The 72,089-nt window shown below is 44.6% G+C and overlaps 1 protein-coding gene and 1 long non-coding RNA gene across 2 annotated transcripts; one reads left to right on the top strand and one right to left on the bottom strand.

Annotated features, from left to right (window-relative positions):
• The first annotated feature begins 25,618 nt into the window (after window positions 1–25,618).
• Window positions 25,619–37,651, top strand: LOC140186427 (glutamine synthetase-like). The gene is made up of 6 exons (XM_072240698.1): window positions 25,619–25,923; window positions 26,012–26,173; window positions 26,265–26,411; window positions 33,326–33,453; window positions 33,544–33,743; window positions 36,925–37,651. The coding sequence occupies exons 1-6, from the start codon at window positions 25,758–25,760 to the stop codon at window positions 37,220–37,222; spliced, it is 1,101 nt and encodes a 366-aa protein (XP_072096799.1). The 5' UTR covers window positions 25,619–25,757; the 3' UTR covers window positions 37,223–37,651.
• Window positions 37,652–42,314: 4,663 nt separating this feature from the next.
• LOC140186430 (uncharacterized) lies at window positions 42,315–68,448 on the bottom strand. The gene is made up of 2 exons (XR_011882867.1): window positions 68,249–68,448; window positions 42,315–44,987 (listed from the first exon to the last, which is right to left on the bottom strand). It is a non-coding gene; the product is annotated as an uncharacterized lncRNA (long non-coding RNA).
• Window positions 68,449–72,089: the final 3,641 nt, after the last annotated feature.

Here is a 72,089-nt window from a genome sequence, read left to right as displayed (position 1 = left end):
TCATCAAACGCTCTTCATATGTTAATCCTTTCATTCCTGGTATCATTCACGTGAACCTCCTCTGGACCCTCTCCAAAATAAAAACATCCTTTCTTAGATAAAGGGCCCAAAACTGCTCACAATACACCAAGTACGGTCTAACTAATGCCTTATAGTCTAGTCCTCTTGAAATACATGCTAATCTTGCATTTGCCTTCCTTACCACTGACTCATCCTACAAGTTCACCTTTAGGGAATTCTGCATAAGGACTCCCAAGTCCCTTTGCACCTCTGATTTCTGAATTTTCTTCCTGTTTACAAAATAGTTTACATTTTTATTCCTTCTACCAAAGTGCATGACCACATACCCCCTACATTATATCCCATCTGTCACTTTTTTGCCAATTCTCCCAATCTGTCCAAGTCCTTCTGCAGGCTCCTCAACACTACTTGAGGAGCATCTTCACCCCCGCATCTTTGTATCATCCACAATCTTGGCCACAAAGCCATCAATTTTGTCATCCAAATCGTTGACATATAACGTAAAAGGAAGCAGTCCCAACACCGACCCCTGTGGAACGCCACTAGTCACCAACAGTCAACCAGAATATTCCTGCACCTTGCCTCTTGCCAGTCAGCCCATTTCCTATCCATTCCAGTATATTTCCTGTAATACCATGGCCTGTTTACTTATTTGGCTGCCTCATGTGAGGCACCTTGTCAAAGGCCTTCTGAAAATCAAGTAAGCAACATCCAACGAGACTCTCTTTTATCTATCCTGCCTGATATTTTATCAAAGACTTCCAATAGATTTGTCAGGCAAGACTTCCCCTTAAGGAAACAATGCTGACTTTAGCCTATTTATCATGTGCCTCCATTGGATTTCCAGAAGGGCTTTGACAAGGTGCCGCACATGAGGCTGCTAAACAAGATAAGAGCCCGTGGAATTACGGGAAAGTTACATATGTGGATAGGGCCTTGGCTGATTGGCAGGAAACAGAGAGTGGGAATAAAGGGATCGCATTCTGGTTGGCTGCCGGTTACCAGTGGAGTTCCACAGGGGTCTGTGTTGAGGCGGCTTCTTTTTACATTGTACATCAACGATTTGCATTATGGAATAGATGGCTTTGTGGCTAAGTTTGCTGATGATGCTAAGATAGATGGAAGGGCCAGTAGTGCTGAGGAAACAGGGAGTCTGTAGAGAGACTTGGATAGATCGGGAGAATGGGCAAAGAAGTGGCAAATGAAATACAATGTTGGAAAGTGTATGGTTATGCACTTTGGTAGAAGAAATAAATGGGCAGACTATTATTTAAATGGGGAGAGAATTCAAAGTTCTGAGATGCAATGGAACTTGGGAGTCCTCATGCAGGATAACCTTAAGGTTAACCTCCAGGTTGAGTCGGTGGTGAAGAAGGCAAATGCAATGTTGGCATTCATTTCTAGAGGAACAGACTATAGGAGCAGGGATGTGATGTTGAGGTTCTATAAGGCACTGGTGAGACCTCACTTGGAGGACTGTGTGCAGTTTTGGGCTCCTTATTTAAGAAAGGATGTGCTGACGTTGGAGAGGGTTCAGAGAAGATTCACTAGAATGATTCCGGGAATGAGAGGATTAACACATGAGGAACGTTTGAGCACTCTTGGATTGTACTCCTTGGAGTTTAGAAGAATGAGGGGGGACTTCATAGAAACATTTCGAATGTTGAAGGGCATGGACAGAATAGATGTGGAAAAGTTGTTTCCCATCGTGGGCGAGTCTAGTATGAGAGGCCATGACTTAAGGATTGAAGGGCGCCCATTCAGAACAGAGATGCTAAGAAATTTTTTTAGCCAAAGGGTGGTGAATCTGTGGAATTTGTTGCCACAAGTGGCAGTGGAGGCCAAGTCATTGGGTGTATTTAAGGCAGAGATTGATAGGTATCTGAGTAGCCAGGGCATCAAAGGTTATGGTGAGAAGGCGGGAGAGTGGGACTAAATGGGAGAATGGATCAGCTCATGATAAAATAGCAGAGCAGACTCAATGGGCCGAATGGCCGACTTCTGCTCCTTTGTCTTAGGGTCTTATGGTCTTATGGTCTAATGACCCTGAAACTTCATCCTTAATAGAAGAATCCAACATCTTCCCAACCACTGAAGTTGGGCTAAATGGCTATAATTTCCTTTCTTCTGCCTCCTTCCATTCTTAAAGAGTGGTGTGACATTTGCAATTTTCCAATCCTTTGGAACCATTCTAGAATCTAGTGATTCTTGATAAATCGCTACCAATGCCTCCGCAGTCTCTTTACCTACCTCCTCCAGAACCCTCAGGTGTAGCCCGTCTGGTCCTGGTGACTGATCTACCTTATGACCTTTCAGCTTCAAAGCACCTTCTCCTTAGTAATAGCAACCACACTCTTTTTTCCCGCTGGCACTCTTGAATTTCTAGCTTACTGCTGGTGGCTTCCATAATGAAGAGTGACACGAAATTCTTACTCATCTGCCATTTCCTTTTCCCCCATTACTACCTCTCCAGCATCTTTTTTCAGCAGTCCAATAACCATTTTCACCTCACTTTTATGCTTTCTGTATCTGAAACGTTTTGGTATCCACTTTTATATTATTGACTAGCTTTTCCTTCATATTTCATCTTTTTTGTCCTTACTGCTTTTTTAGTGGCCTTCTGTTGGTTTTTAAAATCTTCCCAATCCTCTACATTCTGATTAGTTTTAACCTGAAACGAAAATGAACAGGAATTATTGGAAATGCCTAATAGCTGAGACAGAGGTCCATACCAACAGCATTCCCACTCCCAGCTACTAATATGTACCCAAAGTATCAGCCACATCTATCCAACCCCTTGAAATATAACATGTAACAGGATGGCAAGCCTAGCGTTTACTACTCTCTCGGCAGAACCAGCCTGAAAAGCAGAACTGCTTAATTCCACATCCCAGTCCCTATCTGACATGTCTATCCACGGCCTCCTCTATTGTAAAGATGAAGCCACACTCAGGTTGGAGGAACAACACCTTATATTCCGTCTGGGTAGCCTCCAATCTGATGGCATGAACATCGACTTCTCTAACTTCCACTAATGCCCCACCTCCCCCTCGTACCCCATCTGTTACTTATTTTTACACACACATTCTTTCTCTCACTCTCCTTTTTCTCCCTCTGTCCCTCTAAATATACCCCTTGCCCATCCTCTGGGTCCCCCCCCCCCGTCTTTCTTCCCGGACCTCCTGTCCCATGATCCTCTCATATCCCTTTTGCCTATCACTTGTCCAGCTCTTGGCTCCATCCCTCCCCCTCCTGTCTTCTCCTATCATTTTGGATCCCCCCCTCCCCCTCCAACTTTCAAATCCCTTACTCACTCTTCCTTCAGTTAGTCCTCACGAAGGGTCTCGGCCCGAAACGTCAACTGTACCTCTTCCTAGAAATGCTGCCTGGCCTGCTGCGTTCACCAGCAACTTTTATGTGTGTTGCTTGAATTTCCAGCATCTGCAGAATTCCTGTTGTTCAAGGAGAAAGATTCCTTTTTACACTGGGGTTCGCTGGCATGGTGTGAGAGGCCCAAAGTGGGGAGTCAGATTGGGAAGGGGTAGAGAGTTAATGCAACCAGGAACTGTTCTGCAGTGGTCCTAGTTTTCCCAGAGCGGCAGTGTGACCACCACAGGATCGCACACCTTTGTGACATGAGAGACAAGTGGCACACGTGGCAAGGTATACGAACCATAAGCAACGACAAGTCCACCCTGCAAAGCCTCCCATTCTGATAGGCTGAATGCTTTCAACGCATGATTTGACCAATTGAATGGTGTGACAGTGAAGAAAGCCCCTACTTCCTGATTAGCAGGCACCTTGTCTGGCTGCAGGTGAGGAGAGGAGAGGAGCACCCTATCCAGGCCAAGCCCACGCAAAGCTGCAGGGCGGGACGACATACCTGGTCAAGGTGCTGAGGGACTGTGTGGTCCAGCTAGCAGAGGTTTTAAACAGGCATCTTTAATCAGTTTCTGAAACATTCCACTGTCCCCGCAAGCTTCAAGGCAGTCACCATCAAGAGAGCAACGGTGACTGGCATTATTGATTGCAGCCCACTGGCACGGATTTCAACAAGCATGAAGTGCTTTGAGTGGCTGGTAATGGATTATAAAAAAGCCCTGCCTTCTAGCTTCATTGAACCCTTCCCAGTTTGCCTACTGCTCAAACTGGTCCACTGATGATGCCATAGCCTCTGCCCACTACTCCACCCTGTCCCACCTGAAAAACTGTCTCATACACCAGGCAACTCTTCATCAACTTCAGTTCAGCATTTGACACGATCATCCCCCAGAAGCTGGTGGGTAAGCTGTTCTTGTGGGACTCAACACCCTGCTCTGTTACTGGATCTTGGACTTCTTGAGGGAGAGACCCCAGTCAGTCCAGTTGGCAGCAACATCTCAAGCTCCATCACACTGAGCCCTGGTGTCCGTCTGGGTTGTGTGCTCAGTCCAGTGCTACTCACACTGCTGACTCACGAATGTACTGCCAATTTCAGCTCAGACTGCATCAGGTTCACTGATAATACAACAGTGGTTATCCTCATCAGCAATAATGATGAGTCAGCATATCGAGAAGCTTGTCAAATGATGCAAGAACAACAAACTGGGTCTCAATGTAGATAAGACAAAAGAGATGATTGTGGACTTCGGGAAAACACAGGCTGACCACTCTCCATTGCACATCTATGTCCCTGTTGTGGAGAGAGTGAAGAGCACAATGTTCCTTGGTGTGCACATAACAGACGATCTAACCTGGACCCACAACAACTTCTGGCTAATCAAAAAGGCACAGCACAGTCTACACTTTCTGAGGAGACTGAAGTGTGCAAGGCTCCCTACCCCCATCCTAACAACTTTCTACAGGAGAACCATCAATAGTGTCCTGTCTGCCTGCATCACTGTGTGGTGTGAAATCTGCAAAGATTCGGACCACAAGACCCTACAGAGAATAGTAAAAACTGCTGAGATAATGATCATCGGGGTTTCTCTCCTCCCTATTTGTGACATTTACCAGGAGTGCTGCAGAGAAAGGGGACAAAGCACTGATGTGAAACCCTACCACCCATCCCACAATATCTTCGACCCATCACCATCAGGAAGGAGGTACAGGAGCATCAGGACTAGGACTGCCAGACTGGGTAACAGCTTCTTCCCTCAGGCTGCGAGATAACGAATACCCTGACACCACTGAGGTCTCATCATAGGACAGCGAGATGTTTGCAGTTTATCTGTGCTGCACTTTACTACGTGCACTTTGAGTTATATTTTCTTAACCTACTTAAGGTACAATATTTTGCTTTATGTACTGTGTGTGATATATGTTATGTGGATGCACCATGGTCCAAAGGAATGTTGTTTCATTTGGTTGTATTTATGTACAGTCAGATGACAATAAACTTGAACTTGGATTTATATCTGTGTGTATGTCAATGTGATCACCATATTCAGCACCCAAAAAACCTCAAGTGAAAGGCTGCCTCTCCTGCAATGAAGGAATCTTTATGTAAAAAAAACTGTGGAGGAACTTAGCGGGTCAAACAGTTGGTGGGGAAGGAGGGAAGAGGGATTTTTGATGTCTCATGTCAAAACCCTGCATCAGGATCGGGAATATTCAGGGCAATTGATTGCCAATGAGGTTGAGAAGGGAAACTCTGTTCTTGCTCTGGGTATTGAAGGGGTGGGGGGAGGAAAGGACATGAGGGCAGACCTGCGAGAAATGGAACAAACACAGCTGAGAGCCCATGTTAACTGTAGAGGGAAGGAGACACTCAATAGTGGACTAAGGAAGATACATCAGAGCAGCAATACTAAAGCAGTTGTCACCAAATAGAATGAAACTGAAGAAACTGATGGAATATACATGAACATAGGAAAACAGGAATAGAACTAGGCCATTTAGCCCTTCAAGCCTCTCCTGCCACTCAATGTGAGCGTGGCTGGTCCACGATGGCCGCAACTCCTCTTCTGTGCTAGTTCCCCATAACCTTCAATTCCTGATCTGTCAGACTTATCTATATCCACCTTCAGTGAACCTCAGAGAAGAAATTTTGACACAGCTCAGTTTTAAATGGTTGACCCCTTAACTGAGTCTCTTTCTCCTCCTGTTCCCACTGGTAGAAATGTCTCAACACCTCCCCATTAAGTCTCCTTCAGATCTTATATGTTTGAATAAGATCACCCCTCATTCTTCTAAACTCCCAGGAACGTACACCCAAACCGTCCAGTCTCTCTGAATAGGACAAATTCGCATCTCAGTAGTTAGTCTGGTGAATCACCTTCTGTCTCCAATCCTCTTTTAGCTAGGGGAGCCCAGACTGTGCAAAGCACTCAAGTTGTGATCTTACCAACATCATGTAAGAAAGCTTCCCTATTCTTTAACTCCAAACCATTCATAACAAATGCTTTGTAATCAGCATGTTGCTTTCTTCCTTAAATACTGATTGGACAGACATGCTCATCTTTTGTGATTCATGCACTAGGACACAGTTATCTCTCTGAACTTCATTCATTGGCAGTCCAGTTGGATCATCCTCTGCAATTTGATTTCCTCTTAGAGGTGTGCATGACCCCACATTAAACTCCAATTTCCCGATTTTCACCAGATCACAATGTGCCAATATAGTTTGTTAGATATTGCCTGTTACACCGCTGGCAGTTAGGGCAGCAATGAAAGACCTCCATCTCTGTCTGTCCTTGACCATCTCTCTGTCGTGTCCCATGTTTGGTTTGGGGTCCTCATTTCTGCCTCTATATTATGGAGCCAAGTAGCCTTTGGTCTCCCTCATTTCCTCCCCCTTCAGGGGTCCAATGAAGTGCTGGCTTGATGATTGAATTGGCCTCTCTTCCCATAACGTGCCCAATCCATCTCCAGTGTTCCCTTATGATGGCCACGTCCCCTTGATGACACTGAAGGAGTAGGGTGTGGTTGATGATCTTTCTTAGCTGGAAAATGTGTCGGATCCTCCAGAGGCTTGTGATGTGTCGTGATGGCAGCTTGGCAAGATCGTCATCTGTCACGTGCCAGCGTTCTGACGGACAGAACACAGCTCTGGTACAGCTTCTCCTTGGTGTGGATGTGGTACTTGGCTGATCCCCATATGCTGCTCATTGACCTGAAGATGTTTTAGTTTTGCTGAGTCCGCACTGGATGTTGTTCCTGCTCCCACCATCCTTCCGAATGATGCTGCCTGGGTAGGTGAATCTGTCGGTACTGGGTAGTTGACATGATAAGCCTTGATGGGAAGGGGAGACTCTACATTGATAATTATGCTCTCAGTCCTTCTCTGGTTGTCTCTGAGTCCAACCTGCCCACTGGAGATACACAGGCGCTGAGCTTTCTGGTGCGAATGGGATAGTAATGCAAGGGCATCCACAATGTCATTGTCTAAAGTAGAGAATAGAGTCGACCTACTGCCTCTCTGCTAGTCTTTTGTTGTTTGCCTCATAACCCAGTTAATCACCAGGATAAACATCTTCACTGACATTACACAACCTTGCCTGACTCCTCCTCGCCTTCAAAGCTCAGATTGCAGTCCCCAACTGTGCAGGTGAAATTAGCATAGAAATTATGGATAAACTGGATAATAATGTAAGAGATCTTTATGATCTGACAATTTGCCAAAGGCTCTCCCTGTGGATGCTATCAAAAGCCTTTTCAAAGTCCACAGAATTCACGTTCAGCTGTCTCTGCCATTCCGTGCACCGTTCTGTGATGTTACGCAGTGTGAAGATCTGGTCGACACAGCCTCTGTTCCTCCTGATGTCAGCTTGCCCTTTCCTCGAGCACACATTGACAGCGTCTGTAATCCCAAACAAGAGAAAATCTGCAGGTGCCGGAAATCCAAGCAACACACACAAAATGCTGGAGGAACTCAGCAGGTCAGGCAGCATCTATGAAAAAGAACACGGGCTGCACATGTTTGTTTCTCCAGTCCTGATGAAGGGTCTCAGCCCGAAGCTTCGACTGTACTCTTGTCCGTAGATGCCGCCTGGCCTGCTGAGCATCTGTAATCCGTTGGACAATGACTTTAGCAAGAATCTTGCTGGGCACTGACAAGAGTGAGATGCCATGCCAGCCGTTGCAATCACATAGCGCTTCTTTCTTGGGGATCCTAACAATAGTTACTTTCATCCTGTTCTTATGTACTGGTCCCCATTCCCAGATTATAGTGAACAGTGGTTACAGGATGGCTGCTAAAACTTTTGGTTCAGGTTTGAACAGTTTGGCATTCAAATTGCCATTTCCTAGAACTTTGCTGTTCTTTAATAATTTAATTGCAGCAACATCTGAGCTCTGATCAGGGACCATTCCGGCCATCAGAAGCCTGAGAGAAAGGGATTTCAGTCAGGTCCACAGACTGAGTAGAAAAAGGCAGCATCAAATCACAGCAGTATAATTGGGCTCTGACCAGCGACCAGTTGGCATTTGGGATTGATTAGCAAATACAAACTAAAGGAAGGTAGCGGCCATCATCAGAGTGGGCAGAGTTAGAGAGGTGACCTTGAGGCTTTAGCTCTTTGAGGCTTCAGTCGGGGAAAAAAAAAAGCAAAACTCTAGGTTAATTGTTTTTCTTCCCTTTTTTACATCTGCTCAGCTAGTAGAGATGCCAGGCAGGATAGCTGAATGCTCCTCTTGCGGGATGTGTGAAGGCATGGAGACCTCCAAGGTCCTTGACAACTACAACTGTGAGAAATGCATTCAACTGCAGCTTCTAAAAATCCATGCTAAGGAGTTGGAGCTGGAACGGGATGAACACCAGATCATTTGGAAGGCTGAAGGGGTGATAGAGAGGGCATATAGAGAGGTAGTTACACCCAAGGTTCAGGACACAGGAGACTGGGTGACAGTCAGATAGGAGAAAGGGGTTAAGGAGCCAGTGCAGAGTACCCCTTTGGCCATCCACCTCAAAAACAGGCATCTCACTTTGGAAACTGGTGGGAGTGGGGGGATGATCTAACAGAGGAAAGTCACAGTTGACGGGACTCTGGCACTGAGTCTGGCTCTGTGACTGAGAAGCAAAGGGGGATAAGTGGCACACTGTGGTGATAGGTGTTTCATTAGTTAGCAGCATGGACATTAGGTTCTGCGGGCAAGAACAAAATTCTCAGATGGCATGTTGACTCCTGGGTGCCAGGGTCCAGGACATCTCGAATTAAGTCAGCATTCTTAAGTGGGAGGGTGAACGGCCTGGGGACGTGGTCCATGTAGGTACCAATGACATGGGTAGGATGAGGTTCTGCGTAGGAAGTTCAGGGAGTCAGATGCTAAGATAAAGGGCAGGACCTCCAGAGTTGTGATCTCAAGATTGCTACCCATGCCACGTGTTAGTGAGGCCAGAGCTAAGAAGATTATACAGTTTAACACGTGGCTAAGGAGTTGGTGAAAGAGTGAGGAGATAAGATTTTTGGATCATTGGGCTCTCTTCCAGGAAAGGTGGCACCTGTACGGAAGGGATGGTTGGCACCTGAACTGGAGGAGGATTAATATCCTAGCGGAAAGGTTTGCTAATGCTGTATGGTGGGGTTTAAACTAGAGTTGCAACGGGATGGGAACCAGAGTGTCAGAACAGTTCATGCAAACGTTATGGAGGCAGATGTTGATCAGACCTCAGACAAAGTCAGGATTTGAAAGGTTGAACACGGTGTGACTAGTGTGCCGACCTGTGTATATTTCAATGCAAGAAGTATCATAGGAAAGGCAGATGAGCTTGGTGCAGGGATCAACACCTGGGATTACGATGTTGTAGCCACTACTGAGACTTGGTTGCAGGAGGGGCAGGACTCATAGATCAATATTCCGGGGTTCCATTACTTTAGATGTGACAGAGTGAGAGGGATTAAAAGAGGATGGATGGCATTATTACTCAGTGAAAATGACACAGCAGTGCTCCTCAGGACAGTCTGGACAATCTGACCAGTGAGGCATGATGGATAGAACTGAAAAATAAGAAATGTATGAGCATGTTAATGGGTCAATATTACAGACCACCCAACAGTCCAAGAGATTTAGGCAAACAAATTGGTAAAGAGATCGCAGACTGTTGCAAGAACCATAAGGTTGTTATAAGATAAGATAAGGTGGAACTTTGTTTATCCGGAAGGAAATCATTGTTGCAAAGTTGCTCAGTCAGAATATGTACTTTAAAATACAAAATGTAAGCATTGAGGTATGAAGAATACAAAATGTGCGTTAAATCATATATTTAAGGAGAAGGAGTTGTAGAGTCTTTTAGGCACAGGTAGAAAGGATCTCCTGTGGCATTCAGTGGTGCACCGTGGTGAAATCAGTCTGTTACTAAAGGCGTTTCTCTTTGTCCAGTATGTCATGGAAGGGGTGAGAGGGGTTGTCCATAATGTTCCATATCCTCATTCCAGACGCAACCACCAGGGAATCTAGATTCACCCCAGAACAAAACCAGCCTTCCTGATGAGCTTATCAATCTTCCAGGCATCAACTGCTGCCCCAGAAGTCTACAGTGTAGAACCGAATGCTGGCCACCACTGAGCTGTAGAACATCTGCAGCATCGTACTGCAGACGTTGAATGACCAGAGACTCCTCAGGAGGTACAGTCAGCTCTGACCTTTTCGTTTAGTCCAGTCCAGTTTATTGTCCATGTGATTTCCCAGGTATTTGTAATCCTGGGTGAATTCCACATCCATTCCCTTGATGTTGATGGGTATGGTCTGTGTTTTCATCTTCCTTATAGTGGGTGATTTTAACTCCACATATTGAATGGGAATCCCATACTGTAAAAGGACTTGATGGGATAGAGTTTGTCAAATGTGTTCAAGAAAGTTTCCTTATCAGTACATAGAAGTCCCAATGAGAGAGCGTGTGATAATGGATACTATTTGGGAATATGACAGGGTGAGTGTCGGATGTTTGTGTAGGGGAACACGTTGCATCCAATGACCACAATGCCATTAATTTCAAAATAAATGTGCAAATTGGTAGGTCAGGTCCATGGGTAAAGATTCTAAATTGGAGAAAGGCCAATTTTGATGGTATCAATAATTATCTGGCAAGTGTGGATTGGGACAGGCTGTTTTCTGGAAAAGATGTACTTGAAATGTGAGGGGCCTTTAAAAATGAAATTTTGAGAGTATGAAGCTTGTATGTGCCTGTCAGAATAAACATGTGTAGGAAACCTTGTTTTTCAAGAGATATTGAGGCCCTGGTTAAGAGAAAAAAGGAGGTGCATAGCAGGTATAGGAAAGCAGGGACAAATGAGGTGCTTAGGATTCTAAGAAATGCAAGAGAACACTTAAGAAAGGGATCAGGAGGGCTAAAAAAAGGCACGAATTTGCTCTAGCAGACACGAATTTGCTCTAGCAGACAAGGTGAAGGAGTATCCTAAGGGATTCCACAGATACGTTAAGAGAAAAAGGATTGCAAGGGAGAAAATTGGTCCTCTGGAAGGTCAGAATGGTGTTTGCTACCCTGAGGCAAGTTAGGGTGAATAAATCCCCAAGGTCTACAGTGTTCCTTCAGACCCAACAGGAGGCAAGTGTAGAAATTGCCGGGGTCCTAGCAGAGATATTTAAAACATCCTTAGGTACAGGAAAGGTTCTAGAGGTTTGGAGGGTAGCCAATGTTGTTCCGCTCTTTAAAGAAGGCTCTAAACATATAAGCCGGTGAGCCTGATATCAGTAGTGGGAAAGTTATTAGAAGGTATTCTAAGGGACCCGATCTATGAGTATTTGGATAGACGTGGACTGATTACGGATAGTCAGCATGGCTTTGTGTGTGGTAGGTCATGTCTAACCAATCTTATAGTTTTTTGAGGAAGTTACCTGGAAAGTGGATGAAGGCAAGGCAGTGGATGTTATCTGCATGGACTTTAGTAAGGCATTTGACAAGGGAGGCTTGTCAAGAAGGTTCAGTCACTTGGCATTCAGGATAAGGGAGCAAACTTCATTGGATTAGACATTGGCTTTGTGAGAGAAGCCAGAGAGTGGTAGTAGAGGCTTGCCTCTCTGTCTGGAGGCCTGTGGTGTGCCGCAGAGATCGGTGCTGGGTCCTTTGGTGTTTGTCACCTGTATCAATGAACTGGATAATAATGTGGTTAACTGGATCAGCAAATGTGTGAATTACACCAAGATTGGGGGTGTAGTGGACAGTGAGGAAGCTATCATGGCTTGCAGAAGGATCTGCATCAGCTGGAAAAATGGGCTGAAAATGGCAGATGGTGTTTATTGCAGACAAGTGCAAGGTTTTGCACTTCCATAGAACCAACCAGGATCGGTCAATGGTAGGGCACTGAGGGGTGAGATAGAACAAAGGGATCTGGGAACACAGGTCCATAATTCATTGAAAATGGCTTCACAGGTAGGGTGATAAAGAAAGTTTTTGGCACGTTGGCCCTCACAAATCTATGTATTGAGTACAGGAGATGGGATGTTATGTTGAAGTTTTATAAGACATTGATTAGACCTAATATGGAGTGTTGTGTGCAGTTTTGGTCACCTATATACAGGAAAGATGTAAACAAGGCTGAAAGAGTGCAGAGAAAATTCACAAGGATGTTGCCAGGTCTGGAGTACCTGAGTTATAAGGAAAGATTGAGTAGTTAGGACTGTATTCTTTGGAACGTAGAAAATTGAGAAGAGATTTGATAAAGATAGACAAAATTATGAAGGGTATAGATAGGGTAAATGCAAACAGGCTTTTTTCCATTGAGATTGGGTGGGACTATAACCAGAGGTCATGGGTTAAGGGTGAAAAGTGAGAAGTTTAAGGGGAACATAAGGGGAAACTTCTTCACTCAGAGGGTTGTGGGAGTGTGAAATGAATTGCCAGAGTAAGTGGTGCATTCAAGCTCAATTTCAATGTTTAAGAGAAGTTTGGATAGATACATGGACAGTAGGGATACGGCGGGCTATGGTCACGATGCAGGTCGATAGGCAGCTTAAATGGATTTGGCATGGACTAGATGGGCTGAAGGGCTAGTTCTCTGCTGTACTTCTCTATGACTAACAATCTCTTCTTTCTTTGGTGGATTGTGTTGATGTCAAGGTCCTCTGCTGCCTTCTGTATGTCAGGTTCTTTATCCGGTGGTGCTCTATTCAGTAATTCTCTGAAATACTCTGTCCATCATGCTTCTTGCTCTTTCTCAGTTGTCAAAAGCAGATCATTCTTATCTCTCATGGAATCACCAGATCTGGCCTGGAACTTTCCACACATCTGATTGCTTTGATTAGCTGCTGCTTTAGCCTCCTCTGCAAGGTCTTCCATGTAGATTCTCTTATCCTTTCTTACAAGTCTCTTTACTTTCTCATTAGCTTCAGTAATGCTAGCTGAAGTTTCACCTCAATTCATCTTGAGTTTGCATCTAACATTTTCTTACTAATTTTCCATCTTTCTTCTAAGGCTGACCATTCCTGTTGTATCCATTCTTTGTTCTTCTTTCCAGCTCTGTATCCTAAACAAGTCTTGCTGCTCTCCTTGAAGACTGAGGCAATCTGTTTCCACATTGTGTCAATCCTTTCTACTGACACATTTTTGTCAAGGTCTTGCAAGGCCTGCAATCCATTCTTAAGCTGAATGGTGAAGGCAGATCTCACACTGGTGTTCTCGAGCTTCTGAATATCAAAATGTCTACTGGTCCCTTCTGGTGAATACAAACATGTGTTCTGGCCCCAGTGCTTCTCAGCTTGAGTTTCATCACCACTACAACAAGGTGGTGATCTTTTCCTGTATCTGCTCCTTTCCTCACCTTTACATCCCGCAAGGATCGTCTCCATGTACCGTTGATCATTAAATGGTTAATTTGGTTCTTGTCGTGTCCATTGCACAAAGAGGGTTCCTCCTATGATGAGATTGTTCATGGAACAGAATTTCAGCAGTCTTTCACCATTGTAATTCATCGTTCCATATCCATGCGTGCCCATGACCCCAGTGAAGTGTGAGTTGTTATTTCCCACTTTGGCATTTAGATGTCCCATGACAATAACTATCTCTGATTGCAGCTATTCGTAAAAGCTTCGTACTTTTCTTAAATATCACTATCATTAGTTGGAGCACAGCACTGATCACAGTCATGTTCACATGCCTCTCTGTCAGCCTGACTCTCATCAGGCTAGTGTTGATTAGTTTCCACTCCAGCAAGCACGTCACATTGCCTTTCTTCAAAATGACAGCTACACCATCATGATGCTGATCATCTTCCCTTCCTGAGTATAAAACTGTTTCACCAGTTGCTGCCTTTAGTTTGCCAAGACCTGTCCACCTGCTTTCACTGAAGTACAGTATACGTAGGTTGTATCAATGCATTTCTGCAGTTATTTGTGCTAGCTCGCCAGTGTTGTACATGGTTCATACATTCCAAAAAGCAATTTTGATCTAGGTCTTAGTGGTGTTCGGGGCTTCTTTCACCTTGCCAGTAGCTTCCGCTCAGTTTTCACTCCTGTTAGTCATGCAGATCTTGGGTAGAGATTTGGAAATACTGTCGCACCCAAATATAGAAGGATTCTTCATTGCTGTTTCTGTAACAAGATTTTTGACTAGTCAGAACTGAATCCCCAAACCTGGAGGACAGGTGGCCTCTACCCTTTGACCTGTTTGGCATGGGTGATCCTACCAAGAGTTGAAGCACAAGGCCCTGACTCCAGCCAACATTGCTCGCAGGTAATTAAGGCACACAAGCCTCCAAACCCCTTGACAAGGTTGTGGTCTACTTGGAGGTAATGTGCCAATGTGGAACTAGGGAAAAACAGAGGGCCAAGTCCGATCCCTAGGAGATTCCAATAGTTACACCATCTCCTGCCAGAGAGGGACCCATTTCTTAACTGGGGTCTTTATGGGAAGAAGGATGGCAGGAATAACAATTTAGACAGCTGTGGGAGTTTTTTCAAACTTGTTTCAGGCACCCAATGAAATGGAGATGGAAGCCAAGTTCCTTGTGTCCGATGTGCAGAAACAAATGGAGAGAAATTGGGATCAAATGTGATGGGAGTATGTAGCAGCACAAATATTGTACACAATGTACTGGGCTGAAAGCTGCTCTGAAACAAAGGATGTCCAATATATCTCACAAAGAAGCAGGTATAACATAGATCTGTGAGGGTTCCTCTGACTAAAGGAGAAAGAGAAAAACATCAAATCCTGCCAAAGGTAATATTTCAGATGGAAGTCTATTACGCAGAACCAGTTGTAAACCGTATCTTTTCCTTCATTAGTATCCTGTGCTTTCTAGAAAATAAAGCAGCACAGACAACCCTCATTCTGCTAACATTTTAAAAATACACTGAACAACAATTTTAGATGCTGATATAGGGCTGCGCCCATCTCTGTACTTATTTAAACATTTTGTTCTAGTAAACTCATGAATGGCTTCTAAAATAGGTTAAACAGGAAGGTAAGTGATGACGGATTCCACATTTCAAATTATTATTTTACACAAAGGAACTGAGGAGAAACATATAAAGAGACTTTGCTTCTCGATCCATGCAACAGTTCAGAGTAAAAATAATTATTTTAATTAAACATTAGAAATCTCCACAGTAACATAATTGTCCCAAAGTTCGAAGCAAATTTATTATCAAAGTACATATATGTTACCATATACAACACTGAGATTCATTTACTTGTGGACACACTCAATAAATCCAATAAACATAATTGAATTGACGAAAGACTGCTCACAACAGGGCAGTCAACCAGTGTGCAAGAGACAACAAACCATTCAAATACAAAATAAAAGAAAGATATAAAAATAATAAATACATCAGCAATAAATATTGAAAACACGAGATCAAGGGTCCTTGAAAGTGAGCTCATGGATTGTGGGAACAGTTTAGTGTTGGGGCAAGTGAAGTTGAATGAAGTTATCTCCTCTGATTCAAGAGCCTGATGGCTGAGGGGTAATAAATATTCCTGAACCTGATGGTGTGAGTCCTGAGGCTTCTGTACCTTTTTCCTGAAGGCAGCAGCGAGAAGAGAGCATGTCCTGGGTGGTGAGGGTCCCTGATGATGGATGCTGCTTTCCTGTGCACAACGCTCCGTGTAGATGTGCTCAACAATCAGCACACTGATTAGTGACCTATACATTTAGGATGGTAGATGGGATGTCAATCTGTGACCTGGAAGATGTTCAGCTTATTGAGTGTCAATGGAACTGCACTCGCTGAGATAAATTGACTCATTCAGTCATTCTCCCAAGCCAGGAAAGAACATAGAGTGTAAACAGGATGATTACTTCCTTATCCATTCAAATTTTTAGCTTTCCTGAAGATCCAGAACACTATATGTAATTGAACACTGCTCTTTTTTAATTAATTAACAGGACAGCAATGGGTAAAGAGCAGAGTTTAATTATAGATGGGGCTCTGAGTTTACATGAGAATCTCCCAAAACTTTAGTCATTATCAGACAGGAAGTTCAAGAAATGTATTGAGATGACACAAGTTATCATTACTTCATGATCACTGGGTAGAGATCCTGTAATCCCCTCCCCAAGCAGAACAGGAAGTGGATTTATTGAGCAACTGAAGTGAATCCATTTGCAAATCGTTTAAATGAATTCAGGATTTCAGCTTCACGGTCCGGGCTGCTGTAGGTTGGGGTGATGACCCATCCCATACCTCTCTAAATAAGCAGAAATATCCACAGGTGTCGATGTCAAAGTCGGAATGAAGTGTACTCATTCACGAGGCACGCTGGCACCTCATGATGTCTGCCATTTCTATATGTGGTTGGCATCCATCTGTCCTGAGGACAAAGGGTGATGATCCATCACAAGCCTGGGCAGAAGGTTTGGAGATCCTGAGATGCCCAGTCATCAAGATCCCCTTCTCGGCCTCACCAGTGTAGTCCAAAGGAAAGCTTATGAAGCAATATGTTTGGCACCAGCTCGGCTGCAAGAACTGCTGGAAGAATGTTCAATGATGTCCAGCCGTCTTAGGGGTCCACTCTGGATCTTCTGTCTGGGTTCACTCCTGTAGCTTTCATCTCTCCCGAGGCTGCTCACGGCAGTGGGGCTACGTACCCATAGCTGGGGATCTGGTTCACGAGCACCAGGGCGTGTCTGCACACCTGGACCTGTGTGCTATGTGTGCAGGGGCCAGACCTCCTGTCTGTCCTCTGTCGTTCAGCCTGAGTCTGAAAGGAGCTCAGTTTCCATGTGTCGCCAGCGAGGAGGCACCACAGGAGGCCTGCTGTTGAAGAGGCTGTGTACTGGCAGGGAGAGACTGACACATTCAGCTCTCCTTTTCGCAGGACCACTGGCCAATGGTGGAAGCTGAAAGCGACAGCGACAAGCATTACCAACTACACTACCACACTAGATGCATCACAACAACCATTTTGATACCACTGTCTACATATTACTAGAATAAAATTCAGGAAGTTAAAGTCCGACTCTAGGATTCTATCTATTCTATCATAGTCTCTATGCTTTAGGCTAATTAAAATTACGCCACTTTGTTCAAGACAGTTCACTGGAAAATGCTAGCGTCACATTTACTTTGTAATGATTACACTATTATATGTTGTTATGTTTGACATGAAACAAAAGAGATGTAATTACTCTGCTAGGGGTATACAGTATGACTATGTGTCATAGAGGAATACATATAGACAAACCATGAAGAGATTCAGGATTAATGGAGCTATAGTCATGTGATAACTTCCTGGCATTAATTGGAACCATTTTAAAAGTATAGGTACAGAAGGGGATGGAACTGTTTTTGTATGTCAAGGCACGTCTTTGAACTAGTGCATGAGCAGTCCAATACGAGAGCAGCAGCATGCACTTCCTGTATAAACTGAGCCATAAACCGATACCCACAAGTTTAGAAATTATAGAATTTCATGCAGAGTCCCATCTAGTATTATACCAATTTATCTGAATGTAAACAGAGCAGACAGGTCAATCCCTTGACACGCAGTGTAAAATCTGGAGCAACACAATGGTAATAATGTTGATTAAAACTGTACCTTCTGAGATCCTATTACATTCAGTGCTTGAACATTTTTCCAAATAGTTAAAATCCAGTAGCACATTCCTAATTAATTGTTCTGTTCTACAAATTTTCATAAAATCAAATGTTGAAAATTTTGTCAAAAGTTTGTAATTTTAAGAATTAAATATGTCCACTTGCGATTACACACTACCAAACAACAACTCACTTCTTGACAGCAGTTACCCAATTGCTGTAAAAATTCACAAAAACTTTGCATGAAATTAACCATTCACAAAAGAGTAACAGAGACAAGGGAAGAAAACACCACAGTAATCTATTCTCACAATGGGATTAAGTTATAAACTGCTCATATTTCAACCTATTTATTTCTAAAAGCATTCAATTACTTTATTACATTGTCATTAATGTTTTTGGGCCTGCTTTATCTCAAGACAACAATGGTGACACATTAAAATGCTTAAGTGTTTTGAAACATCCTGATATTAAAAACAAAACTTGATTTAAGATCAGAGTTCCTTCTTTCTGACAGGTATTTGATTGTTGCAGGGCTGCACACTGGCTTTCCTTTCAGTAGAATCACCATCTATGGTACTTCTCCACAATTGAAAGTTGTTGAGAGGATTCAATGCCTCCCCATTATAACATTACAATTTAATATTAGGGAGATCCCTGGAGATACCTTCCCGTGAAGTACGTGAGATTAAATTGAAAGCTGCTTTTGTGCTTATTTCAGAAAGTAGTGAACTAAATCACTCTCAAAATTTCTCAAGTGCATCAAATAGGTGCCTCTCTGGAGTGCCGAAGCCAGATGGAAGACCTGATAAAAGTGTATACCTTTTTGGCAAAATAAACATTATTTATAATTTTTTAAATTTGCAAGAATAAACCACGTAATGCCTTTTCACTCTAAATATTTAAAGGCAATGTGTTAAGTAGTGTTCAATTACATTTCTTAAGATCAATAGTAATACGATAATCGAGGAGCTTCTTCACCAAATCCAGCCACTCCCTGTCTAGTAGTGGAAGAGCCTTATACCAAGATCCTTGCCCAGCGAACCCTTGCAGTCAGTGCAACAAGCTTCAGGGCGCCTCTCAGCACACCCCCCTACAGTCTGGAATGTGCCTCTTGGCAGCATTCTTCCACTGGCCAACTAGTTTTCGATAGACCAAAGAGCGTCTTTCACCAAGATGATCATCGAGCAACACTTGACGTCCGTCTGTGTGTCTGTCACTGGTAAACACATGTGGGTATGTTTCCCAGGGACACCACAAGGATGTGTGCTTAGCCCTCTGCTCTACTCTCTCTGCACCCATGACTGTGTGTCTAGGTATATCTCAAATGCCGTCTATAAATGAGCTGATGATACAACCATTGTAGGCAGAATTTCAGAGGGTGATGAAAGGGCGTACAGGAGTGAGATATACCAGTTAGTTGAGTGCTGTTGCAGCAACAACCATGCACTCAACATCAGCAAGACCAAAGAGCTGACTGTGGACTTCAGAAAGGAGGGGACACAAACCAATCCTCACAGAGGGATCAGAAGTGGAGATACTGAGCAATTACAAGTTCCTGGGTGTCAATATCTCTGAGCACCTAACCTGGTCCCAACATGTTGATGCAGCTATAAAGGCGGCAAGATTTTATTAGGAGTTTGCGGAGATTTGGTTTGTTAACTAAGACACTCGAAAACTTCCGACAAATGTACCATGGAGAGCTTTCTGACAGGCTACATCACCATCTGGTATGGGGGTGGGGGTTGGCTACTGCACAGGATCAAAGTAAGTTGAAGGAACATGTAAAATTAGTCAGCTCCGTCATGGGTACTAGCCTCCGTAATATCCAAGACATCTTTAAGGAGCCGTGCCTTAGGAAGACAGTGTCCATCATTAAGGACCCTCACCACCCAGGACATGCGCTCTTCTCATTGTTACCATCAGGCAGGAGGTACAGAAGCCTGAAGGCACACACTCTGTGATTCAGGAACAGCTTCTTCCCCTCTGAATAGACATTGAATCCATGAACACTACCTCACTACTTTTATATTTCTGTTTTTTCGCACCACTTATTTTAAATTAACTATTTAATAGACATATATATATACTTTCTGTATTTCAGTTATTTCCTCTATATTTGGTTGACATATACTTCATTGTACTGCAGCTGTAAAGTTAACAAATTTCATGACTTAATCCGGTGATATTCAACCTGATTCTGATTCTGATCAGAGAGTACTCAGTCAGGCAGCTACTCAGGATGAACCATGACACAATCCCTTACATCTTTCTTCACATCCTCTTCACAAACCCACAGACCACAAAGAGGTGAGCAACTGTTTGTCCCCACTGCAGTCGTCCCACACGCAGTGGGAGTGATTTTCAGGACATGCAGGCAGGATCTGACTGAGAGCGTCCCTTTTACCATCTGCCTGTTGGTGAGATCTAGCGATGAGGCATTCTGCCAGGTGGTCTGGACGGTCTCTTCAGGGAACCACTCCACTGAATCCAACAAGTCTTTCTGCATTGTCTGCAGGATGTTCCATACTGACCTCTACCTGATGTACTTGTGGTCCAAAGTGTTGGTCTAGAAGATTTCCACAAAGGGCAACGTCCAACAGACTTCAGGTATCTAGACCAGATGGTGAAAAGCCATGAAGTGAGGGATATTGAAGGGGTAGATAGTCAGAGTCTTGTTCTCAGAGTAGAAATGTTATGCCATACTGTGCACAAGTCTTAGGCTGGAATACCCTCACAAGGCAGAAGGTCCCGATGAAGTACCTGGTAAGGCTCTCAAAACTTGCGCCAACAAACTGGCGGGAGTATTCAAGGACATTTTCAACTTCTCACTGCTATGGGCGGAAGTTCCCACTTGCTTCTAAAAGGCAACAATTATACCAGTGCCTAAGAAGAATAATGTGAGCTGTCTTAATGACTATCGCCCGGTAGCACTTACATCTACAGTGATGATATGCTTTGAGAGATTGGCCATGACTAGACTGAACTCCTGCCTCAGTAGGCACCTGGACCAACTGCAATTTGCCTATCACCACAATAGGTCAATGGCAGATTCAATCTCAATGGCTCTTCACTCGGCCTTAGACTACCTGGACAATACAAACACCTATATCAGGATATTGTTCATCGACTAAAGCTCAGCATTTAACACCATCATTTCCACAATCCTGATTGATAGGTTACAGAACCTGGGCCCCCGTACCTCCCTCTGCAATTGGATCCTCGACTTCCTAACTGGAAGACCATAATCTGTGTAGATTGATGATAATATCTCCTCCTCACTGACGATCAACACTGGAGCACCTCAGGGGTGTGTGCTTAGCCCACTGCTCTACTCTCTCTACAACCATGACTGTGTGGCTAGGCATAGCTCAAATACCATCTATAAATTTGCTGATGATAGAACCATTGTTGGTAGAATCTCAGATGGAAATGAGAGGACATACAGAAATGAAATATACCAACTCGTGGAGTGGTGTCGCAACAGCAATCTTGCACTCAACGTCATTAAGAGTTGATTGTGGACTTCAGGATGGGTAAGGTGAAGGAACACATACCAATCCTCATAGAGGGATCAGAAGTGGAGGGAGTGAGCAGTTTCAAGTTCCTGGGTGTCAAGATCTCTGAGGACCTAACCTGGTCCCAACATATCGACATAGCTATAAAGAAGGCAAGACAGCGACTATACTTCATTAGGAATTTGAAAAGATTTGGCATGTCAACAAATACACTCAAAAACTTCTATAGGTGTACTGTAGAGAGCATTCTGATAAACTTAGTCGGCTCTATCTTGGGTACCAGCCTACAAAATACCCAGGAGATCTTCAAGCAATGGTGTCTCAGAGGGGCAGCATCCATTTCTAAGGACCCCTAGCACCCAGGGCATGCCCTTTTCTCACTGTTACCATCAGGTAGGAGGTACAGAAGCCTGAAGGCACACACTCAGCAATTCAGGAACAGCTTCTTCCCCTCTGCCATCCGATTCCTAAATGGACGTTGAACCCATGGACAGTATCTCACTTTTTTATATATATTATTTCTGTTTTTGCATGATTTTAATATATTTAATTTACACATACTGTAATTGATTTACTTATTTATTTACTTTTACTTATTTTTTCTTTATAGTATGCATTATTTTGCAAATGACTGGTATGTGGTCGCTTCCACAGTCTGCTCCAGGGTAGCTTTTAGACTGAGTTATCGAGTTTTTGAATCTGTTATTGATTGTCTATGATCATGTAAATCAGTGTTCATCACACTTCCAAAGAAAGAGGGAGCAACAGAATGTGAGTTACATCGTACAATAAGCCTGATGAGCCACGTGGCAAAAATTATTCTCAGAGTAATCATGATGAGAGCAAGACGTTGTATAAAACCAGAAATCAGTAAAGAACAATGCGGCTTTGTGGAAAACACTGGAAGCAGAAATGCAATTTTCATGCTACGGATGATCTGTGAACGAGCCATCCAAGTACAAAAAGACATCTACCTATGTGTCATCGACTATACAAAAGCTTTTGACACTGTCAGACAGCAAGATCTTCTGGAAATGCTTCAAGATCTTGACACAGATGGGAAAGATATATGTTCCTTAAGAGACTTAGACTGGGACCAGACAGCATCCATCAGAATAGAAGGAGAAGTGAGTGAGTATGTGAATATCATGAGGAGTCAGGCAAGGTTGTGTCTTTTCACCAGACTTATACAACCTGTATAGTGAAAATATCTTGAGAAGTAACAAAGACATCAAAGGATTCACAATTGGAGGCCATAATATAAATAACATCAGATATGCTGATGACATCGTACTAATAGCTGACTCAGAAACAAAACTTCAAGAACTACTCACTATAGTGGCAGCAGCAAGGAAACGCAGAGGCCTCTCAATCAACACCAAGAAGACAGAAAGCATGGTCATCTTCAGAAAGACAAACGTCCCACAATGTGTGATCAAGATCAGAAATACAAACATTAAACAAGTCAACAAATTCAAATATCTTGGCACCCTAATAACAAGTAATGGCAGGTGCGACACAGACATCTAATACGGGATAGCAATGGCGAAAGAAGCTTTCCAAAAAAATGAAGACCATATTAACAGACAGAAAGATGAGCACGCACACTAAAAACAGAATACTGCATTGCTACATTTATTCTATTCTGACTTATGGAAGTGAATACTGGACCATTTCCCCAGCAATGGAAAAGAGACTAGAAGCAGCTGAATTATGGTTCTACAGGAGAATGTTAAAAATATCATGGACCACACATACACATCAAATGAAGAAGTTCTCAGAAGAGCCCAAGCAGTTCGATCACTCATACCAACAATAAGAAAAAGACAACTCAGATTCCTAGGACACATCATGCAGAAAGATGAACTAGAAAAACTCATACTCTCTGGAAAAATTGAGGGGAGCAAACCTAGAGGAAACCTCGGCTTATGTACATCAAATGCCTGGCCAGGTGGCTACACATCGAGGAAATGGAAGTCATCCAAAGAACGAGGGATAGATCTATATGGAAAACCATGGTCACCAACATCCGCTTCGGATATGGTACCTAGACAGACAGACATAGTATGTATCGCATTGAACTGCTGTTGCTAACTTTACAAATTTCATGACACATGCTGGTGATAATAAACCTGATTTTGATACTGATTCAAATCTGAAATCTTGCCCCCTGTACCAATTCTTCAGCCACACATTCATGTGGAATATCATCCTTTTTTTAACCCCACTGGTGTGTGGCACATGCAAAGATCCAGAGATTACTACCCTTGAGGTCCTGCTTTTCAGTTTCTTATCTGGCTCCCTTTATTAGCTCTTCAGGAGATCATCCCTTTTTCTAGTAATGTCATTGCACCGTGACTTCTGACAAGAATCCTTATTTTACATAAGAGTTATTTTCAATACTTCAGGTACTCAAAATGCAGGACGGAATTAGCAGCTCAGGCAGAGTCCATGGAGAGAAATGGACAGCTAACCTTGCATTTTGTGTGTGTTGCCCCAGATTTCCAGTATCTGCAGTGAACTCAGGTGTGGTGTCAACAACGTTGTGTAGAATGGAATGGAATTGAATTGAATTGACTTTATCTCTTACATCCTTCACATGCATGAAGAGTAAAAATCTCCCTGTCTGAATGTGCAAATCACAGTAATTTGTAATAAATAGTATGTACTGTAAGATATTCAACAGTATAGTCAATATAGCTTAGAAATACAATTGTGTCAGCATGAATTAATCAGTCTGATGGCCTGGTGGAAGAAGCTGTCCCAGGGTCTGTTGGTACTGGCTTTAATGCTGCGGTATCGTTTCCCAGATGGTGGCAGCTGGAACAGTTTGTGGTTCATGTGACTTGGGTCCCCAATAATCTTTTGGGCCCTTTTTATGCACCTGTCGCTGTAAATGTCCTGAATATTGGGAGGTTCACATCAACAGATGCGCTGGGCTGTCCGCACCACTCTCTGCAGAGTCCTGGATTAAGGGAAGTACAGTTCCCATACCAGGCAGTGATGCAGCCAGTCAGGATGCTCTCAAATGTGCCTCTGTAGAAATTCCTTAGGATTTAGGGACTCATACCTAACTTCTTCAACCGTCTGAGGTGAAAGAGGCACTGTTGTGCTTTTTTCACTACACAGCTGGTGTGCACAGACCACGTGAGATCCTTGGTGATGTGTATGCTGAGGAACTTTAGCTGTTCACCCTCTCAACTCCAGATCCATTGATGTCAATTGGGGTGAGCCTGTCTCCAATTCTCCTGTAGTCCACAACCAGCTCCTTTGTTTTTGTGACATTGGAGGAGAGGTAGTTTTATTGACACCACTGTATCAGGGTGTGTCAGTGAGGCAAGTGTTATCATGCATTCAAGTCTTTTAGCAAAAATTACCCGCTGGACATATGTGTTATTTTTGCATATTAATACATGTACGTGTTTTTTCAACGAAACATTTCACAATTGCTGGCATTTCAACAATACGTATGCTTTAGTTCCTACCAACAATTCCATCCTGCCGTAGGCGAGGCCTGATCGACGTAGCATGGGCAACTTTGGAACACTTGCCCTCACAGGGCAGCACTAACAGACTCTGAAAATAAACATGACAGATTGCAGATGCTGGAATTCTTGAGCAACACCAGCAAATGCTGTTGGAACTCAGCATGTCAGGGAGTACCTATGGAGGGAAATGAACTGCTGACATTTCCACAGAGCCCCTTCATCAGTCCTGCCTGACATTCCGAGCTCCTTCAGCGCTTTGTTTGTGTTGTTGTGGACTCTTTGTCAATTTTTTTTTACAGCAGATACTGATGAATTCTCGATGAGGGTGTGGTCACCGCCAGAAGGTGGAAACGCCGAGTGGAAGTTGCGGTTAGAAACCGTAATCTTATTAAATGGTGGAATGGAATGAACAGGAAAGAGAAAGGCCAGCTCAGCCCCTTCCCTATCCTCGCTGGCCATCCCCTTTTCCTGCCTTGTGCACCCCTCGCCCTCTCACCCCTTCCCACCCTCTTCCAATCTGCATGCCATCACTCCCGCCTTCCCTTCCCGACCATCCTGCCCCCTCCTTCTCTCCCCTGTTCCTGTTCCTCCCCGCCTTCTCGTCTGCAGCCACCACCACCAACCGAACCCTCAGTGTCCCGCCCCGGGGGTGTGCCCTGCTGCCGGTGAGGTGACACACCCTGCCGCACGTCACCCGTGCTTGCGGCTCCGGCTTAAAGCGCGGTTCCTGGAGAGAGCCCGGCATCGTGTGAGCTGGAAGATCCCGGCGTCGTTCTCCGTTTCTCGGTGCTTGCTGCCTGACCGGGTGCCCAGGATGTCAGTGGCGGTGAGTTCGCGGCTGAACAAGGCGGTGCGGGAGCACTACCTGGGGCTGCCTCAGCGCGGCCGGGTGCAGGTCACCTACGTCTGGATCGACGGGACCGGAGAGGGGCTGCGCTCCAAGACAAGGACCCTGGAGTGCGAGCCCACCACTCTAGAAGGTACAGTATAACCCGAGCCCGGGCCGAGCCGTGCCGCTATTCCCACAGGACGCCAACTCACTTTGTTGTGTCTTCGCCTCCCGATCAGACATTCCGGAGTGGAACTTCGATGGCTCCAGCACCTACCAGTCGGAGGGCTCCAACAGCGACATGTTTCTGATTCCGGCCCGCATCTTCCGAGATCCCTTCACCCTGGATCCCAACAAACTGGTTCTCTGCGAAGTGCTCAAGTATAACCGCACGCCGGCAGGTAAGTCCGGTTCCAGTTCCGTCACCCCCACCTCCTCTCCCCGTGTGAACCGTGCGTGGCATTTCAATTTGGACCATCGAATGTGTTGCAGAAAGCAACCTGAGACACACGTGCAACGAGTCGATGGAGCTGGCGAAGGAGAATCGCCCCTGGTTCGGCTTGGAGCAGGAGTACACCATACTAGGCATCGATGGGAATCCATACGGGTGGCCGAAGAACGGGTTCCCCGCCCCGCAAGGTCAGACTTTGAAAGATGATTTTCTTCAGAAAATATTGTCAATCTTGCACCTTATTTTCTATCTGCACTGCGCTTTCAATTTTATACTGCATTCTCTTATTGGTTTACCTTATTCTTCCTCAATGATCTTCATGAACAGGACGAGCTTTTCCCTGTATTTTGGTGCACGTGACAACAATAAGCCAATTTCAGATACTCACCAATCTGTCTGATCACTTAATCAGGATTTTGAACCAAAGGGGATAACTTCACTTGCCCCATCACTTAAATGTTCCCACAACCTATGGACTCCCTTTCAAGGATTCTTTCATCTCAGGTTCTGGATGTTTATTGCTTACTTATTTGTTGTTATTATTTCTTTATTTTTGTATTTGCATAGTTGTCTTTTCTACTTTGGTTGAAAGTAGTGGTCTTTCATTGGATTCTGTTATGGTTATTGGATGTATTGTAAAATGAATCTGAGGGTTACTTATGGTGATATATATGTACTTTGATAATAAATTTACTTTGAACTTTGGATTGAAAGTCTAGCCTGACCTGTGCTTGTGGAAAAGGAGGGGAACATCGATGAGGAACATTGAAGGGGACATAGCTAGGTGGAATCTGGAGCAATAAATAGGGACCCAGTGGCCCGTGACAGTCACTCTGATGCTACCCAACTTGTTGGACTCCTCCTTGTGCATCACGAGTGAATATATACATTCCAAAGAAGAAGTATTCTAAAGGCAAGATGACACAACCGTGGCTAACAAGAGAAGTCAAAGGCAACATAAAAGCTGGAGATGGTGTATAATAGGGCAAAAAATAGTAAGAAGTTAGTGGATTAGAGAGCTTTTAAACTAAAAAAGCCATTAAGAAAGTAAAGATGGAATACAAATTAAGCTAGCCAGCAATATTAAAGAGGATACCAAAAACTTTCTTCAGATACATAAAGCGTAAAAGAGAAATGAGAGTGGATATTGGACCACTGGAAAATGATGCTGGAGAGGTAGTAATGGGGGACAAGAAAATGGCAGACAATCAAAGTAAGTATTTTGCATCAGTTTTCACTGTAGAAGACACTAGCAGTATAGTGGAAGTTTCAGGTGTCAGGGATCATGGAGTGTGTGAAGTTACCACTACTAGAGAGAAAATTTTTGTGAAACTGTAGTCACATTGTTTCCTCAAGGGAAAGTCTTTCCTGAGAGATCTGTTGGAATTCTTTGAAGTAATAACAGGGTAGACAAAGGAGAATTGGTGGATGTTTGTACTTGGATTTTCAGAAGGCCTTTGACAAGGTGCTACACATGAGGCTGCTTAACAAGTTAAGAGCCCATGGTTTAACAGGAAAGATACTAGCATGGATAGAGCATTGGTTGATCGGCAGGAGGCAAAGAGTGGGGAGCCTCTTCTGGTTGGCTTTCGGTGACTAGTAGTGTTCCACAGAGGTCTGTGTTGGAACCTATTCTTTTTGTGTCATATGTCAGTGATTTAGATGATGGAATTGATGGCTTTGTGGCTAAGTTTGTGGATGAACAGAAGATAGGTGGAGGGTCAGGTAGTTTGGAAGAAGCAGAGAGGCTACAGAAGGACTTAGATTAGGAGAATTGGCAAATAAGTGGCAGATGGAATACAGTATTGGGAAGTGGGTCATACACTTTGGTAGAAGAAATAAAAGCATAGACTATTTTCTAAGTGGAGAGGTGCAAAAGCAAAAGGACTTGGGAGTCCTCGTACAGAATTCCCTAAAGGTTGATTTGCAGATTGGTCTGTGGTGAGGAAGGCAAGTATGAAGTTAGCATTAGTTTCAAGAGGACTAGAATATAAAAGCAAGCATGTAATGCTGAGGGTTTATAAGGCATTGGCAAGGCCTCACTTGGAGTATTGTAAGCAGTTTGGGGTTTCTTATCTATCAAAGTATGTGCTGACATTGGAGAGTGTTCAAAGGAGGTTCACAAAAATGATTCCAGGATTGAAAGGCTTGTCATATGAGGACTGTTTGACGGCTGTGGCCTTTACTTACTGGAATTCAGAAAAATGAGGGGTAACCTCATTGAAGCCTATCGAATGTTGGCCTAGATAAAGTGGATTTGGAGAGGATGTTTCCTATGTTGGGGGCATCTTAGACCAGAAGCTACAGCTTCAGAATAGAGTGATGTCCTTTTAGAACAGAGATGAGGAGGATTATCTTTAGCCAGAGAGTGGTGAAACTGTGGAATTCTTTGCCACAGGCAGCTGTGGAAGCCAATTCATTAGATATATTGATGGCAGAGGTTGATAGGTTTTTGATTGCTCAGAGCATGAAAGGATAGGAGACAAGGCAGGAGATTGGGGGTGAGAGAGGAAATTGGATCAGCCGTGATTCAATGGGCCGTGATTCATGCTGCTTCGGTATCTTATAGTCTTATGGTCTTAATATTGAACTTTGAGTGAGTCTGACATGATACAGTCTGTGGTTTGGAACAGAATTGCATTTGTACAATTAAAGATCTACAGAGCCCCATTGTTGAAGGTAGGGTAGTAGACGTGCACTTTAGCAAGGCTCCCCTTTGCCATTAGATCTGTGAATGGCCCAAGAACACTTCCTCATTATTCCCTTGCACTATTTGGTTTGTAATTTATAATAGTTTTATGCCTTGCACTGTACTGCCACAAAATAACAAATTTCACATTATATAAGACAATGATAATAAACCAGATTCTGGTTCTTTGGACAAGGTTGGTCCTGAACATTAAGACAAACAGACTAATATCGATTAAAAGCTAGCTTGGTGACGGGAGGTAGACAGCAATGGTGGAAGGTTACTATCCTGTTAAGTAATTTGTGACCTGTCATGTGCCCCAGGGGTAAGTACAGATACCTTTATTAGAAACATAGAAAACCTACCCCACAATACAGGCCCTTCAGCCCACAAAGTTGTGCCGAACATGTCCCCACCTTAGAAATTACTAGGGTTACCCATAGCCCTCTATTTTTCTAAGCGGCATGTACCTATCCAAAAGTCTCTTAAAAGACCCTATTGTATCCGCCTCCACCACCGTTGCCGGCAGCCCATTCTACACACTCACCACTCTCTGCGTTTAAAAAAAAACTTATCCCTGACACCTCCTCTGTACCTACTGCCCAGCACCTTAAACCTGTGTCCTCTTGTGGCATCCATTTTAGCCCTGGGAAAAAGCTTCTGACTATCCACACAATTTATTGTTTGATTATATGTTAATAACGTGGATATTCCTGTAGGAGGTTTAATTAATAAGCTTGTCGATGATGCAATATTGGTGGAGTTATAAAGAGTTAGGAAGGTTCTCTAAGGTTACGGCAGAATATAGATCGCTGTACTCTGAGGGAAGGAAGGGTTAGATTGACGTTGGAGTGGATTAAAAGTTTACTACAATTTTGTGCCTGTGTTGTTCAAAGTAAGTTTATTATCAAAGTACATATATGTCACTATGGTACACCCCTGAGATTCATTTTCTTGAGAGCATACTCATTAAATCCAAGAACCATAAGAGAATCAATGAAAGACTGCATCCAACAGGGTGGACAGATGCTGTACATCTGATGTAATGTTATTGATCTGATGTGAAAATCTGTGATGTGCTGTCGACGTTCTGAGAAAATGACTGGGCTGTCAGCAGCTGGAATTTAATCCAGTCCTGTGTGAGGTGGTAGGCATTTTTGGAGAGATAAATGGGGGTAGGATATTTACAGTAAGTGGTAGGAATGTTGCTGAATGCCAGAATCTCTCTATCCAGGTGCATAGTTCCTGGAGAAGGGCAACACAGTTCGATAAGACTGGTGGGGAAGCGATATGGCATGCTTGCCCTCATAGGTTGGGACACAGAATATCAGAGTTTTGACATTAGTTTTTTGAAGTGGCAACCAAAAGGTAGATGAGGTTTGGGCAGTGGATATTGTCTATTTTGTCATTCATAAAGCCTTCAACAAGGGCTGGTCCGTAGGGTTAGCTTCCATGAAATCCAATGAGAGCTAGATAGGTGAATTCAAAATTGACACGGAAGCAGGAGGTGGTGGTTGGAAGTTGCTTCCCAGAATGGAGACCGGGGACTAGTGGCGTGCCATGTGTTGGGATCATTGTTATTGGTGTAAATGTTATCAATGCAAATTCACAAGGCTCAATCAGTAGGTTTGCAGATGTTGCTTATAGTGAATAAGGTTATCGTAGGATCTTGATCAGTTAGGGAAGTGGATTGAGGTGTGGCAAATAGATTTCAATGTAGAGAAGTGTGAGGTAGTGTAGTTTGGCAAGTCAAAAGTTTGGTGATGGAGTGTAGGAGTTGTACTGTGGGTGGTTGGGCACTGGGAAGTGTAAGGGAACAGGGGGATCTAGGAGTACAAGTGCATAATTTATTGAAAGCAGCATCAAGGGTTGACAGAGAGGTGGAATTTAGCATGCTGGCCTTCATCGGCCATGGCATTAAGTATGCGAGTTAGAGGTTGTTTGGAGTACTGTGGACAGTTTTGGTCACCCTGTTATAGGAAAGAGTGCAGAAAAGATTTACAAAGATGATCCCAGGAATAGAGGGGCTCACCTATAGGGAGAGGTTGGCCACACTAGGCATTCTTTCCTTGCAGCATGGCGCCATAAGACATGAGAGTAAAATTAGGCCATTCAGCCCATCGAGTCTGCTGCACCATTCCATCATGGCTGATCCCGGGTCCCACTCAACCCCATGCACCTGCCTTCTTGCCATATCCTTTGATGCCCTGACCAATCAGGAAACTCTGGGCTCTCTCCAATGACAACACATCCTTTTTGAGATGAGGGGCCCAAAACTGTTGACAATAAGTGGGACAATGAGGGGAGACTTCCATAAATTCTTTTCCCACAGTAGGGAAATCCAAACCTATTGGGGCATAGATTTGGGGTGAGAAGGAAAGACTTAAAAGGAATCTGAGGGGCATTTTCTTTCGTGTAGAAGGTGGTAATGGAATGAGCTGCCAGAATAAGTGGTTGAGGCAGATACAATAGTATCTTTTAAGAAGCACTTGGATAGGTAACATGGATGAGCAGGACTTCAGCCCATGTTTCTTGAACGCAGAATGTTGGGACTAGCAGGGTGGGCACTGTGGTTGGCACGGACTGATTTGGCCATAGGGCCTGTATCCATGTTGTATTGCCCTGACAGAGGGTGGTTGTTTCTGGAACTCACTCCCAGAGGTGGTGGTGTAGTCTGTTACATTCACTATGTTTATGGGACATTTAATTAGACACAAAAATAGACAAGACCTAGAACAATACAGTTCTAGTACAGACCAATGGGATTAGTGTATTTAGGCAAAAAGGTTGGCATTGACGTGATGGGTTGAAGGGCACACTGCAACTCTGTGGCTGTCAGCACTTGGAGACCCCGGTGTGTTGCAGGTCATTGGATTGTTCTGGACAGATGGGAACACAGTCTTGGCTGCAGCTTCCGTGTCAGTGGGCAAGGAGAGACCCTGGAAATGCTGCCCACAGTTCTGATCAACAACGAGGTGCTACAAATCTCACACCATGAGCTCTGCTACTCTTCCCACTGAAATTATTTATTTCGGGTTTCCAGCATCTGCAGGATTTTCCTTGATTTCTTAAAATTCACTTGGTGAGCTCTCTAGTCTTCTTGGGTCACCTGATTGTCCCATGCACTCAGTGTCAGCTGTAAATCATGGATGTCCACAACTTACAGTTATATCCCGAATATTGTTTACTCTCACAGTTATTGTCCGATATTTGTGGAAAGACTAAATCGGATTTATTTGGTTGTCTAAAAGCTGCTTATTTAATTGCAGTTTGCTTCAGAAAGTGCGCCACACCTGAAGTTATTGTTAGTTGGATAATTTTTCCCAACAACTACATGAAATTATGTAAAGATAATTGTAAATGGTAGGCATGATGCATTAGATCATGGTCACCCAGTGTTGGGTCATTTCCTTCTCCTTTTCTCCTTATCTTTATGTAGTCCAGCTAACTCCAGCTTACAGCAGTGGATGAGTCCCACCCCTGTCACACAGGATCCTGCCCATCCCTTTGTCATTGTCGGGCTCAACTATATCAACAATCCCCAGATTCCTGTGAGCCTGCAGCCATTGAAAACTGTTGCCCAATCTCCAAACCTCAACTCCACCCCTTTCCCGTCAACCTGTACTAGATCCTAGCCAAGTAACGATTTGAAATGAGAAATTTAAAATTGCAATAGACTTGCCCTTTCCTGTCCTCATAACCATGTCCAAGTGGGCAATGTGCTAACCTCTGAGTTCCTTCATTCCTTCCAACCTTGTCCTCTTTTCAATTGCATCTTTAAGGCACCCTATCCAAGCTATTAGCCACTTGCCTTGTGTCTCTGTGTGGAACTTCAATACCAATGTTTCTTTGATGATGTACCTGTGAGAATTGTTTGGGACTTTTTGTATTGCTCTGACAGTGGTGCTTAGAAAGTTGTTTTATTAGTAGTCCAGTACCAAGAGAGAGAAAAACTCTGCCACCCCCCAGACCTGTCCACCTCATCTTTAGAACCTCCTGAGTGTAGCTATGGTTTGTATTTGAACAGGCAATCAGAAACTTGGCAGTTATAATATCTTAAACTGCTAGTTAACTCAATTTTACTGTTTGCAATTTTCCTTTAAAATGGGTAAGTGATGTACAATTTGCCTGGGAGGTTGAGTTTACATACAGGAATAGGAAATATCTTTTGGTTTGTAAAGCTGCTTGCTATATAAATCTGAAAGTGGAAAGGCACGAACATGTATTGACCATTTCTAAAATAACATAATTAGAGCTGTTACAATTCCCACACTAATTGTTTACATTGTACAAGTCACTTTGCCACTTTTAGCACTACTGTTGCATTGTTGGAGCAAGTAAAGTCAATGGTTGAGATCTAGTAGAAGCTCACACTAATTGTTTACATCGTACAAATCATTTTGTCTCATCTAGGACCATACTATTGTGGTGTTGGAGCAGATAAGGTCCATGGCAGAGATATAGTGGAAGCTCACTATAAAGCATGCTTCTATGCTGGAGTGAAGATCTCAGGAACCAATGCTGAAGTCATGCCAGCACAGGTAAAAAGATATTCATGGATTACTCAAAGCCCCTTTTATTTTACTCTGGGCGTCTGATTGAACCATGAATTTGTTTGTCCTTCATCCTAGTGGGAATTTCAGGTGGGGCCCTGCGAAGGGATTGAAATGGGAGACCACTTATGGATGGCCAGATACATCCTTCATCGCATTTGTGAAGACTTTGGGGTTGTGGCCACATTTGATCCGAAGCCAGTAACTGGAAATTGGAATGGAGCTGGATGCCATGCCAACTTCAGCACTGAGGCTATGAGAAAACCAGGGGGACTCAAGTGAGATGATCTTAATTCTTTAACTTTGGTGTCTGTTGCTGCTTGAGTTTCCCCAGGTGAAGGATGGGGTTGCTTTGCTCATTGACATAGACTTCTTTTAGAAGTATTGACAGTAGGGAAAGTCGTGATAAATCTTAAAAGCAGTAGCCCAACACAATACTCCATCTGAGTATAATGTGAGTATCTGTACCATACCCTATAGAGAGGGTGCAGAAGAGTCTTACTAAAATGTATCTAGGGATGAGGGATTTTAGTTACCCAGGTAGATTTGAGGGCTTTGGAACTGAGGAGGTTGTGAGTGAATCTCAGAGAGATATTTAAATCCCTTTTCTTCGTGATTTTTATAAATGATCTGGATGAGGAAGTGGAGGGATGGGTTAGTGAATTTGTTGATGACACAAAGGTTGGGGGTGTTGTGGATAGTATGGAGGGCTGTCAGAGGTTACAGCGGGACAATGATTGGATGCAAGACTGGGCTGAGAGTTAGCAGATGGAGTTCAACCCAGATAAGTGAGAGGTGGTTTAATTTGGTAGGTCAAGTATGATGGTAGAATATAGTATTAATGGTAAGACTCTTAACAGTGTGGAGGATCAGGGGGATCTTGGGGTCCCGAGTCCATAGGACACTCAAAGCTGCTGCGCAGGTTGTCTCTGTGGTTAAGAAAGCATATGGTGCATTGGCCTTCATCAATCGTGGGATTGAGTTTAAGAGCCGAGAGATAATGTTATAGCTATATAGGACCCTGGTCAGACCCCACTTGGAGTACTGTGCTCAGTTCTGGTCACCTCACTAAAGGACGGATGTGGAAACCACAGAAAGGTTGCAGAAGAGATTTACAAGGATGTTGCCTGGATTGGAGGGCATGCCTTATGAGAATAGGTTGAGTGAACTTGGCCTTTTCTCCTGGGAGTGACGGAGGATGAGAGCTGACCTGATAGAGGTGTATAAGATGATGAGAGGCATTGATTGTGTGAATAGTCAGAGATTTTTTTCCCAGGGCAGAAATGGCTAACACGGTAGGGTGCAGTTTCAAGGTGCTTGGAAGCAGGTACAGAGGAGATGTCAGGGGCAAGTTTTTTGCGCAGAGAGTGGTGAGTGCGAGGAATGGGCTGCCAGCAACGGTGGTGGAGGTAGATACAAAGGGTCTTTTAAGAGACTCTTGGATAGGTACATGGATCTTAGAAAAATAGAGGGCTATGAGTAACCCTAGGTAATTTCTAAAGTAAGTACATGTTTGGCATAGCATTGTGGGCTGAAGGGCCTGTATTGTGCTGTAGGTTTTCTATGTTTCTAAATTATGAGGGAGAAAGAGAGAACTTGTGTTGGTGAGAGGGTCAACGCCCAGGCAACACAAAACAAAAGGATCCGAAAATGATAGCTGTTGATGGGTCCAGAACTGAGTCCAAGCTCTTCAGATGGTTTCCCTTTGTATAGTTGTAGCAAAATTTCAATTGCCCTGAAGAGTTTTTGTTTTAATCTCACAGAACATTGATGCTTATATCCAAATGATAGAAGTTGTGCTGCTGTATCCAGAGCCCAAGAAGGGCCACACCTGAAGAACCTTGGGAATTAAGTTTTCCAGGCAGGGAGTACAGCATGGATCGACCAGGCCGATACATGGATTCTGTGTAAACTGGAAAAGCATTGCACCTTCTAACATTGTGTTCCTACTAACCTTTCAGGGATGATTTTCAGCCTATTTGTACCTACTTGAAGAGTCCTAAGGAAAGACGGAGGAGGTGTGTGGAAGGAATTCCAAAGCTTAGGGCCGTGGCAGCTGAAGTATTAGCTGGCCTCAGTGGAATGGTGGGAACTCAGTCACCCAGAGCTGGAAGAGCATAATTTCCCCCACCCCACCGATCTTCTAGGAAGGTTGAAGTGATATGGGGATGTGGTCATGAAGGAATTGGAAAATGAAAAGAATTTTTTTGTTACACTCAATGAGTCGCAGTAGATGACAGAAAGAATTGGCGTGGAGAACTAAGGAGGTTGGGAAAAAGTGTTTTGGAACATAGTCATAGTCATACTTTATTGATCCCGGGGGAAATTGGTTTTCATTACAGTTGCACCATAAATAATAAATAGTAATAGAACCATAAATAGTTAAATAGTAATATGTAAATTATGCCAGTAAATTATGAAATAAGTCCAGGACCAGCCTATTGGCTCAAGGTGTCTGACCCTCCAAGGGAGGAGTTGTAAAGTTTGATGTCCACAGGCGGGAATGACTTCCTATGACGCTCCGTGCTGCATCTCGGTGAAATGAGTCTCTGGCTGAACGTACTCCTGTGCCCACCCAGTCCAGTACATTATGTAGTGGATGGGAGACATTGACCAAGATGGCATGGAACAGACAAGTCTGAAGGTTACAAAGGCATTAACTGAAAGTTCAGCTGCAGCTGACTTGGGCAGGTGTAGAACACAGAGGTAAGGGTTCATCAGAATAGAAAGGTGAATCTATGGCACCAAGGTTTCAAGCCAGTTTGGATCAGTTTTGTGTGGCTGCCAAGGAAAGAGACAGAACAGGTGGAGAGTGAATGCTTAAGGGACCGGCTGGTCAAAGTCCACCATTTGAAGGGGTGTGTCTGCTGTCAATTAACTTGTCAAATTGTGGATGCTTCATGTAGATGTGTTCAAAGGTGGGGAGGGTTTTACCTGTGATGGACTAGGTCATGTCCATTACTTTTTGTAGGATTTTCCATTTAAGGGCATTGGTGTTTCCATACCAAGTCATGATGTAATCAGTCAGTATACTCTCCACTACACACCTATAGAAGTTTTAGACATAATGCTGAATCTTCACAGACATCAAAGGAAGTAGAGACAGTGTCGTGCTTTCTTCATAAGTGCACGTACTTTCTAGGCGCTGTACAGATCCTCTGAAATGATAACACTGAGAAATTTAAAGTTGTTGGCCTTCTCCACCTTTGATTCCCCCGATGAGGACTGGCTCATAGACCTATGGTTTCCTCCTCCTGAGGTCAATAACCAGCTCCTTGGTCTTGCTGACATTGAGTGAGAGGTTGTTGTTGTGGCACCACTCAAGCCAGATTTTCATTTTCCCTCCTGTGTGCTGATGTGTCACTATTTTTGATTTAGCCAATGACAGTCGACTCACTCTGATGTAGATCCAAGATTGAAAGACTAAACTGGCTCACCTTTAACCCTTTAAATGTTTAGGTACATTGAAGAAGCGATTGAAAAGTTGAGTAAGAGACACCAACACCACATCCGCAGATATGATCCATCTGGGGGGAAGGACAATTCCAGAAGACTAACTGGTCTACATGAAACATCAAGTATCCATGACTTCTCGGCTGGAATAGCAAACCGCGGGGCCAGCATCAGAATCCCACGTCAGGTCGGACAAGATCAATGTGGATACTTTGAAGACAGAAGGCCATCTGCAAATTGTGACCCTTATGCTGTCACTGATGCCTTAGTCAGGACATGTGTCTTAAACGAAACTGGAAACTAACTGAAGTTTTGCACTAAGCAATGGGCTTTAAAGTTCTAAAGTCCTTGATACCACGGGACAGAGCAATACTTTATAATCTATCACTAAAAGTTGTTTTTTGTATCTCTTTTTAGAAATGTTCAAGGATGTAAATCATTATTTAATTATTGTTCTCTCAGCAATCTCAATTATACATTCTTATGTTCTAATCTTTTCATTTGGTATCAGAGTGTAAGTTGAAACAAGAACTAAATTGGTAGCTCCTTGGTATAACTTTGACGATAATTTGGAGAGACTTCTCATGTCCTAGTTCTTAGAATGCACTTTGCTTCTCTACATTTGATACTGAGGTTTGAATCAGTACTATGGGCAACTTCAGAGTAGTTCATCCTAATACATGTACTTTAATGAAATAAAACATCCTGGAGAAGTGTTTATGTGTAAACTAAGCCTTTTTAAAAGGAAGGTTTTTGCAACTTCAGGAACAATACAAGCTGCTGAAAGAACTGAATGGGTCTGGCAGCATCTGGTGGAGGGAGATAAACAGTCAACCTTTCAGGTCAAGACCCTTCACCTGAAAGAGTAGAGGGGAGATAGTTGGTATAAAGGGGGTGGGGTGCAGCAAAAGCTGGCATGAAATAGGTGGGAAGCTGGGCAAATGGACAGGGGAAGGGTGGAAATAGCAACAGAAGCTGGGAGGTAATAGGTGGAAGCAGCGACGGGCAGCAGATGGTGGAACCTGGTAAGAGAGAAGGGGGAACATAGAATCAAATAAGGGAGGAGGAGAGGGCAGATGGGAGCAGTGGGGGGGGGGAGTGTGACGGGAATGAGCAGGTGCAGTGGGTAGGGTAGGAGAAAGAAGCGGGGTGAAAGGGGTTGGTATTTATTTAAATTTTACATCCATCCCACAACATGAAGGAGTAAAAATCTTTGCGTTATGACTCCGTTGAAATGTACAGACATGTGAATTTAAACGACTAATTGCTTGTAGAAAGAAGCTGTCCTGTAGCCTGTTGGTCCTGGCTTTAATGCTGCGGTACCGTTTGCCAGATGGAAGCAGCTGAAACAATTTATGTTTGGGGTGACTGGTGTCCCCAATGATCTTCCAGGCCTTCTTTCTGCACCTGTTGCTCCAAGTATCCTCAATCTAAGGAAGCTCACATCCTCAGATGCGCTGGGCTGTCCATACCGCTCTCTGCAGTGCCCAGCAATCAAGGTTGGTGCATTTCCTGTACCAGGCGGTGATACAGCCAGTCAGGATGCTCTCAATGGTGCCCTTGTAGAAGGTCTTGACGACTTGGGGGCCCATACTGAACTTCTTCAGTCGCCTGAGGTGGAAGAGATGCTGTTGTGCTTTTTTTTGCCACAAAGCCAATGTGTACAGTCCAGGTGAGAGCATTGGTGATATGTATGCAGTTAGGAGTAACTGGTTGAGGCTGGCTGGTTCAATTGGTAAACAATGATTAGGGACAAGAGCTGGGTTTAAATAGGCTGCAGGTGATGTTTGGAAATGAGTGTCAGGTTACTCCTGTTAGCTGGTTGGAGAATAGGAGCTGCCTCCTTAGTGTTCTTGGAGCCGGGTCGGTAGGTGATGATGAAGCTGAGCTGTTCCAAGAAGAGGGCCCAGCAAACCTGACTTGGCTTGAGTTGGTGGGTCTGCTGAATATATATGAGGTTCTGGTGGTCAGTCCAGATCAAGGAAGGCATGGTGTTCCCATCAGCCAATGGTTCCATTCTCTAAGGCTGATTTAATGGTGAGTAGCTCCATGTCTCCTACTGCGTAATGGTGCTGTGTAGAGTTGAACTTTTACGAGAAGAAGGCAGAAGGGTGTGTCTTCCATCCAGTCCTCACTGGGAGAGGATGGCCCTTGCATCCACCACTACCACAAAAGGTCTGGAGAAGTTCAGATTGTGGAGAATGGAGGCAGCATTGAAGTGTCCCTTGAGCTCCTCGAAAGCATGGTCCATGGCAGCAGACCAGGCTATCCATGGGGTGGGTGCCTTGGTGAGGGAGGTGAGAGAAGCTGCAATTTGGCTGCAGTTCCTGATGAAATGGCAGTAGAAGTTGGAGAAGCCCTGGAAGAGCTTTAGCTGAGGGAATGCAGACAGGGCCATTCAATGACAGCACACACTTTCTCTGGGTCTGTGGTTATGTTTTGGGGTGTAGGGACAAAACTCAGGACGGAAATGACTGGAGCGTGGAACCAGAATTTTTCAAACCTGCAGTACAACTGGTTTTTGAGGAGACACTGAAGGACTTAACAAATGCTACAGATGTGGTCTTGGGGGTTCTTGGAGAAGATGAGGATGTTGAAATAGATGAGCACATTACTGTGTAGCATGTCTTGGAGGATCTCATGAATGAAGGCTTGGAAAACGGCTGGCCTGTTGGTAAACCTGAATGGTGTCAGCAGGTACTTGTAGTAGCCAGTTGGTGTTATGAATGGTGTCTTCCACTCTGATTGTACATGTTCCAGAGAACCAGTTTGGTGAAGATCTGGGTCCCTTGGAGTATTTCGAATGCACTATCCATCAGCGGAGAGGGTCGCGGTTCTTAATGGTGATCTCGTTAAGACCCCAGTTGTCGATGCAGGGTGGAGACTCCCACCTTTTATTTGATAAAAAAAATGAATCCTGGGAACTAGGATGATCAAAGGAGGCCATGTTGGAGTGTTCTGGCGATGTGGTCATTCATGGCTCTGGTCTCAGGAGGGGAGAGGGAGAACAGATGACTTCGGGGAGGGGTGGTGCCTGGGAGGAGGTGGATCATACTGTTTGCGAGGGGCAGGATGCTAGCTTCCCTTTTACTAAAGGCAATGGCTAAGTCGCCCCATGGGAGTTCAGTGCGGGCGAGGATTTTTCTGTGTACTTGGATTTACAGGGGGAAGTCAACAGAGGTTGCAGGCAGGTGAGTTCCCAACTCAGCAGTGAACTGGATGGCCAGGTGAAGTGAGGGTTGTGAGTGGGGAGCCAGGAGTAACCAAAGATTAGAGGAGTGTTGGGTGAATCGGTAAGGAGGAACTGGATGGATCTGCTGTGCTCTCTGATGCTTATGTGCATAGGCTGTGCTGATGCATTGACCATCCCAGACGCCAAGTGAAGTCCGTCAATGGCCGTGAAGTAGAATGGATGAGAGAATAGGCTTGGTAGGGAGTCCAAGCTTGCCACACAGACTCTGGGCCAGAAAGTTGCCTGCTCTGCTGGAATCCACCAGAGCCTCTTGTATGCACAGAGGATTCAGGGTGGGGTGGAAAACTGATGGAGTGAGTCAGATAGAAGGCCCCTTGTCTCTACCTGGTGGTGCCATTTTCCCAGAGGCAATGTGCATTTGATCCATGGGTGATCAGTTGCTCTGCAGTAAGCACCCTAGATGTTTCTCCAGTGACCCTCATGCTCCAGAGGGGGTTAAGGGAGGTCTCCCTGACTGCATGGGTTTTGGAGGCATTGCTGGTGAGGGTCTGGCAGCCTGAAATGGAACCGGGGCTCTGGCTGGTGATCTGGGGGTCGTTCCATAAGATGTTTGACAACATGAAGGGCCAGATTGATGAGGCTCTTGAGGTTGGTGGGCATCTGTCGGGTAGATGGCTTGTCCTTAAAGCACTCCAAGAGGCTGAGGCCGTGCTGGTGATGGTAATGGACCGGCGCTCCTCTGCACATCACTGTTGTAGCGCATGGTTATTTGAGACACTGTTGCCTTCCTGTCAGCTTGAACCAGTCTGGCCATTCTCCTCTGATCTCTCTCATTAACAAGGCATTTTTGCCCACAGAACTGTGCTAACTGATGTTTTTTAAATTTTTCACATCAGTCTCTGTAAACTGTAGGTAGTGCGCGGAAGTCCTAGGACATGAGCAGTTTCCGAGATACTCAAATACTTCTGCCTGACGCTAACAATCATTCCACGGTCAGAGTCACTTAGATCACATTTCTTCCCCATTCTGATGTTTGGTCTGAACAACAACTGAACCTCTTGACCATGTCTGCGTGCTTTGATGCATTGAGTTGCTGCTGCTTTTGCATTAATGAACAGGTGTACAGGCGGCCTCTGTGTGTAGATTTAGATACCTCTGCCCAGGAACCAGGCTCTGGCTGTCTACCCTATCTACGCCTCTCATAATTTTATATATCTCTATCGTGTCACCTCTCAGCCTCCACACTCAGCCCATCCAAACTTTCCTTATAGCTCACACCCTCCAGTCCCTACGTGACAGGAAATGCAAGTTGAAAACAATGATTTGTGTTCATTTAGTTTTTCACATAAATTCTGATAGTGCAATTTTATTCCATATCTTAATTTTTTGCGTAGTGATTTGTGATTAGTGTAGAGTGAATTTCCATAACCTGTATATCTGACAAAGAATGGAGGACCTGCCACCCATCCCTGTGGGTCACCATAGATAAGAGGCTTCCAATCTGAAAAATAGCCCTCCACTACCCTTCTCTGCCTCAATCACCAAGCCAACTTTGTATCCAGTTTTTTGGCACACCCTGAATCCCTTGGGTTCTAAATTGTGGACCAACCTCCCTTGCAGGACCTTGTCAAAGCCCTTGCCAAAATTGACGTAGACAATATCAACTGCCCTGCCATCACTAATTCTCCTGGTCAGCACATCGAAACAAAAATAAACCATCCTGTTTAATTCAACTTTAAACAGCGCTGTGGGTAATGGGGGTGGAGTGAGATGAGGTTAAATCAGGTAAGAAAAGATCAGAGGAAAATGTTTTCATCCAGGAGGAAACTGCAGTCTGGAGCACACCGTCTCAGAAAGAATTGGAGGCAGGTATTCCCATACCATTTGAAATCCATACTGTTGAACACTTCAATCACCTGGATATATAGAAGACTGGAAAACAGGTGCTGGCAACTGGGAATGTTTACTTGAAACTATTCACCCTCTCAACTGCAGCCCCATTGATGTTGATCGGGGAGAGTCTGCCTCCACTCCTCCTGTAATCCACAATCAGCTCTTTTGTTTTTTGGACATTGAAGATGTTATGATTATTATGGTTATGAGGACACGCAGTCCCCTTTCATTGTCATTTAGTAATGCATGCATTAAGAAATGATATAATGTTTTTCCAGAATGATATCACGAAAACACATGACAAACCAACTTAAAAACTAACAAAAACCACATAATTATAACATATAGTTACAACAGTGCAAAGCAATACTGTAATTTGATAAGAACAGACCATAGCACAGTAAAAATCTCAGAGTCTCTCGAAAGTCCCATCATCTCACGCAGACGGTAAACCTCCAGCGCTACCAACTGGCCGATGCAGCATCCCAGAAGTATCTGACCACAGTCCGACTCCGAGTCCCTCCGAAAAACTCCAAGCCTCCGACCACCTATTCAACACCGAGCACTGAGCACCATCTCTGCCGAGCACTTCGACCCCGGCCCCGGCAACAGGCGATACGCAAAGCCGATGACTTGGGGCCTACGTCTCTAGAGATTCTCGATTGCACAGTAACAGCGCCGATGTTATCTTGGCACCACTGTTTCAGGGTGTCAATCTCTCCGCTGTAGGCTGTCTCATCACTGCCAAAAATGAAGCCGATCAAAGTCACGTCATCTGCGAATTTGATCAGCAGATTGGAGCTGTGTGTGGCAGTACAATTGCGGGTGTAAAGGGAGTACAGAAGGGGTCTCAGGACAATCCTGTGGGAGCATCTGTGTTGAGAGGCAGGGTGAGGGAGCCCATCCTTATCACCTGTCGGCGATCCGATAGGAAGTCTAGGATCCAGCTGCACAAGGTGGGGTGCGGGCTGAGGTCTCTGAGCTTCCTATTAAGTCTGGAGGGAATTATGATGTTGAATGCTGAACTGTAGTCCAGGAACAGCATTCTAATGTATGCATCCCTCTTCTCCGGGTGAGTGAGGACGGTGCGTAGTGCTGTGACTATGGCATCACTGGTAGACTGGTTCCATCAGTAGGTGAATTGTAGGGGGTCCAGTGTGGGTGGTAGCATGCTGCGGATGTAGTCTTTAACCAGCCTCTCAAAGCATTTGCTTGTAATTGAAGTGAGAGCGACAGGGCGCCAATCATTCAGGCATGCTACATTGGCTTTCTTAGGTACAGAGACAATGATGGATGATTTGAAACAGGAGGGCACTACACACTGGGAGGCCGTCCAGTCCCGCTGCCTTGTGGCTGTTGTTACGCTGGATTGTTCTACGTACCTCAGCCTCCGAGGTGACCAAGCTGCAGGTCTCGTAGGGAAGAAGGTTATGGGTGGGTGGAGGAATGGAGAGAAAATACAAAAATCTGAAGCATAAGGGGACTTGGGAGTCCTTGTGCAGGATTCCCTTAAGGTTAATTTGGTAGCATTCATTTCAAGAGGACTAGAATATAAAAACAAGGATGTAAAGTTGAGACTTTATAAAGCACTGGTGAGGCCTCATTTGGAGTATTGTGAGCAGTTTTGGGCCCCTTATCTTGGAAAGGATATACTGAAACTGGAGAGAGTTCAAAGGAGGTTCACAGAAATGATTCCAGGTCTGACCGGCTTGTCATATGGAGAGCATTTGATGGATTTGGGCCTGCATTCACTGGAATTCAGAAGAATGAGGGGTGGCCTCATTGGAACCTATCGAATGGTGAAAGTCCTTGATAGAGTGGATGTGAAGAGGATGCTTCCTATGGTGGGAGAGTCTAAGACCAGAGGACGCAGCTTCAGAATAGAGGGATGTCCTTTTAGAACGGAGATGAGGAGAAATTTGTTTAGCTAGAAAATGGTGAATCTGTGGAATTCGTTGCCATAGGCACGAAGGGATATTGGAGGAAGGCAGGAGATTGTGGCTGAGAGGAAGAATGGATCAGCCATGATGAAATGGGAGAGCAGACTCGATAGGCCAAATGACTTAATTTTGCTCCTGTGTCTTTTAGTCTAAGAACTGGGTACACCAAGAGGGGAGTGATAAAGGGGACAAGTGGTGGGTATATGGAATGCTCTGCCCCAGAAGGCTGTGGAGGCCAAGTCTCTGGATGCTTTCAAGAAAGAGATGGATAGAGCTCTTAAAGATAACGGAATCAAAGGTAATGGGGATAAGGCAGGAACTGGTTACTGATTGTGGATGATCAGCCATGATCACAGTGAGTGGTGGTGCTGGCTTGAAGGGCCGAATGGCCTACTCCTGCACCTATTGTCTATTGTCTACTGTCTATTGACAATGGGAGCAGGTTGCTTGAAGTTGGAGAATTCAGTGCTCATGCAGACTATCCAGGCAGAATAATTCTGTAGTTTGTGTTAAAGTCTCATTAAGGCAGGAGGCCAAAGATCAAACATCTCAGTACGGGAGGGAGAGGGGAATTAAAATGGCTGGCCACGAGAGGTTTCTGGTGAATGGAGCACAAATGCTTGGCATCTGCAGACTGCATTTCGCAACTTATTTACCATTTTAGTTTTATTTACTTTGAAATTTATTGATGTTTCTTTCACAATTGTCTTATTTAGCTACAAGTGAGTACCAGAAGACTGGATGATGGGTAATATTGTCCCCTAGGTCACAAAGGGCTGCACCAAAAGCCTGGAGATTACGGGCTGGTGATCAGTGATAAGGACATTGTTGGAGAAGATTCTGAGGTACAGGATTTGGACAGACAGGGGCTGATTATGTGGAGCCAGACTGGCTTTGTGAAGAGAAATTCTTGTTTCCCATATATCGTTGAACAGCAAACAGAAAATTGACGAAAACAAAGTGATTTACTTGTGGCGTTTGACAATGTCCCACAGAGTGCCAACAAACAATCTACTGGAGAAGATGAGCAGGTTGAGCAATGTCTGTGGGTGAAAGGAAATATCAACATCACACACGCTTCCTAACCAGCTGATCGTTGGTCCAGATTGTAGCATCTGCAGTTTCCTGTGTCTCCCACATTGTAAACTAGTCCAGAGGATTAAGACACAAGGCATCTGAGGCCTGGTGGCAAAGTGGATCCAAATTGGAGGGTAGGGGTGGAGGGATGTTTTACTGACTGGGTGGTGAACCACAGCATTTCAGGCTAGGACACTTTCATTTGTAATATGTTTATAACTGACTTGCATAAGAATGTAGATGGCCTGATGGAAAATTTCAATAGTTTCAATAGGTACATCAGAGAAACGTATACAACACACATCCTGAAACACGAGGAAATCTGCAGATGCTGGAATTTCAAGCAACACACATAAAAGTTGCTGGTGAACGCAGCAGGCCAGGCAGCATCTCTAGGAAGAGGTACAGTCGACGTTTCGGGCCAAGACGTCGACTGTACCTCTTCCTAGAGATGCTGCTGTGTTCACCAATACACATCCTGAATTTTTTTTTCTTCGCAAACATCCATGAAAACAGAGGAGTACCCCAAAGAATGAATGACAGTTAAATGTTAGAATCCCAAAGTCCCCCCAGCTTCCCCCTCCCCTGCACAAGCAGTAGCAAGCCAATGAACCCCACCACTCCCACCCCAATGAGCAAAAAACATCAGCGACCTCCACCAAGCACTCAAGCATACAGCAAGCATCAGTAAAGACACAGACTTGCAGTACCTCAAAGACTACTCGTTCACCGGTAGTTTGACATACCACAGGCTCTCTCTCTCCCTAATAAGGGAAAAAGAGGTGTCCCCGTTTCACAGCGAAAGGGAAGACATAACAAATAACTCGCTGATTTACAATGTTAAAAGCCTGTTGCATTGCTTTTTCAGAGCTCTGCACCCAGAAAGGTACAGCTTTTCGGACACACAGCCCACGGTGGCTAACCCACTGCTCCCGATGTTCCATGTTCTCCTTCAATGCTTCAGTCAGGAGCACCGCCTAGAATCAGCACACCTCCAGAGCCACAAAATCCCGGAAGCCTGAAGTTGCACTACTCTTCCAGGACGTGTCCTTGGGATATCAAAAAGCGGCCGTCGTGAGGCCCTGGGAGCGGGTCCCATTCCCCCAAAGAACCGAAGTCAGAGTGTAACTCCTGGTCAGGGTCTTCAAAAGGACCCTGAACAGGAAAAAAAGAGATATCAAAGATAGAAATAGCGCTGTTTCCAAAGATGCAAACAAAGGAGTCGCCATTTAGCGCCATCTTGACTTCGCTCCGCCCCTCCGAATTTTGCAGATGAAACAAAAATTGTTGAGGTTATGGACAGTGAAGAAGGTTGCCTCAGGACACGGCAGGACATGGATCAGCTGGAAAGTCAGGCAGAATGGTAGCAGGTGGCAGGATTTAATCCAGACAAATGTGAGGTAATGCCCATTGGAAAGCCAGGTTCTGGTAGGACTTCTAAAGTAAATGGCTTGGACCATGAAGGCACTGATATACAGAGAGACCTTGTGATGCAAGTCCATGGCTCCCTGAAAGTAAAAACATATATAGACAAGGCAGTGAAAAAGTAATTTTGTATGCTTGCTTTTTTAGGCCGAAGCATCGTGTTCTACTGTCAGTTTGAGGTTGTACAAGATATTGGTTGGACCACACTTAGAGTATTGTGTACAGTTCTGGTTGCTGTAGCAGCGAGAGTGCAGAAGGGATTCACCAGCATGTTGCCTGGAATGGTGGACTTTGCTTACAAGGAGAGATTGGATAGGCTAGGTTTATTTCCACTGGAACATCGGAAGCTGAGAGCTGACCTTATAAAACTGTGAAGAGCATCGATATGATAGCCTTCTTCACAGGGCAGGTCAGGCCAGAACTAGGGGGCAAAGATTTAAGATGAGAGGGCCCTGTGATTTCTTCCCCAGGATGCACTTGATCAGGACCTCAGAATTTTCCACCTGAATTGCATTAAGACCACGTTCAGTTCCTCTGTCGTCATGTGGGTATGTTCCAATACATTGCAATTCATTTTCCTGAATTCCCCAGTTTCCATGAACTTCTGTCCAGAAAATAGGAACAAGACAGATTTTAAAGATTCAAAGTACATTTATTATCAGAGTACGCATACAGAATACAGCTCTGAGGTTCGTCTTCCCACAGACAGCCACAAAACAAAGAAACAGCATAGAACCTGTTCAAGAAAACATCAAACACCCTACGCTTGAAAAAGAACAAATTGCGCAAACAACAAGAAGCAGGCAGACAACACATAGAATGTCAAACATCATCAAATCAGATCTTTAAGATGTCACATAACAGTTCTGGGCTGCAGACATAGGCAGCCGCATTGATACTCAAGGGGAATTATTCTTTCCCTAGTTATTTTTTGTTCTTAATACTTACAGAGTCTCTTCAGATTCACTTTAACTGACCTGTAAAAGCTGCCTCATGTCCTCTTCTTCCCTTCTGATTTCCCTCGAGTGTACTCTTGCATTATTAATATTCAAGGAGTTTGCTAGATCCCATCTTCCTATAGCTCCATATGCCACCTACTGACCCAGGGTCCCCTCTGCCTGACAGCCTTGCCCTGCACTTTGACAGGAACATACTGGCACTGAACTCTCCCTATCTCACTTCTAAAAGCCTTCCATGCCCCTTTAACTGCCTTTTCCAATCAACCTTTGCAATTTCCAGTCTAAGCTTCAAAATTTACCTTGCTCCACTTTTGGACTTAAGCATGTGGACTGGTCTTGTTCTTTTCTATAACCTTTTATAGGCATCCGTTAATCTCTTGAAACCATGGATTTGTGCTTTGGAAAGTTTTCCAGGGCATAGGCCTGGGCAAGGTTGTACAGAAGACCGGCAGTTGCCCGTGCTGCAAGTCTCCCCTCTCCACGGCAACGATGTTGTCCAAAGGAAGGACACTAGGGCCGATACAGCTCGGCACCAGTGTCATCACAGAGCACTGTGTGGTTAAGTGCCTTGCTCAAGGACACAACATGCTGCCTCGGCTGAGGCTCGAACTAGTGACCTTCAGATCACTAGACTGATGCCTTAACCATCTGGCCACACGCCAACACTATAACTAATTTAAAACTAATAGAACTATGGTCGCCAATCCCAAAGTCCTTCCCCACTGTCACTTCAGGCCAGCCTCATTTCCCACTAGGAGGTCGGGTTAATGCAGCCACTCTCATAGGGCCATGATCTCTTGTGTACACGTTGAACAAGCTCCCTGCAGTACCGGCAATCTCCTCCTAAAAATGCTTAAGTCAAGTTTGTAAAACCTGACATAGCTGCACAAAACCAGACCAACAGTCAAAGTTGAGGTTATTATTCAAAGTACACGTGCATGAATGCACAGGTACAGTGATAAAACTACTTGCAGAAACATCACAGGCACATAGCATCACATAAGAAAAACATAAACATCATATTTTTTGGACGAAAGCGCTCAATAAGAACAAAAAAGTGGTCATAGTGTTGCTAAACTGCAGAGATTATGGTTTTGCTGGTTAGTTTAAGAACTAAATGGTGAAAGTCATAGAATTGTACAGCACGGAAACAGGATTTTTGGCTCAACTGGTCCAAGCTAGTTTTCCATTTGCCATAGTTTGGTCCTGAGCCTTCTAAAACTTCCCTATCCACGTACCTGTCCAACTCTCTTTTAAAAGTTGTTACTGTACCTGCCCCTGCCACTTCCTCTGGTTGTACATAAATACCGGTTTGTGTAAAAAACAAGTTAACTCTCAAGTTCTTACTGAATCTCTCCCATCTCATCTTAAACCTATGAAGTGAGGTTTTTTTTTTACCAGAAGGAGGAATCAATATTCATGCTATCAGGTTGGAGGCTACCCAGGTGGAATATAAGGTTTTGCTCTCTACTCTGAGGGTGGCCACATTGTGGCAGGAGAGGTGGCCTTGGATGGACATGTCGGAATGAGAATGAAAATTAAAATTGTTTGGCCACTGGGAAGTTCTGCTTTTGGCAGTGCTCAGCGAAGCGGTTCCCAATTTACGACGGGTCTCACCAGTGTAGTGGAGGCCACATCGAGAGCACCGGACACAATAGACGACCCCAGCAGATTCACAGGTGAGGTGTTGCCTCACCTGGAAGGACTGTTTGGGACCCTGAATAGAGGTGAGGGAGGAGACGAATGGGCAGGTATAGCACTTTGGTTGTTTGCAGGGATAAGTGCCGGGAGGGAGATTAGTGGGGTGGGACGAATGGACAAGGGAATAGTGGAGGGAGTGATCCCTGCAGAAAGTGGAGAAGGGGGAGGTAAAGATATGTTAGGTGGTGGGATCCCTTTGGAGATGCCGTAAGCTGTGGAGAATGATGTGGTGGGTGCGGAGGCTCATAGAGCAGTAGGTATAGATGAAAGGAACTCTATCACTGTTAAGGGTGAGCATAGATGATCAGGAAACAAAGGAGATGTGAGTGAGAGCAGCATCAATGGTAGAGGAAGGAAACCCCCACTCTTTGAAGAAGGAGGACATCACTAATATCCTGAAAGGAAAGCCACATGCTAGGAATAGATGCAGCAGAGGTGAAGGAAAAGAGACTAGCATTTTTTCAGGAGACAGGGTGGTAAGAGGTATAGTCAGGATAACAGTGGGAATCAGAAGGATTATAAAAGATGTTGGTTGACAGTTTTTCTCCAGAGGTGGAGACAGATTGAGAAGGGTGGAAGTTGGAGGCAAAGTTGATGAAATTGATGAGCTCAGCATAGGTGCATGAAGCAGCACCAAAGCAGTTTCAACGTAGCGGAGGAAGAGTTGGGGAGCATTACCGGGAAAGGTTTTGAACATGGACTATTTTACGTAGCCAACAAAAAGGCAGGCATAACTGCAGCCCATGCAGGTTCCCACTTCACCCCTCGAGTCTAGAAAAAGTGTGGCGAGCTGAGGGAATAATTGTTGAGGGTGAGGACCAGTTCTGCCAGACGTAGGAGGTAGCGATGGAGGGGAACTGGTTGGTCATTTTATTGAGAAAGGAGCAGAGCTTTAAGGTCTTCTTAATGGAGGATAGAATTATCTAGGGACTGAACATCCAAGGTGAAAATGAGGCAGTCAGGGCCAGTGAATTGAAAGCTAGTGAGGAAATTGAGAGCATGAGATGTGCCGCAGGTTTAGGTGGGAAGGGACTGAACCAAAGGGGATAGAATGGAATCGAGGTATGAGGACACAAGTTCAGTGGGGCCGGAGCAGGCCGAGACAAAGTGCCGACCCGGACAATCAGAATTTCAGATGGTGGTGAGGAGGCGTACAGGAGAAAGATAGATCAGCTGGTAGAGTGGTGTTGTGACAACAACCTTCCTTTCAACATCAGTAAGACCAAGGAAATGATTGTGGGCTTGAGGAAGCGGAAGTCGAGGGAACATACACCAGCGCTCATCGAGGGATCAGCAGTTTCAAGTTTGTGTGTCAACATCTCTGAAGATCTATCCTGGGCCCAATATATTGATGCAACTATAAGGAAGACACAAGACAGGCTATATTTTATTCAGAGTTGGGGAGACTTGGTATATCACCAAAGACACTCACAAGTTTCTATAGTGTAGCATGGAGAGCATTCCAGCTAGTTAGATCACCATCTGATATGCAGGGTCCACTGCACAGGATCAGAAAAAGCTGCAGAAAGTTGTAAACTTGGCCATCTCTATCATGAGCCCTAGTCTCCCCAGCATCAAGGACACCTTTAAAAGTGATACCTCAGAAGGGCAGCATCCATCGCTGAGGTCCCCCATCACCAGGTCATTTCTCTTCTTATTGCTACCATGAAGGAGGAGGTGGAGGAGGCACAGGAGCCTGAAGACTCACGCTCGGTGTTTCAGGGAACAGCTTCTTCACCTCAGCTATCAGATTTCTTAATGAACAATGAATCTATAAACTTTTTTGCACCACTTAATTATATATATATTTTTAATTGTAATTTATATTTTTTCTATTATTATGTAACGCATTGTACTGCTGCCACAAAACAACAAATTTCACATCATATGCCAGTACTATTAAACCTGTTTCTGATTCTAATTCTGTGATGTATTGGGCCGAGTCCATTATTCTCTAGTTTATTACGTTTCTGTGCATTTGAACTGCTGTACATTACCATAATGCAACCAGTCAGGATACATTCAAGAGTACATCTATAAAAGTTCACTAGAATATTTCTTCTCCGTGGATTGTCACCTTGTCGTGGTGGAGAAGCTTGTGTGGTCCTGAGATCCCAAGAGCAATGCCGTCTGGAGCTATGCTCCTGGTAGGGTCACCCATGGCGGTAAGGTCAAGGGTGAGGTCCCTGACAAAGAACAATCCAACCAAGACCTCAATGGTGGAACAGGCGGATGAATTTACTTCGACCTCAACGGCTGTGAAGGCGGATGAAGGCTGCAACAAATCCATCAGCTTCAATCGTCGTGGTTTCCATGCCATTGGAATCAGTTGGTTGATTTGTGAAGTATCGTGTGCTTCTTGGAGTGCAGCATCAAGAAGACGTTAAACAAATACACGCACAGGCGTCTTCGCTCTGTGGGGCACTTCTTCAGAACGAAGACCATCATCCTCGACCTCAAGGGATAGCCACGATGATGACGACTAGAATATTTGATGAGTAGCTGAACCTCCTTAACCTCCAATTGAAATAAAGACTCTGGCATGCCTTTCTTGAGATGCATCTGTGTGCTGGGCCTTAATCTGGTCATGATTTTCCAAATGCTTTTAAGTTCTATCTCTAATACATCACAAGTACTTAGCGAAGACAGTGAGACATAAAGTCACCCCATAAAGTCATGCCAAACTAAATTAGTAATCAAATGTCCAACTAAACTAATCCCTTCTCCCTACATATATCAGTATCTTTCCATTTCCTGCACTTTCACATGGTGATCTAAGAGCCTCTTGAATGCCTTTATCATACTTCCCTCTGCTACCACCCCTCACATCACATTCCAGGTACCCACCCTTCTCTACATTAAAAACTAGTCCCACAGATCTCCTTTGAACTTAACCCCTCTCATTTGAATCCATGACCTCCGGTATTAGACATCTGAACCCTGGGAAAAAGATACGGCCCACGTCTCTCTTATAAACCTCTATCAGATCGCCTCTCAGCCTCCACCGTTTCAGAGAAAACAATCCAAATTTGTCCGAGCTCTCCTTATAGCACGTCTTATCTAAGCCAGGAGACATTCTGGTAAATATCTTCTGCACCCTTTCTGAAGCCTGTACATCCTGCAATGGAGACATCCAGGACTGAATGCATTACTGATGCGGCCTATTAGAGCTTTATAAAGCTAGAACATAACTTCTTGACTCCTGAAGGTAATTACCCATAGACCATAGGATCTACGGTATGATCCATGATTTCCTATCTTCCCTAAGTACTGCTGTGATGTTTTATAAGCCTTTGGAAAAGCATGACCAGATTAAGGCAATAAAGGCAAGCATGCCTTCCTTACTACCCGATGGTCTCTCTGTATATCAACACTGTTAAGGCTCTTTGCGTTTACAGTGTACTGTCTCTGTACATTTGATCTCCCAAAGTGTAACACTTCTCTTTTGGCTGGGATAAACTCCTTTGGCTTATACCTGCAAGTGCTCTACAGCCGATATCCCACTACATCCTTTGTCAGTCTTCCATGCTATCCATAACACCACCAATCTTTGTATTCAAAGGTTCATTTTGTTATCAAAGTATGTATGCAGTTTAAAACTCTGAGATTTGTCTTCTCTAGATAGTCATGAAACAAAGAAAACCATCTATAAACTTACTAACCCATTCATCTACTGTACATTATCATCTAGATCATTTATATACAGTGCCCATAAAAAGTATTCACCACCCTATCCAGAAGAAGTATCCAGAAGTTTTCATGTTTTATTGTTTTACACATTGAATCACAGTGGATTTAATTTGGCTTTTTTGACACTGATCAACAGAAAAGACTCTTTTGTGTCAAAGTGAAAACAAATTTCTACAAATTGGTCTAAATTTATTACAATTATTAAGCACAAATTAATTGATTGCATAAATATTCACTCCCCTTCAAGTCAGTATTTAGTAGATACACCTTTGGCAGCAAATACAGCTCTGAGTTTGTGCAGGTAGGTCTCTATCAGCTTTGCACATCTAGACACTGAAATTTTTCCCCCGTTCTTCTTTACAAAACTGCTCAAGCTCTGTCAGATTGCATAGGGGTCGTGAGTGAACAATCCTTTTCAAATCCAGCCACAAATTCTCAATTTGATTGAGGTCTGGACTCTGACTTGGCCACTCCAGGACATTAACTTTGTTGTTTTTAGGCCATTCCTTTGTAGCTTTGGCTTTATGCTTAGGGTCATTGTCTTGCTGGAAAACAAATCTTCTCCCAAGTCACAGTTGTCTTGCAGACGGCATCAGGTTTTCCTCCAGGCTTTCCTTGTATTTTTCTGCATTCATTTTATCCTCTACCTTCGCAAACCTTTCAGGGCCTACTGCAGTGAAGCATCCCCAAAATATCATGCAGCTACCAGCATGCTTCACGGTAGGGATCGTACGATACGTGGATTTTGGCTTATGCCAAACTTAACATTTAGTCTAATGACCAAATTGCTCAATTTTGGTTTCATCAGATCATAGAACCTTCTCCCAGCTGACTTCAGAGTCTCCCACAGGCCTTCTGGCAAACTCTAGCTGAGATTTTATGAGAGATTTTTCAACAGTAGCTTTCACTTTACCACTCTCCCATAGACTGTTGAAGCACCCAGGTAGCAATTGTACGCACAGACTCTTCCATCTCAGCCACTGAAGTTTGTAACTGCCCCAGAGTTATCATAGGTCTCTTGGTGGCCTCCCTCACTTCCCCCCTCCCCCTTTCTTTCTCCCTAGGCCTCCCGTCCCATGATCCTCTCCCTTCTCCAGCCTCATATCCCTTTTGCCAATCAACTTTCCAGCTCTTAGATCCATCTCTCCCCCTCCTGTCTTCTCCTATCATTTTGGATCTCCCCCTCCCTCTCCCACTTTCAAATCTCCTACTAGCTCTTCTTTCAGTTAGTCCTGACGAAGGGTCTCGACCCGAAACGTCGACATGTACCTCTTCCTATAGATGCTGCCTGGCCTGCTGGGTTCACCAGCAGTTTTTGTGTGTGTTACTCCCTCACTGGTCCCCTTCTTGCACGGTCACTCAGTTTTTGAGGATGGTCTGCTCTAGGCAGATTTAGAGTTGTGCCATATTCTTTCCATTTCTTGATGACTGGACATAGAACATAGAAATCTATAGCATGTTTGGCCCACAATGTTGTGCCAACTATTTAACCTACTCCAGGATTTCCCTAACGCATAGCCCTTCTTTTTTCTAAACTCCGTGTACCTATCTAAGAGGCTCCTAAGAGACCCCATTGACTTAACTGTACAGCAAGGAATATTCAGTGACTTGGAAATTTTCATGTACCCATCTCTTGACTTGTGCTTTCAATAACCTTTTCGTGGAGTTGTTTGGAGTGTTCTTTTTGTCTTCATGGTGTAGTTTTTGCCAGGATACTGACTCACCAACAGTCAGACTTTCCAGATACAGGTGTATTTTTACTACAACCAGTTGAAAAACCTTGACTGCACACGGGTGATCTCCATTTAACTAATTATGTGACTTCTAAAACCAATTGGGTGCAGCAGTGATGGTTTGGTGTGTCATATTAAAGGGTTGAATACTAATGCAATCAAATATTTTGTGTTCTATATTTGTAGTTAATTTAGATCACTTTGTAGAGATCGGTTTTCATTTTGACATGAAAGAGTCCTTTTCTGTTGATCAGTGTCAAAAAAAGCCAAATTAATTCCACTGTAATTCAAACAGCAGAGATCCCAGAACTGATTCCTGCAGAACAGCACTAGTCACAGACCTCCAGCCAGAATAAATCCCATTGACCACTATTGACCTATCCAACACAAGCCACAATGACTGTTATTAATTAGGCCGTGATTTTCCAAATGCTCATAACACTATCCCTAAGAATCCTCTCCAGTAACCACATGTATCCAAACTGATATATTTGCTGAAAGGTTTGACCCTAAGGTAATCCTGCAATGTCTGCTAATCCCCTTTACCTCTCCTAGTGGTTACTGTACTACCCGCTGCCTGTCCTAACTGCCATCCCAGCCACTCTAACAGAAAAAATAATTCTAGAGAAAACTTCACCTCTCAGCCTCCACATACTGAAGCCTCTTAAACCGATGACCTAGTCCTGACTGCTATCCTTGGCCTCCACTTAGGTGAACACTTTTTATCCTTTACTCCAGGGAAACAAGCCCAACTTGTCCAATCTCTCCTCATTACTAAAGTCCTCCAATCTAGCCAACATCTTTCTGAATCTCCTCTGCACTATCCAGCACAACCACACCCTTCATATATTGTGGTAACCAGATCTGCACAAAATACTCTTAGGCTATATCCACACTACACTGGATAATTTTGAAAACAAAGCTTTTTCTCTTGTTTTGACCCTCCTTCCACATCGAAGTGGCGTTTTCATCTCCCGAAAACAGAGCTTTTCTAAAACACTCTCCAGAGTGTGTAAATTTGAAAACGATTATTGCGCGTTGTAGTGTGGACAGGGTAAATGGTGATATTTAAAAATGCTGTCATGACAACAGCACAACAACAATGCTTTTTCTGCTTCTGCTTGGTACTGCGCAAGCACTGCCGGACGGCTGTTACAACGCGCAGTCGATGTGAACGGCATGAGAGTTAAATTGTAAAGTGAGCTTTTTTGACTAGATCCCCTGAATTGATTTGATTGAGTCTATCTTTAAAAATATTAATGTCGGAAATACTGTGCAGGTCTGGCGGCAGAAGATTCCACTCTCTTGTTGATCTTGGGTAGAGGACGGCTTCATGCATGTGTTGTTTATTGTCTACGTTAATAGCTTGTTTGGAGTTAAACATCTCCACGTTCTCCACTGCTTTGCTGACTTCGTAGTCGTTTGTAACTCACAGAAACAGCTCAACTTCAATGTCTGTCTAAACAAAGAAGTCCAGTCTGCTTTTTCCAGTGGAGGTCTTCTTTGTATTCCTCGAAGACATTGTTGAAAACTTTCTTTTGCTGTTGTTGTTGGTACTCTAGTTTTTGACCAATGGAAATAGCACAACGCCGCCACGGAAATGTAAATATTATACCGTTTCCTCTTCGCTTGTTTTCTGTAGATGTGTCTGCGCATGCCCAGTAGGAGTAGATTCGCCCAAATATCTGTTTTAATGTGGACAGAGATATTTTGAAAAACACCTAGTGTGGACGCCTGTTGTTTTTCCTCGAAACCGGCGTTTTCAAAATTATCCAGTCCAGTGTGGATTTAGCCTAAGTGCAATCTAATCAGAGTCTTGTAATGGTAAACCAAACTTTTATATTCTATGCCCTGACCTTTAAGAGCAAGCATCCTATATGCTTGCTTCATTACCCTTTTGTCTCTTTTAGCAACTATAGACTTGACACCCCCCCCAGTCTCAAAGCTCATCAACATTCCTTAATGTCCTACCATCTGCTGTATATATCCTACCACTATTTGACTTCTGAAAATGTGTCATCTCACACGACGCTTCATCCAGTTTTCCAATATTCTGCTGTAGCCTGAGACCTCCTCATTATTCACCACACTACCAATTTTCATGGCATCTATAAACTTACTAACATTACCTCCTACATTCACATCTAAGTCATTAATGTATATCACAAACACCAAGGGTCTCGGCACCAATCCCTCTGATACACCTCTGGTCGCAGATTTGCAATCAGTAAAGGACCTTCCCACCACTACTTGTCATTGTCATTTTAAATCGAATTAGCCTTGGGTCCCAAGTGCCTTAACCTTCTGCACCAGCATATCATGTGGTAGCTTATCGAATGCCTTACTGAAGTCCTTATATACAGCAACTCTATATTTATCAATCTCCTCAGCCACCTCCTCGTATTCAATCAGAATCAGATATATTATCTCTGTCCAATATATTGTGAAAATTGATCTGCTACAGCAGTATATTAGTGAAATAGGATTTCCCATGCATAAAGACATACTGATTATCCCTAATCAAGCTTGGTCTTTCCAAATGTATATAAATTTCATCCCTTCTGTTTTCTCCAATAACTTTCCTATCAATGACATTAGGATCACCAGCCTATTGATATCTGGCTCTTCCCTGCTGTCCCTCTTAAATCCAGGAACATTATTTATCCTCCAGTCTTCTGGTACCTCACCTGTGGTTATCAAAATGTAAATTCTCTTCTGGGCCAGCAATCCTGTGCCTTGTTCCCCTGGGTGGATCTCATCAGACCCTGAGGATTTACCCACCCTTGTGTGTTCTAACACATCTACCTTTGAACACCTATGTGTTACAAATCATGATATCCCTTCCTGATCTCACTATCCTCCACATCCCTGGTAACTATAGATGAGAAGTATTCATCTAGGACCTCGCCTACATCCTTTGGTTATGCTGACTGCCCCTTTGGCCCCCTTGCTCCCTAGCTACCTCGCTACCCTATGTCCTTTGATGTGTCTCCCTCTGAAGTGGGGCTTAGTTTCCTGTAGATACTCCTCATAATTTTATCTACCTTAATCATGTCCCCTCCTAACCGCCTCCGTTCCAGGGAAAACAGACACAGCCTCTCCTCTCCCTCCTCCTAACCGAACTGCCCTATCCCAGGCAACATCTGGGTGAACCGCTGTTGCTGACGTACTGTATATACAGAGCCCAGTACTTTATACTTCTCTACAAACATGATGATGGAGGAAAAAAAATTGGAGCTCCCTGGCCTGATGTTCTCATCTTGATCTTTGAAGAGTAAGTTTAAAAATACACCTTAAAAATACCTTTAAAATTGAGATGTCTGAACATACTTAGCAATGAGGAGCAATGGATAGACTAGACTAGACAGAGCCACAACTAACGAATCAGATCTCAGACCTGCACTCCTGTCACATCCAGTCATGAATGGCAGTGGACAATGTAACAACTCACTGGAGGAAGACACTCTACAAACACTCCCATTCTCAGTCCTGGGGGAGTCTGTGGAAAAGAGGAAGCTGAAGCATTTGTAAGAACCTTCAGCTGGAAGTGTTGAGTGGGGGTTCCAAGATGGCTAGTGTCACCAGAAATAGAAAGACAATACAGTCCAACACATGGCTAAGAAAGTGGTGCAGTGGGGAAGGCTTCAGGTTTTTCGAACATTGGGCTCTCTTCCCAGAAAGGAGGGACCTCTACACTTGGGACGGTTTGTACCTGAACTAGAGCAGGACTAATATCCTTGTGGGAAGGTTTGCTCGTGCTGCACCAGGTAGTTTAAACTAAAGTTGCAGGGGGATCGGAACCAGCATGCTAAGGGAGATAGTGAAATGGTTGTGGGGAAAGATGTTGTTAAGACCAGTTGCACAAACAGGAATCTAAAAGGATTGTAGGAAAGGTAGATGAGCTTAGAGCATGGATCAGCACATGGAATTATGATATTGTAGCCATTAGAGTGACTTGGTTTCAGGACTGGTGACTCGATGTTCCAGGGTTCTGTTGTTTTAGACAGCATAGAGAGGAAAGTGTTAAAGGGTGGCATTACTGGTCAGGGAGAATGTCATGGCTCAGACAGAAAAAAACTAGACAGTTTATCTACTGAAGTTATATGGGTGGAACTGAGGAATGTATAGAGGTCTCAACTAGAGAGAATGCAATACTAGATCTCCTATTATTGAATGAGACAAGGCAGGTGACAGAAGTGTATATAAGGTACCCTGTGGATTTAGTGATCATAATGCCATTAGTTCCAAGATAATTATGGAAAAGTATAGGTCTGTTTTTCCAATTAACATTCTAAATTGGAGAGAGGATAATTTTGATGGTATCAGAAAGGTTCTGAAAAAGTGTGGATTGGGACAGGTTTTCTGGCAAAGGTGTGCTTGGTAAGTGGGAGGCGTACAAAAGTAAAATTTTGAGAGTACAGAGTTTGTATGTTCCTGTCAAAATAAAAGGCAAAGCAAACAGGTTTAGGGAACCTTGGGTTTCGAGAGCTTTTGAAGCTATAAGACATAGGAGCAGAATTAGGCCACTTAGCTCATCGTGTCTCCTCCATTCTATCATGGCTGATCTATTATCCTCACAACCCCATTCTCCTGTCTTCTCCCTCTAATGTTTGACATCCTTACTGATGAAGAAACTATCAACCTTCTCTTTAAATATGTCTAATGACTGGGCCTCTGCAGCCATCTGTGGCAATGAATGCCATAGATTCACCACTTTTTGCTAAAAAAAATTCCTCCTTATCTCTGTTCCAAAGGGACATCTGTCTATTCTGAGGCTGTGGCTTCTGGTCCTAGACAACCACCATAGGAAATATCCTCTCCACATCCACTCAATCTAGGCCTTTAAATATTCGATAGGTTTCAATGATATCCCCCTTCATTCTTCTAAACAAGAGCAAATACAGGCCCAGAGCCACCAAAAGCTCCTTATGCATCAAACCTTTCATTCCATGAATCATTCTCGTGAACCTCCTCTAGACACTTTCAAATCCCAGCACATCCTTCCTTAAACAAGGGGCACATAACTGCTAGCAATCTCCAAGTGGAATCTGACCACTGCCTGATAAAGCCTTTAGCATTTAATCCTGGCTGTTAGATTCCAGTCCTCATGAAATGAATGCTAACATTGCATTTACCTTCCTTATCACTGGCTCAACCTTCAAGTTAAACCTATAGGAAATATTGCACAAGGACTCCCAAGTCCCTTTGCACCTCTGATTTCTGAATTTTCTCCCTGTTTATAAAATATTCGGTGTCTTTATTCCTTCTAAGTGCATGACCATATATTTCCCTACAACACACACAAAATGCAGGAGGAACTCAGCAGGCCAGGCAGCATCTATGGAAAAGAGTAAACAGCTGACGTTTTAGGCCAAGACCCTTCATCAGGACTCATGAAGTGCTTTGAGCATCCAGTAACAGATCATATAAAATCCCACCTTCCAGATACTTTGGACACTTTCCAGTTTGCCTACTGCTCAAACTGGTGCACTGATGATGCCATACCTTTGCCCCTCTTGAAGGAAAGTGTACGAGTTAGCAGCAACATCTCAAGCTCCATCACACTGAGCATGAGGGCAGTGTGCTCAGCCCACTGCTGTTCACGCTGCTGACTCATAACTCCACTGCCAGATCCAGCTCACGTCACATCAATTTAGCTGATGCTGCAGCGGCGGCTGGCCTCATCAGCAACAATGATGAGTCGGCATACAGAGAGAAGGTAGAGAGACGTGCCAAATGGCATGGGAACAACAACTAGAGCCTCAACATGGACAAGACAAAAAAGAGGACTGTGGACTTCATGAAGGCACAGCTCAACCACTTTCCATTGCACATCGATGTCCCTGCCCTGGAGAGAGTGAAGAGCACAAAGTTCCTTTTTGTGCGCATAACGGACCCACAACATCTTCTCACTCATCAAAAATCCACAGCAGAGTCTACACTTTCTGAGGAGATTGAAGAGTCCAAGTCTACCTGTCCTAGCACCTTTCTACAGGAGCACCATCGAGAGTGTCCTATCTGTATCGTTGCGTGGTGTGGAATCTGCAGGGCATTGGTCCACAAGACCCTACAGAGAATAGTAAAAACCACCGGGAGAATCACCATGGGCTCCCTCGTACCCACCCCCCATGTGTATCATTTACTGGGAGCACTGTATACAAAGGGCCCAAAGCACTGATGTGGAACCCTACCACCCATCCCACGATCTCTTTGACCCACTACCATCAGGAAGGAGGTACAGGAGCATCAGGACTAGGACTGCCAGACTGGGTAACAGCTTCTTCCCTCAGGCTGTGAGACTAATGAGTATCCTGCCACCACTGAGGTCTTGTCACTAGGACAGCGAGCACTTTACTATACTGTTTACTGTTTTCCCGTGCTGCGCACGACAGGCACTGTTTGAATTCTATTTTATATTTTATTAACTTATGTGTAAAAGTATTTTGTTTTATATGCTGTGTACGATTTATTTTGTGAGTGCACTTTGGTCTGAAGAAACATTGCTATGTTAGTGAGTGTATACACATATATATCCTTTAGATTCCCACTTTTATGCTGTCTTTGACTTCTCTTGTCAACCACAACCACAGTTTCCTTATCCTTCCTTTAGAATACTTCTGAATTTTTCCCAGAAACTCCCGCCATTGCGGTTTTGTCATCATCCCTGCTAGTGTCCCCTTCCAATCACCTTTGACCAGCTCCTCTCTCATGCCCCTGTAGTTCCCTTTACTCCACTGTAATACTGATGCATCTGATTTCCGGTTCATTACACAATGCACAATCCAGACTGCCTTTTCCCTAGTGGGCTCAACCACAAGCTACTCCAAAAAGCAATCTCATAGGCATTCAGCAAATTCGTTCTCTTGGGATCCAGCACCAACCTAATTTTCCAACCTACCTGCATATTGAAATCCCCCATGACTATCGTAACATTGCCCTTTTTACATACCTTTTCTATCTCCCGTTACAACTTGAAGCCCACATCCTGTTCAGAGGCTTGTGTATAACTCCCACCTGGGTCTCTTAACTCTACTAAAAAGGATTCCACATCCTCAGATGCTACATCATTACCTCTTTTTAAGGATTTGATTTCATTATTAACCAACAAAGCCATCCCATCCCCTCTGCCTACCTGCCTGTCCTTTCAATACAATGTGTCTCCTTGGATGTTAAGATCTCAAATGTGAACATCTTCCAGCTACACTTCAGTGATGACCACAACGTCATATCTGTCAGTGCCTAACTGCACTACACGATCATCCACCTCATTCTGTATACTGCATGTGTATACTTCTAGTCCTGTATTCATCACTCTTTTCAATTTTGCCCCACATTACTGGAAGTTAAATTCTTATTCCTTGCGAAGTTTTTTGTCATAGAGTCATTGTAAAGTACAGCAGGGAAACAGGCCCTTCAGCCCATCTAGTTCATGCCAAACCATTTAAACTGTCCAGTCCCATCAACCTGCTGCTGGGCAAAAGTCCTCCATGCCCCTTCTATCCAGGTATCTGTTCAAACTTCTCTTAAGCAGTGAAACTAATCTCGCATAGTCCCACATGACCATCTGAGTGAAGAAGTCTCTCCTTATGTCCCCCTTAAACCTTTCACCTTTCACTCTTAACCCATGACCTCTGCTTGTAGTCCCACTCAAAGTCAATGGAAAAACTGTTGAACTGTTGAACCTACTATTCACTTTAAACACATTTCTACCTAGCCCAGTGAGTGCAATTTTGCTCTATCACCTGTCTGTCCTTCCTCACATTCTCAATACACACTGTATGTATTTCTATACCAACTGCCCCATCCTTTGCCCTATCACTCCAGTTCCCATTCCACAGCCAAAGTTGTTTAAACCTTCCCCAACAGTTCTAGCAAACCTGCACGCCAAGGTATTAGTCTTTCTTAAATTCAGGTGTAACATGTCCTTTTTGTTCAGGTCATACCTTCTCCAGAAGAGTTCCCAATGATCCAGAAGCCTGAAACCCTGCCCACTGAACAAATTCCTCAGCCATGCATTTATCTACCAAATTAACCTATTCTTGCCCTCACTGGTGCATGACACAAGCAGTAATCTAGAGATTAGATTAGATTAGATTATGAGGACACTCAGTCCTTGCTTATTGTCATTTAGTAATGCATGCATTAAAAAATGATACAATGTTCCTCCAGAAAGATATCACAGAAACACAGGACAAACCAAGACTAAAACTGACAAAACCACATAATTATAACATATAGTTACAACAGTGCAAAGCAATACCGTAATTTGATAAAGAGCAGACCATGGGCACGGTAAAAAAAAGGTCTCAAGTCCCGATAGCCCCATCATCTCACGCGGACGGTAGAAGGGAGAAACTCTCCCTGCCATGAAGCCCCAAGCGCTGCAAACTTGCCGATGCATTGGAAGCACCCGACTGCAGCCGACCGACTCTGAGTCTGTCCAAAAACTTCGAGCCTCCGACCAGCCCTCCGACACCGAGCACCATCCCTACTAAGCGCTTCGACCCCACCCCGGCCACCGAGCAACAAGCAAAGCCGAGGACTCGGGGCCTTCCATTCCAGAGATTCTGGATCACACAGCAGCAGCAGCAGCAGCAGCGAAACAGGCATTTCAGAAGTTTCACCAGATGTTCCTCCGTGTTCTCACGTCTGTCTCCATCACATCAGGATTGTGCATGGTACCCTACTCGACAGATAACAGATATCATTCACCAGAGTGGCTGCGCGCGCTGCGTCGTGCCACCATCTTCTCCTCCCTCCTTTTACAACCATGGTTAAGAAGAAGGTGGTTGATAGCAGGTATAGGCAGGTAGGGACAAATGTGGTACTGATGGAGTATAAGAAATGCAAGAGAACACATAAGAAGGAACTCAGGAGGGCTAAAAGAAGGCATGAAGTTGCTCTAGCAGACAAAGTGAAGGAAAATCCCAAGGCCCTCGACAGATATATTACGAGAAAAAGGATCAAGGGACAAAATTGGCCCTCTCAAAGACCAATATGGTCATCTACGCATAGACCCGAAAGAGATAGGGGAGATCTGGCATTGGTATTTACTCGAGAGCTGGACATAGTGTCTATAGAAGTGAGGCAAAACAGCAGTGAGGTCATGGACCATGTATGGATTACAGAGGAGGAGGTGCCTATTGTTTTGAGGAAAATGAGAACAAATCCCTAGGGCCTGACAAGGTGGTTCCTCAGACCTTATGAGAGGCTAGTGCAGAAATTTCAGGGGTCCTAGCCCAGGTACTTAAAGCATCCTTAGCCATGAGGATTGAGAGATTGCTAATGTTCTGTTGTTAAGGAAGGCCTGAAGAAAAAGCAGGAAAATTATATTCCACTGTGGCTACCATTGCTAGTAGGTATGTTATTGGAAGGTAATGTAAGGGATATATAAATATCTGGATAGTCTGATAGTCAACATGGCTTTGTGTGTGGTAGGTTGCGTCTAACCAATGTTATAGAGATTTTCAAGGAAGTTACCAGGAAAGTTTATGAAGGAAAGGAAGTGGATTTTGTCTACTGACAAGGTCCCACAAGGGAGGTTTTTCAAGAAGGATCTGTCGCTTGGCATTCTGGATGAGGTAGTAAACAGTTACTGGCTTTGTGGGAGAAGTCAGAGCGTGGTAGTAGATGGTCACCTCACTGACTGGATATTTGTCACTAGTGACATGCTGTAGGGATCGGCGCTGTCTGTTGTTGTTTGACATCTATATGAATGATCTGGATGATAATGTAGCATACTGGTTTAGCAAATTTGCGGATGACCAAGATTGGGGTGTAGTGGACAGCGAGGAAGGCTATCAACATTTGCAGTGGGATCTAGACCAGCTGGAAAAAGCAGCTGAAAAATCACAGATTAAATTTAATGCAGACAAGTGTGAGGTATTGCACAATGGGAGAACAAACCAGGGTGGGATTTACGTGGTGAACGGTAAGGTAATGAGGAGTGCTGTAGAACTGTAGTATCTAGGAATACAGATCCATAATTCCTTGAAAGTGGCATCACAGGTAGATAGGATTGTAAAGAGAGCTTTTGGCACATTGGCCTTCATAAATCAGAGTATGGGGTAAAGGAGTTGGTGATGCCTAATTTGGATATTGGAGTATTGTGTGTAGTTCTGATCACCTCCCTACAGGAAAGATACCAATAAGATTGAAAGAATGCAGAGATAATTTAGAAGGATGTTCTTGGCACTCGAGGACCTGAGTAATAGAGAGAAATTTAAAAGGTTAGGATTTTATTCCCCGGAGTGTAGGAGAATGATAGAGGTGTACAAAATTATGAGTGGTATAGTTCGGGTAAACACAAGCAAGCTTTTTCCACTGAGGTTGCATGAGACTAGAACTGGAGCTAATGGGTTAAGGGTGAAGGATGTTTAAGGGAATATGAGAGGAACTTCTTCACTCAGAGGATGGTGAGAGTGGAGAATGAGCTGCCGCTGGAAGTGGTGAATGCTGGTTTGATTTCAACATTTAAGAGGAATTTGGGTAAGTATATGGATGGGAGGTGTATGGAGGGTTATGGTTCAGACGCAGGTCGATGGAGTTAGGCAGAATAATAGCTTGTCACTGACATCTATACATGCAGTGAAAAGCCTGTTTCTGTGCTGTAGTACGCAATGACTCCATGACGTGTGCCAATCTTTCTGAACAGCTACAACAACTGGCTTTGACCCGACAACATGGAAATTTGCCTACGTCCATCCTGTCTACAAGAAGCAGTACGAATCCAACCCGGCCACTTACCACTCATTTGGTGAGCAAGCAAGAGCTTCAGAGAGTTGGGGCCCATCATGATAACTGGGTGGACTCTTTCTATCCTTTCCACTGCCTCGAGAAAGCGGCCGACATAATCAAAGACGCTACCCACCCCAGCCATTCTCTCTTCTCCCCCCCTCCTATTGAGCAGAAGATACAAGAGCCTCAAAGCACAGACCGCCAAACTCAAGGACAGATTCTACCCCACTGCTATAAAACTATTGAATGGTCCCCCAATGCAATATCATGAACTCCTGACCTCACAGTTTACCTCGTCATAGCCTTGCACATTACAATTGGCCTGAACTACGCTTTGTCTGTAACTGTAACTTTGGATCATCTCTGCTGTAATAGAAAGACAGGAAGACTTTAGATTTGCATCAGGGAGAATAGGTCAAGAGCAGTGTCTTTTTCAGTAAGTTTTTCCGGTACTTCTTTTTCCAAGCGTAAACAGGACAATCTATCAGCATTTCCATGGTTAGTCATCCTCTTGAGCTCAATCTTGTAATTGTGTCCTCCGGGGGACAGAGCCCATCTCTGTACTCGTGCTGCTGCTGTTGGTGGGACGCCCTTCTGCAGATTGAAAATAGACACTAGTGGCTGATGATCAGTAATGAGGGTAAACTCTCTCCCGTACAGGTACTGGTTGAAGCATTTTACACCCCAAACCAGACTCAGGGCCTCTCTGTCAATCTGTGATAATTATTCTCTGCAGCAGGAAGGGAATGTGATCCAAAGTCCGTGAGGTGAGTTCCGTCATTCATAACAGGTGGCATGCCAGCAACTATATCATAAGGTGAGGCATCACAGGCAAGCTTCACTGGATGATGTGGATTGTAGTATGTCAGTACAGTGTCTGACGTCACCATGTCCTTTACCTTTATGAAAACCACAGCACACTGCTTTGCCTATCGAAGTCTCTTCCCAATCTGCAGTAATGAAATCAAAGGGTGGAGCCCAGCAGCCAGGTTTGGCAGGAACCTGCTTTAGTAGTTGAAAAATCCTTAAACAGACCTCAATTGTGACATGTCCTTTGCCTTGGGGCATCCACCACTGCTTAAATTTTCTCAGTATACTTGCGTAATCCTTGTGTGTCAATTATGTGACCACATAATTGAGATGCCTTTTTCTTGGCGTGTGCCTGCGTGCGTACGAGTCTGTGCGTGTGCGTCTGCGTGTATGTGCGTGCGCGTCTGTGCGTGTACATCTGCATGTCCGTGCGTGCGTCCGTGATGATGTCTTTTTCATGGCTTTTACAAGGCACCAAGCGAGAGAGAGACTGTGCGGCGCGCCACTCCTCACGAAGACATTTTCGCAGTATCTTCCCTTTATTTTGCGAGGTCGAGTTGCGATCTCGACACTCAACCCGGCACGGATGGAAAGCGTACTCGGGAGCAGACCTGACTGGTTTCGAACCCGGGAACCTCCGCTCCCGGGTCCAGCACCGATGTCATTGTGCCACCATTGTTTAAAGAATTCATGATTGTCACGTCATGATCTGAGCCCTTAATCTTGTTATCTTTTTACCACTGCCTTGAGGTTTTGGAGATGTTCCTTGTCATCGTCATGTGTACCGATGATGTCATCCATGTAACACTGAGTGCCTGGGCAGCCTTGCAGCACCTGTCTGATAGCTTTCTGCCAGAGTGCAGGTGTAGGTACCACTCCAAAAAGAAGCCTATTATTCCAACAAAGCCCTTTGTGAGTGCTTATGATGAGAAACACTTTGGACTCTTCCTCCATTTCCATCTGGAAGTAGGCCTCATTTAAGTTCACTTTGCTGAAGTGTTTTCCTCCAGAAAGGTTTGCAAAGATATCTTCTATCCTGGGCAGAGGGTATTGTGGTAAACCATATATATATATGTTGTAACTGGGTTACCTGTCTGGACACGCCCCTCCGCTGACTGTCCCTGTGGCTCCTCCCACAGATCCCTGAATAAAGGCGATTGCGCCATTGCTCCTCCTCAGTCTGGGGGCAGATACTCAGCATGATGGAGGTCACATTTTACTGTGTTGGTCGTAGGCAGTGGGAGGTGGCGCCGACCAAGATGGCCACCCCCATGTCTCGCACGTGGTGGCGGCGTGCAGGCAAGATGGCGACTCAACCCTGGCCTCTGTGACCCTCGACCAAAGCGCTCCCCACCAGCTCGCAAAGTTAATGATGGACATCCTGGTGGAGGGGCGCAGGACAAGCTGCCTGTTTGATACGGGCAGCACGGAGAGTTTTATCCACCCGGACACGGTGCAGCATTGCGGACTCATGATACGGCCGGTAAGTCAGAGGGTTGCCATGGCTTCCGGGTTGCATACAACAGACATCTGGGGGGGGTTGTGTAGCGACGCTAGTGGTGCAGGGCACAGAATATCGAGACTTTACATTACTGGTCATGCCTCAACTGTGTGCCCCTGTGCTATTGGGGCTCAACTTCCAGAGCCACCTGAAAAGCGTGACAATGGAGTATAATGGACCCCTCCCACCAATCACTGTCGTAAATCCTCAGTTTTGTAGGGATATGTCACATACACCGCTACTGACCACACACCCACACACACTGACCTGCACATCCCACCCAACACCATGCCAACTGCTGCACTACCAACACCACTTGCGGCCTCTCCACCCTCAGGATCCCTCCCCCACTGCTGTTCGCCAACCTTACCCCTGACTGTAAACCCGTGGCAACTAAAAGCAGGAGGTACAGCGCGGGGGACAGAGCTTTCATTAAGTCAGAGGTGCAGTGGCTGCTCAGGGAGGGGGTCATTGAGGCAAGCACAAGTCCTTGGAGGGCACAGGTGGTCGTTGTTTGGAACAGGGAGAAAAATAAGATGGTTGTGGACTATAGCCAGACCATCAATAGGTTCACGCAGCTCGATGCGTACCCTCCACCCCGCATCACGGATATGGTCAATCAGATAGCGCAGTACAAGGTGTACTCAACCATAGACCTAATATCCGCTTACCATCAGCTCCCCATCTGCCGGGAGGACCGCCCTTACACCGCCTTCGAGGCAGACGGCAGGCTTTATCACTTCCTGTGCATCCCCTTCGTGTCACGACTGGTGTATCTGTCTTCCAGAGGGAAATGGACCGGATGGTGGATGACAGCCAACTGAAGGCCACGTTCCCATATCTGGATAACATCACCATCTGCGGTCACGACCAGCAGGATCACGACAACAACCTCCAAAAATTTTTCCAAGCGGCCAAAGCTTTCAATCTCACCTATAACCAGGACAAATGTGTGTTTGGAATCACCCAACTTGCTATCCATGGGTGTGTTGTAGAGAACGGAGTCATTGGCCCTGACCCCGACCGTATGTTGGAACTCCCTCTTCCCAACACCCTCAGAGCCCTTAAAAGGTGCCTGGGCTTCTTTTCATATTACAGCCAATGGGTCTCTAACTATGCAGACAAGGCCCGCCCCCTGGTCAAGTCCACCACATTCCCCCTCTAAGCCGAGACCTGCGCGGCCTTCAGCCGCATAAAAGGGGACATTGCCAAAGCAGCAAAGCATGCGGTGGATGAGGCCATTCCCTTCCAAGTAGAGAGTGACGCTTCCGACTTTGCGCTGGCTGCTAATCTCAACCAGGCGGGAAGACCAGTGGCGTTCTTCTCCTGTACCCTTCAAGGCCCTGAACTTCGGCACTCCGCAGTGGAGAAGGAGGCCCAGGCCAAAGTGGAAGCTATTAGGCACTGGAGGCACTATCTCGCCGGCAAAAGGTTCACCCTGCTAACTGACCAGCGCTCAGTCGCATTCATGTTTAATAACCAACAGCGGGGCAAAATCAAAAATGGTAAAATTCTGAGGTGGAGAATCAAACTCTCCACCCACAACTATGACATCATGTACAGGCCTGGGAAGCTCAACGAGCCCTCCGAAGCCCTATCCCGGGGAACGTGCGCCAGCGGGCAGATTGACCTGCTATACACCCTACATGTAGATCTTTGCCACCCAGAGGTCACCCGGCTTTTCCACTTCGTGAAAGCCCGGAACCTGCCTTACTCCCTTGAGGAAATCAGGACGATGACCAGGGACTGCCAAGTCTGCGCAGAGTGCAAACCGCACTTCTACCGACCCGAAAAGGCACCACTCATCAAGGCCACCCGCCCCTTTGAGCGACTGAGTGTTGACTTTAAGGGCCCCCTTCCCTCCACCGACTGCAATGTGTACTTTCTTAACGTTATCGATGAGTACTCGTGGTTCCCCTTCGCCATCCCCTGCCCCGATACCACTACCACGTCAGTTATAAAAGCCCTGTGCAAGCTCTTCACTCTGTTCGGATACCCATGCTATATCCACGGTGACAGAGGGTCCTCGTTTATGAGTGACGAGCTGCACCAATACCTGCTGGCTAGGGGAATTGCAACTAGTAGGACCACGAGCTATAATCCCCGGGGGAATGGACAGGTAGAGAAGGAGAATGCCACGGTGTGGAAAGCAACACTCTTAGCCCTCAGGTCAAAGGGACTGCCGGTCTCCCGCTGGCAGGAGGTCCTTCCCGAGGCACTCCACTCCATCCGCTCCCTGTTATGCACGGCCACCAATGCCACCCCTCATGAGCGGCTCTTTCCTTTTCCCAGAAAGTCGACCACTGGGACCACCCTACCAACCTGGCTGACATCCCCAGGGCCAGTGCTGCTCTGGAAACATGCGAGGAGCAATAAATACTCCCCGATGGTCAAGAGGGTTCATGCGAACCCCCAGTATGCCTATGTGGTTTTACCTGATGGGCAGGAGGACATAGTCTATCTGCAACCTGGCGCCCGCAGGAGCACCAGGCCCCTACCCTGAACACTCCGTAGTGACTATTGACCCTGTACCCACCGATATATGTACCCACAAGACACCACACACTCCAAGCCCTACACAGACACCACACGACACTCCCATACCAGGCGCGACGTACACGCATGAGGGATTACCGACGCCTAATGTGCTGACACCTCAAGTCAGGCCGGAGCCAGCACAACCGCCGTCGCCAGTGCAATCACCACCGGTGCTACGTAGATCACAGCGACGGACCCGACTGCCTGATAGACTTAAACGGTAAATATACTTGTTTTAAGTATTGTCAGTCACTTCACCCCGCGGGACTCTTTTAAAAAAGAAAGCAGGGGTGAATGTGGTAAACCAGATATATATGTTGTAACTGGGTTACCTGTCTGGACACGCCCCTCTGCTGACTGCCCCTGTGGCTCCTCCCACTGACCCCTGAATAAAGGCGATTGCGCCATTGCTCCTCCTCCTCAGTCCAGGGGCAGATACTCAGCATGATGGAGGTCACATTTTACTGCTAATAAAAGACTTTCAGTACTTATTCTACTTCCAGTCTTTTGGAGTTATTGGTGGTGCATTAGGTATTGATCTACTTTCAGTACTGGGTTGCTGATAACCTTGAAACCACCACAGATCCTGACAAACCCATCCTTCTCGGCTACTGGGATCACTGCTGTTGCCAATGGGCTCCTCTCAACCTTGGAAAGAATTCCTTCAGCCTCCCTCCATGCAATCTAGCTCACTGGCTACTTTATCATAGATGGTGTAAGGAACCAGACGGGCTTTGTAAAACTTGGGTGTGGCATTTTTATTTAATACTATTTTATCCTTGATATATCTGAGTTTTCCAATGCCATCCTGGAACACTGCTGCGGCATCATCCAGTATCTTTCTTAATTCGCTTTCACATGGCTTCATTGTGGGGGATGTGGCATGCAAATGGTGGATAGATCTCCAATCAAGTTGTAGTTGTCTCAGCCAATCAGGACCCACAATTCTGGTCCTTGTGTTTTCTACCACATACAAGCTCAATGTGGCTTGTTAGTTGTCATATTTCACTGTTATGAATGACATACCCACAGGAGTCATCTCTCTCCGGTATAAGTTCTTAGTTGGATAACTGCAGGCTTTAGTTCAGTATCTTTGAAATGGTGTTCAAACTCATTTTAGTGGAGTGACTGAAACAGCCGAGCCAGTGTCCAATTCCAATTTAATTAATTTGCCGTTCACTTCTGGTGTAAGCTATATTGCTTGTCCATTGTTAATTTTCACACTGTAAATCTCACTATACAATCCAGTGTCATTATCAGATTTTTCATCAACAGCTTGTTGATTAGTGCTCTTTTTGAAACTGCAACTTAACAGTTTAGCTTTTTCCCTTTCCTGAGCAGTCCTTTTATTTTTGTCTGCCCAACATGCTCGTTGTATCTGTCCTATGTCTTTGCATTTTCTGCAAGTTTCGCCTTTAAACCTGCACCAGTCTGGTATATGTGAGTCCCCGCCACATCGGTATCAAAATTTGTTGGTCAAGCCGGTTTCTGATTAGACGTTGCAATTTTATTCACACTCACTTTCATTCCTGACTGTAACTCTGACTGTCTCTGTTTGTAGTTTACATTGACACAGTGATTTCCACTGCTCTTTTGAATGTAAGCACTGCTTCAGTTAGAAGCCATTTTTGAATGCTTTCTTATAAGATTCCACAAACTAAACAATCTCTCAGTGCATCAAGACCATTACCGAATTGACAATGCTCAGACAATCACTTCAATTTAGCCAAGTACGCCGAAATGGAATCCCCTCCCTTTTGAGTCCGCTTATGAAACTTAACTCGTTCTGGTTCTAAGTGTTCCTGAATTACTTTGACAATAATATCAAAGCTCAGTTTTGGTTGTTTAGTTGGAGCAGTTAAACTTCGAAGGAAACTGTATACCTTTAAATCCAATGCACTTAGCAAAATTGGCACTCACTTCTCATTGGCAATTTAATTTGTTTCAAAATACTGTTCCAATTGTTCAGAATAC

This window comes from Mobula birostris, chromosome 22, assembly GCF_030028105.1.
Source record: "Mobula birostris isolate sMobBir1 chromosome 22, sMobBir1.hap1, whole genome shotgun sequence".
In the NCBI taxonomy this organism is placed as follows: domain Eukaryota; kingdom Metazoa; phylum Chordata; class Chondrichthyes; order Myliobatiformes; family Myliobatidae; genus Mobula; species Mobula birostris.
Note: the sequence above shows the minus strand (reverse complement) of the source record. Positions and strands in the feature narration are given on the sequence as shown.

What these genes read in the sequence shown, in the direction of transcription:
- LOC140186427 (XM_072240698.1), top strand. Translation starts at nt 25,758, where the DNA reads ATGTCAGTGGCGGTGAGTTCGCGGCTGAACAAGGCGGTGCGGGAGCAC. An exon ending in CGGGTTCCCCGCCCCGCAAG is followed by an intron (nt 26,412 to 33,325) that starts GTCAGACTTTGA and finishes TGTCTCATCTAG; the next exon opens with GACCATACTATTGTGGTGTT. An exon ending in AGAAAACCAGGGGGACTCAA is followed by an intron (nt 33,744 to 36,924) that starts GTGAGATGATCT and finishes TTAAATGTTTAG; the next exon opens with GTACATTGAAGAAGCGATTG.